Source organism: Anas platyrhynchos, chromosome 39 (assembly GCF_047663525.1).
Source record: "Anas platyrhynchos isolate ZD024472 breed Pekin duck chromosome 39, IASCAAS_PekinDuck_T2T, whole genome shotgun sequence".
Lineage (NCBI taxonomy): Eukaryota > Metazoa > Chordata > Aves > Anseriformes > Anatidae > Anas > Anas platyrhynchos.
This window is the reverse complement of record NC_092627.1, coordinates 970155-1041230: the sequence shown is the minus strand read 5'-3', so window position 1 is coordinate 1041230 and position 71076 is coordinate 970155. Positions and strand designations below refer to the sequence as shown.

The 71076-nt window shown below is 50.0% G+C and overlaps 2 protein-coding genes and 1 pseudogene across 2 annotated transcripts; 2 read left to right on the top strand and 1 right to left on the bottom strand.

Moving 5' to 3' along the window:
* Positions 1-32114: 32114 nt before the first annotated feature.
* Positions 32115-33050, top strand: LOC140001204 (olfactory receptor 14C36-like). The gene has a single exon (XM_072032374.1). It carries the CDS (start codon positions 32115-32117, stop codon positions 33048-33050), a length of 936 nt encoding a protein of 311 aa, XP_071888475.1.
* Positions 33051-46837: 13787 nt separating this feature from the next.
* Positions 46838-49670, top strand: LOC119714757 (olfactory receptor 14C36-like; annotated as a pseudogene).
* A 3926-nt stretch (positions 49671-53596) lies between these two features.
* On the bottom strand, positions 53597-54589 carry LOC113841551 (olfactory receptor 14C36-like). Its single transcript, XM_027448216.2, has one exon. The coding sequence runs from the start codon at positions 54587-54589 to the stop codon at positions 53597-53599; it is 993 nt and encodes a 330-aa protein (XP_027304017.2).
* Between the last annotated feature and the right edge of the window lie 16487 nt (positions 54590-71076).

Sequence of the window (71076 nt, the reverse complement as noted above, 5' to 3'; positions counted from 1 at the left end):
GTGAAATCATGGGAACAGCAGAGTGAGAGCAAGGTGTGGAAGAGAAGGGGTTGTCTGCAGCCTTCAGGGAAGTGTGGGACAGCACAGGAAAGCATGCAGAGGAGAAGGCAGAGGGCTCTGACAAGAATGGAAGGCTGCGGCGGCACTGACATCTTTGTCCCCTTGGCCATGGCTTATGAGAAGATGTGTTTTACTCATGGCATTGGGACTATGAATTCTCCTTTCAACCCTTTGCCAACGCTGGAAGGTGTCATACCATTGTCCTTCACATGATATCATGGGCATCACCCCCTGCCCCACAGACCCCAGGAAGAGTGAGACATAGGGGTGCTGGGGGTGCAGGATCTCCCCTCCAGTGGCTGGGGTCAGGCCTTCACCTTCTGATTCACCAAAACAAACCAAGATTTCTCAACACACTGCCTTTTCTTGTCTATAATCATGGCTTCCAATTATCTGCCCAAACAATTTCCATGGGAGGCTTTCATAGTAACAGACAAGAATAGCCTAGAGTCTAGAGTCTAGAGCAGTCTAATACCATAGAATAGAGTAACCAGCAGAGGAGAGACAGGTACTCTGATATAATGACAACCATCAGAAAGCTGATCCCAGTTAGATGACTGATATGGGGAGGTCAGGAGTAGCCTGGCCAGGAGAGATGTCAGATTTGGGGTGAGGGAAGAGGAAGTGAAGAGGGGCTCGGAAGCTTCCCTTTGTAGAGGTAAGAGGGTTCATGCAATGATGATGCTGCTCTAACACTGTCTTCAGTCTTGTAAGGCCTGTAAACAATAACAATAATCCCTCAACCTAAACATTAGTCCAACATCTGACAGGAATCCACTATTGGAAAGCAGAACTCAAAATATCACCTGAAGAAAAACTCAGTGCAGAGCCCCTTTTTCTTACATTTCCTCTCTTGCACACCCTAATCCCTGCCCTTAACACTGACATTAAAATGCTCTATTTATCCCTAGATTCTTCACAAACCTAAACAAAACCCTAAGCCATAATGCTTGCCCATACCCTGACCAGAGACCTGACACCACAAACAGAACAGCAAACCTTCCAAATAAAAATTTGTTTACTCTCTAAACCAGAAAGGTAAGTCCTAGACCGTAGAGGACAACAGAGAGGTCAGCTCTGCCTCAGGATCTCCTGCCCCAGCAGGAGCAATGTGACTGTGGCAGGGACTGTGAGGTCACTTCTGTCTCTGCACTTGATAGGGCAGCAGCAGGAATGTGTCACGAAAAGGAACTGTGAGGTCACTTCTGTCTGGAGGTGGCAGGTCAGCCTTGGCTTCTCACTGGGAGCTGCACTTTTGGGCTGACATCTGGCAGTGGCCCTGCTAGGCCAGCAGAAGGCACCTGCTTGGCATGCTGACTGGGGGATCCCCTCTGCCTCCAGAGCTAGGAGGACCCAGGCAGAAAGAAGGCCCCCAGATGGGTTGTCCTGTCCCTTCTGCTTGAGTCCATGACTGCATAGCAGGAGGCACAAGGCTTGGCTGTGTGTAGCCAAGAAGCTGCAAAGCCAGCAGCAGGCCCCTGGCTTGGAAGCTGCTGCTGAGGTGACTTGTGTCTGGTTGGCTTAGAGGCTGAAAGGAGCCTGCTGGGTTGGGATGTCTACTTCAGGAGTGTTTTCCACCCTGATAGAGCTTTCTTTGGTCGTAGGAAAGAGCAGGAGAGAAGAAACTCTCAAAAAGCGTGCCCTGGAAGTTTGGCACTGGCCATGAGGAGGAAGAAATGTCCAGGGGAACAACTGGTCTTGCTGCAAAGAAGGCTTTAAGAGCCTCAGCCTTTGCCTTCTTTCTTGTTACCAGATTTCCCCCCACATCCAATAAAGAATGATGATTCTCCCTAATCTTCTTTTACGTGAAGTATTTCTATAAGCAGTGTTTAATGTCTTTGAGAGTCACAGACAGATGGAGCTGCAGCTGGGCTTTGGCCCTTCTAATTTTGACCTGCACAGCCCCATAACATTCAGGACACAGCTCCAGACAAACTGAAAGCAAGCATGGGAGGAAAGCACACATCCAGTTTTCCTCCACATCAGCATCACCTTCACATTGCCTTTGTCTCCTTGTCCTCACTGCCTCCAGGGTTCTGCTCTAACGAGCTCCAAGGGAGGCTGTGTCAGTGCTGGCCCTCAGGGGGACACTGCAGGAAACTTGCCTCTGACTTGCACTTCTGGAGAGATGTCTTCAATTGTCTCTGAGTGCCTGAGGTTCGTGGGCTCATCAGCAAATCCCCCAGAGGAGTGATTGCTGTGCCTTGGGCTGGTGCTGTGCTGCTGAGCTGGGCCGGGCTCCTGGACCCAAGGGCACCTCCTGGCAAGCACTGCAGAGAGACAGCTGTGCCCAGGAGCAGCTCCTCTGCACAGCGCAGCAGGGCTGGGGGCTCTGACTGCAGCTGGTACACAGGGAGGAGAGAAGAAAGGAGGGCTTGGAGGCACTGAGGAGCCCAACAACCGAGGGCAGCGTGTGGCCGGACACATCTGCAGGCTCCTGACACCGTAAGGCTCTGGCAGCAGGGCAATGCAGGTGGGGTTGCCAGAGGGGTCTTGTACAGCTGGCACATCCAACAGCTGATAGCATCTGCCAGGGTTGGTCTCTCTGTTTCTCCAGGTAGGAATAGAAGATGTTTTAATGAATGGTATTTATCATTGGATTTTTTGAGAGAAAGACCAAGGCTGAGTCTACCTGAAAAGCAAGACTTTTTATGCAATCTGTGCTTTCAGGTTACTGCAGTCGAGGGGAGGCAGGATTCATGGTAATCCATTGTCAGGATTGTACAGGAGACTGAGACTTCTGGAGCACTGCATTGAGAAATTAATATGTCATTGATGAAATTTGAGAACTACCTTCCCAAACCTCATCTCACAGACTGCACCATCATCATCTTTGTGGTCCTCTCAGGTTTTATCCTAGCTGATCTTAAGGAGCTGAAAACCCTCTGATGCCCAGTGCCCTGTCTTTGGGAGATCTCTGCCAGCTTGAGATGAGCACAGATCACCTGCAATGAGCATGAGCTGCCTCCTCTGTGGGCAGAGCTGCAGCACAGGAGGGTCTGCTGAGTGTCCGTCTGTCCCTCCCTGGCCTTGCCTCCCCTGGCAGCAGCACGCTGGCATTCCTGCTGGCTTCTCCAGCTGGCCGTGCTGCTGCAGGTCTTGTTCCCAGGCTGTCTGGGGATGGGGGTTTCACATGCCCATGGAATGAGCCCTCAGTGTGCCTGGGGGAAAGGGAGTACGGGGACAGGGTGAGGGGTGTGGAGATGGGCACTTTGAGCCTGGATTCTTCTGCTCTCAGCAGTGTCTTTGCTCTTTTCAATCAAACATGTGAGTAGAACTTTCCTGCAGCTCTCACAGGGCAGCTGAGACTGTACTTGATGGACAGACTGTCTGTCCTCCCCAAAGAACACTGTGCACTAAAGTGACAGTCCCTTTTTCTCTGATAATGATCTAAAAGGATTCACTTTCAGTCCAGCAGAAATAGCCAGGTCTGTGGCTTGGAAACATTCCTCAGTAGTGGTGGGACAGCTGAAAAAATAAACTCAAAAAACCAAAAATTTAAAATAAAATTAAGAAAAGCCTCCACAACTCTGCTCTGCAGTTTGTTGAACTGGGAGCAACACTGGGGAAAAACTCTCTGAGATCAGGAGGGAAGAGAAACTGACATTTCCACATGTTCCTCTTCACCTCTTGCTGTAGGACAGGACTGACTCCTGCATTGCCCACAGTAGAGCCCCCTGTTCCAAGAGACAGCCTCAGGCAGAATGAATCAGGATGCATGAAAGGGATGTGACAAATGTCTGCCAGAAAGTACACAATATAGGCGATGATTTTAAATGAGAAACTGAATTTGTTTCCCTCTCATACATTTCTTGTACTTTATTATTCTCATCCTCTTCTTTGTTCAGGACCACATCCTGAAAAAAACAGATGCCCAACAGAAGCACCATCACTGAGTTCCTCCTGCTGGCATTTGCAGATGCGCAAGCTGCAGCTCCTGCACTTCACACTCTTCCTGGGCATCTACCTGGCTGCCCTCCTGGGCAACGGCCTCATCCTCAGCGCCGTAGCCTGCCACCACCACCTCCACACCCCCATGTACTTCTTCTTCCTCAACCTCTCCCTCCTCGACCTGGGCTGCATCTCCACCACTCTGCCCAAAGCCATGGCCAATGCCCTCTGGGACACCAGGGCCATCTCCTATCAAGGCTGTGCTGCACAGGTCTTATTCTTTCTCTTCTTTATAGCAGCAGAATATTCTATTCTCACCATCATGGCCTATGACCGCTACGTTGCCATCTGCAAGCCCCTGCACTATGGGAGCCTCGTGGGCAGCAGAGCTTGTGCCCAGATGGCAGCAGCTGCCTGGGGCAGTGGCTTTCTCAATGCTGTCCTGCACACGGCCACTACATTTTCCCTGCCCCTCTGCCACGGAAATGCTGTGAACCAGTTCTTCTGTGAAATCCCCCAGATCCTCAAGCTCTTCTGTTCAGATGTCTACCTCAGAGAAGTCTGGGCTCTTGTGTTTAGTGTTTCTTTATCATTTGGTTGTTTTGTTTTCATTGTGGTGTCCTATGTGCAGATCTTCAGGGCAGTGCTGAGGATGCCTTCTGAGCAGGGACGACACAAAGCCTTTTCCATGTGCCTCCCTCACTTGGCTGTGGTCTCCCTGTTTCTTAGTACTGGTATATTTTCCTACCTGAAGCCCCCCTCCATTTCCTTGCCATCCCTGGACCTGGTCATCGCACTTCTGTACTCAGTGGTGCCTCCAGCAGTGAACCCCCTCATCTACAGCATGAGGAACCAGGTGCTCAAGAACGCAGTGAAGGAAACTGTTTCCATACATGTTTCTTAAGCATCCATGATGCTTTCAGAAGAGGTATTCTTAATAATATGCAAATATTTTGATTTACATTATATCATATCATTTCTATCATTACAAGTGTTATCATAACATTGTCATTAATAAGAATCCCAAGAGAAATCAAAGTGTATTCGGGAAAATGACACAACATTTTTTAAATTATTTTTCTCTGTTAGTATTTTAACAATATTTCATTTTGTTTTTAATAATCTCATTCTTACCATTCTGAATGTTACTTCTTGTGTTAGGTTTGACCACATCATCTAATCTACATACAGAACCAGGCTTCCTTGGTAGATAAAGACAATAAAGATGTCAGTGGAAATTCATTGGTCTCAGTTTCCTTCTCTTCCCATCTCCTCTGGAGCTGGGGGAGCAGCACCAGCAACCAGGAGGAGCTCGGGGCCAAGAGCCCAGCTGCCACGGGTAGGAGCAATGTATTTGGATTAGAACTAGTGTATCTAGGTGGCAGTCCTGTCCTCTCTATAGCAGGGCTGGCACAAAGCCTTTTCCACGTGCCTCCCTCACCTGGCCATGGTCCATCTTTCTCAGGCCTGTCATAGTTGCCTATCTGAAGCCCCTTCCATCTCCTCCCCATCCCTGGACCTGGTGGTGGCAGTTCTGTACTCAGTGGTGCCTCCAGCAGAGCACGTCCTCATCTGTGGCATGAGGAGCCAGGAGCTCAAGGATGCTTTTTGGAAATTGATGGGTAGATGTGTCTTGGATGCAAGAAATTTCTGATCTGCTTCTGCACATGACTTGCAATGTCAATAATAGGAGGAAAAGCCAATATACCTGTTGTGTTTTGTTTTGTTTTGGTTTGTTTGTTTGTTTGTTTGTTTGTTTTGTGGTTGTATTTGTGCATATTCTTATTACATTAATTCAGCTAGTGAGCACCCATTACAATGATATTGATGTACCTGTTGAATATAGCTCATAGACTCTGTGCATGTGAAGCCATGCTCTCTGTGAATTTAAACTTAAGGAAGGAGCTAGCACGGCGTCTTAGTCTGACGTCCATCCTCTGAGACCTGGTCTGGCTCTGCAGGGGCAGTGCCCATGTGCAGGGCTGCAGAGGAAAAGAGTCCCATCCCAGCAGCACGGACAGGGAGCACCAACGATTGGGGCATGCAGAGCTGCTCTCTTGCCACTGCTGCCCTCTCCTGCTGAGCCCTGCTGGTGGGGTCAGGCCCGGCTGCTCCTTGGTGCCAGTGCTGCTGTGGGGCTGTGCTGGGACTGCAGGCAGGGACAGGCAATGGGCACGGCAGTGGCACAGCTGGCCTCCACTGCAGCACTTCCCTCCTAAGGGGGGATCTCCTCCAAGGTGGACTGACCAGAACTCAAGTGCTCAGTCTGGTGTGAGCAGGCAGGGGAGAGCTCTGCAGCCCCAGAACACACAAAAACCTCAGCAAAGGAACCTGGCGAGTGGTTCCTTGCAGCCCTGGGGCAATGGCAGTGACCCCATGAGCTGGGTCTGCCTCCCAGCCTGCCCAGCACAGCCCTGCAGACTGCCCCTGTGCCCCAGGCACCACAGCCCCCTCGCTTTGCAGAGCAGCACCACCAGCTGGGGCTGGGGCTGGGGCTGGGGCTGGGAGCGCGCTTCCCCTGAGTGTCATCTAGGCCAGCTTCAGGCTTCTGGACTTGAGTGTGATCTCCACTTTGCACAAGGAGCTGAGAGATCACCAACAGGCACGGGGCTGGAACATTGCCTGCAAGGTCCCTCCTGCCCTAGCACCTCACAGGACTGACAAGGAACTGGCTCCTGTGCATCAGAGAGGCTGGGAGCCAAGCAGGTGTGCCATGAGCTTGAATGATGAAAACCAGCTCACTTCTACCTGGGCAGGTCCTGGCCCAAAAAGGGGGTGTTTTGTACGTGTGGTATTATAAGCTCACAGAATTTCTAGGTTGGAAGAGACCTCAAGATCATTGAGTCCAACCTCTGACCTAACGCTAACAGTCCCCACTAAACCATATCCCTAAGCTCTACATCTAAACGTCTTTTAAAGACTTCCAGGGATGGTGACACCACCACTTCCCCGGGCAGCCTGTTCCAATGTCTAACAACCCTTTCAGTAAAGAAGTTCTTCCTAACATCCAACCTAAAACTCCCCTGGTGCAACTTAAGCCCATTCCCCCTCGTCCTGTCACCAGGCATGTGGGAGAACAGGCCAACCCCCACCTCACTACAGTCTCCTTTAAGGTATCTGTAGAGAGTGATAAGGTCGCCCCTGAACCTTCTCTTCTCCAGGCTGAACAAGCCCAGCTCCTTCAGCCGCTCCTCGTAGGACTTGTTCTCCAGGCCCCTCACCAGCTTCGTCGCCCTTCTCTGGACCCACTCGAGCACCTCGATGTCCTTCTTGTAGCGAGGGGCCCAAAACTGAACACAGTACTAGAGGTGCAGCCTCACCAGAGCCGAGTACAGGGGGACGATCTCTTCTCTAGCCCTGCTGGCCACACTGCTTCTTATGCAAGCCAGGATGCCGTTGGCCTTCTTGGCCACCTGAGCACACTGCTGGCTCGTATTCAGCCGACTGTCCACCATCTCTCCCAGGTCCTTCTCTGCCTGGCAGCTCTCCAACCACTCCTCTCCCAGCCTGTAGCTCTGCTTGGGGTTATTGTGCCCCAAGTGCAGGACCCGGCACTTGGCCTTGTTGAACTTCATACAGTTGACCTCAGCCCATCGGTGCAGCCTATCCAGATCCTCTTGTAAAGCTTTCCTACCCTCGAGCAGATCGACACACGCGCATAGCTTGGTGTCATCTGCAAACTTACTGAGGTTGCACTCAATGCCCTCGTCCAGATCATTGATGAAGATGTTAAAGAGGACCGGCCCCAGCACCGAGCCCTGGGGAACGCCACTAGTGACTGGCCTCCAAATGGACTTGACTCCATTTACCACGACTCTTTGGGCCCGGCTATCCAGCCAGTTTCTAACCCAAAGAAGCGTGCGCCAGTCCAAGTCAAGAGAGTCCAAGTCCAATACAAAACAAATAATTACATATCTAAACCTCCACACGTCTGCTCTGCAGTTGGGTGAACTAGGAGCAAAAGTGGGGAAATCTCTTTGATATCAGCAGTAAAGTTAATCTGAGTCTACCCCATGTTCTTGCCATGTTCCTACCATGTTACTACCATGCTACTCCCACTGGCTGTAGTACGGAAATGATTCTTCCATTGCCCACAGAGGAGTCTCCTGCTCCCAGAGGCACTCTCAGGCAGAATCAATGAAAGAGAGCTTCAAAATATCTTCCTGGAAATGGAAAACCTTTTGGTGATTTTAAATGAGAATTTGGAAAGAGTTTTCCTCAGTTATGTCTGTGGTACACAATCACTGCCTTTTTCTTCCCTGTACAGGACCTCATTGTTGAGGGATTTCTTGAAACAGCAAAAATCCCATGGCTTGCTGTAGCTGAGCAAACCAAGCTACCAGGGCAACTATGAGAAGTTCCCATGACAGTGTTCCCACATCGCCCAGTTGAGGAATTCAGAAAAATATTGTTACCAGTAGCTGGCTTCAAGGACAAGGTCTATGTGACTGCTAATCACAAGGGGTTGTTTTCTTGCAGGTGGGGTTGTTTTCTTATAGTTGTTTGTCTGAGTGCTTTTGACCAATACTCTTGTGTGAAACACTGTCCACCCGTTAAGTTCTCTATAAAAGGTAGGCTATTCGGACAATAAAATGGAGCATGATCTGACTCTACTGGTGTCTGTCGTGCTTTCGGCCGTGCTTCCTGCAACACCTCATGACCAGAAATAACAGATGTCCAACATCAGCTCCATCTCTGAGTTTCTCCTGCTGGCATTCGCAGACACGCATGAGCTGCAGCTCCTGCACTTCGCGCTCTTCCTGGGCATCTACCTGGCTGCCCTCCTGGGCAACGGCCTCATCCTCAGCGCCGTAGCCTGCCACCACCACCTCCACACCCCCATGTACTTCTTCTTCCTCAACCTCTCCCTCCTCGACCTGGGCTGCATCTCCACCACTCTGCCCAAAGCCATGGCCAATGCCCTCTGGGACACCAGGGCCATCTCCTATCAAGGCTGTGCTGCACAGGTCTTATTCTTTCTCTTCTTTATAGCAGCAGAATATTCTATTCTCACCATGATGGCCTATGACTGCTACATTGCCATCTGCAAGCCCCTGCCCTACGGGAGCATCCTGGGCAGCAGAGCTTGTGCCCAGATGGCAGCAGCTGCCTGGGGCAGTGGCTTTCTCAATGCTGTCCTGCACACAGCCACTACATTTTCCCTGCCCCTCTGCCATGGTAATGTTTTGGACCAGTTCTTCTGTGAAATCCCCCAGATCCTAAAGCTCTCCTGCTCAGATTCCTACCACAGGGAAGTTTGGGCACTTGTGTTTAGTATTTCTTTAGCCTTCGGTTGTTTTCTTTTCATTGTGTTGTCCTGTGTGCAGGTCTTCAGGGCAGTGCTGAGGATGCCCTCTTTGCAGGGCCGGCACAAAGCCTTTTCCACATGCCTCCCTCACCTGGCTGTGGTTTCCCTCTTTCTTAGCACTGTCATGTTTGCCTACCTGAAGCCCCCTTCCATCTCCTCTCCATCACTGGATCTCATGGTGGCAGTTCTGTACTCAGTGCTGCTTCCAGCAGTGAAACGCCTCATTTACAGCATGAGAAATAAAGAGCTCAAGGAGGCACTGAGGATGTTATTGCAATATTCAGTATTTGAAAAAGGAACTGGTCTTCTGCATCTGATTCCCTGAAGTACACCTGGAGAAGGCAGAAACACCTTTATTCATATATTTCTAAAAATGCTCATCCTGTTCAATATCATACCAATATTTTAAATAATTTTATAATTTCATTTTATACATTTAAGATATTTTTCTTCCTCTGTCTCCTTCTAACATTACTTCTTACCCAAAGATCTCATGTAGAGGTGCCGTTAAGCTCTTTGTAGCTAACTAAATAAAGGAACCAGCAAGAAGGAAGTTTCTGTGGATCTCATTTCTCATAAACTCTTCTCAGGTACAGCAGTGGTCGTGGGATGAAGATCCCTGCTGCAAAGTGGTGGAAAGCCCTGGTGTCCTTTGGGGTTGCCCTTTCTGCCCTGGCAGGCACTCCTTCCCTGCAGCCTTTGGAGGGGACCTCCAGAGCCCATCCAGCCACCCGCACTAGCCACGCATGGACACCTACACCAGGCAACCCAGGCCCATTTCCAGTTGGGTTTGGTGTATCTCCAGTTGAGGAGGACTCCCCAACTTTGGGGAAACCTGATCAAGTGCTTGGTATTGGAAACATGATCCAGTTCTTGATATTGCTCACAGTAAAAGTGTTTTCCTGTGTGCAATTCCCATGTCTTGTCCAATCACTGGGCATTGCTGAGACTGTCAGAGGAAAAGATCTGATAGCAAATCCATGTCTCCCAGACAGCTCATAGCAGCAGAAAGAGATGAAGTAGAAATGTTTTCTTGGTCAGAACCAAAATGGTCACCGAGGCCTCTGTATTCAGTAAAAAGAGATCAAGGATGAGAAGAGAACAGGAAGTTCATAAAAAGCCACCGGGACAAGGGCCATTTTCTGCCCCTGTAGGAGACTGACCCTGGGCAAGGCCCAACCTGGGAAGCAGCTGTGTTGGACGTTCATGGTGGGCAGTGAGCTGGGCAGGAGGCAGCCTTGTGCCCTGGGAGCACAGGAGGGAAGGCTGAGGGGCACCTCACCGCAGCATGCCAGGAGCTGCAGGGATGTCAGGAAGAGCCCCCGCGGGGTCAGGCTGTGCCCTGTGATGTGCAGGGAGCCCGCCTCTTGCCACTCTGTGTGCACTGGCTGCAGCAGAGGGGACCCCCAGCCAGCCCCTGCATGGGGCATGGGGCTCTTCCACCCACCTGGCCCCGGGTTTGACTCCTTGTCTCTGCTGGTCCCCACCTTCCACATTCAGATATGTCCCTTGGCTGTTGTCTCCCTTTCCCTTGCCCTGTGGGAATACAAGCCGGGGCAGACAGGTTACCATTAGGTGTGCTGGTGCTTGTGTAATTCACATTGGTGATGGCACAAATGACGGTTCCTTCACCAGTGATGCACATCCTTCTTCATGTTAGGCCAAACTCAACGTCCTTCTCTCTGCTTTTCCTCATGGATGAACTGGATTAGGTCTCCTTGATTATTCTGATGCACAATGCAATGCTTTTTGCCTTCTGCTACTCCAGTACAGTATGTGTGACTTTCCCTTACTCTGCACATTGACCTCACAGGTCATTCCGTATTTGTTGCTTTCAAAATGTTAGTTGGACGGGGGCCATTTGCAAAGTGGGGCAAGCTGATGGGTCCTGCCTCAGCCATTTGAAGCATGCTATACTTGATTTTTTCAGCCTGAGTTTGCTAAAGATGACCCAGGAAGGTCATCAACAGATGTTCAAGTGTCTAGTTTAAGTAAGGGAGAGTATCTCAGGTTTCCAGTGGCCATTTCAGATCTAGGTCAATCCAAGGAACCCACTGAAGAAGAGGTTTGTCTTTGAAGGGGTGTTCCTGTGCTGCACCGGGCTGCAGTTACAGGAACAAAGAGCACTGCTGGCAGTGGAGGTGCCCTGGGAACTCCACCACGCTCCACCTGATTTTCCCAAAGTGCTCTGGCTTCCTGCAGGTCTTTTCTGACATATGCCAGTCCAGGGACTTGCCTCAAACACAACGGGGCCACTGGAGGTTTTCCCTGGTTGCTTATGGTCAGGCAGCAAAACTCTGCCAGAATACCCAGTATTTTTTTCAGTACTTGAATAATAAAGCAACAACTCATCAGCTCAAAAGACTCAATTCTTTCTGTAAAATGCCTCACGTGAAGTGTAATTTCTATCATGAAGAAATGTGATTTTTCGTATTTTTTTTGCATATTCATCCCAGGAGAAGAAATATTGGTGTTCACCTGTACTTGCATTGTCATCGCTTTTCCTTTTATAGTGTGCTCCCTCCCTCATCTTCCAGGCACAAAACTCATCTTGATTACACAGACCCTGCTGAATGCCCCCTTTCCAGCTGCCTGTCTGGACCTATGCACTTCCCATCATTCTCCTGGTCTGTCCTCCTCTTGCCGTTTAATCATTCGGACCACTCTCAGTGACCCAGTTGCTGCTTGGAGTTCCAGTGAGTTCAAGGTCGCCCATCTCTCAGCAGTCTTTGTAATGGTTTCCTTAGTAGTCTTACTAAGGAAAGTAAGACTACTCATCATTTATCACTGAATTAGTATGATATGGATTAATATTAACACAATTACTTAAATCACTGTAAAATACATCATGTACAGTCATCCTTTTGGGAAGGTAAACATCACTGGAGGCAATAAATAAGTAACTTGAACTGTGGTTTTTTTTGTTGTTTTGTTTTGTTTTGTTTTGTTTTTAAATTGCAGCTTCAAAAGAGAAACCCCAGACCAATATAACCAGGAGAATGATGCTCTAACCTTAAACACAACAAAATTCAGCCTTTAAAATGATGACAGATTTTTATTAGATGCTCCTTGAAATCTTCCCCCTTAACTACAACATGAAAGCTATCCAATTAGCTGAACAAGTCTTGAAGACTTGAAGAAAATAGTGGGAGAGGCATGGCTCATTAGGAGTTTCTGTGTTTTAATGAATTACATGGTGTATTTTGGTGCTGAGTCAAAGAAACATGGGTACTGAGAGGAGAATGATGCAACTGTGCGAAAAAGCAAACTCGAAAGGAAAAGCTGAAGTGACCTGGAGTATTAATGGGCCCCACTGAGGGCTGTTACTAACAAAGCCTCCCCAGGGCCTTGTTAGGGCAGATAATTGGAGGCCATGATTACAGACAGGCAAAGCACTGTGCTGAGAAAAGTCTTGGTTGATTTTGGTGAAGACAAGGCCCAAGGCCTGACCCCAGCCACTGCAAGGAGAGATCCTGCACCCCCCTGTCTGGCTCAGGACTTCTCTTGGGGGTCTGAGGAATGTGGTGGGCAGTGTGAAACCATGAGAAGAATACTGGTGTGACACCACCCTGCCTCTGCACAGGGTTGCAAGGAAGCAAAGAGGCTGCACTGCAATGACTATATGTCGTCTTCTCATAAGCTCTAGCCAAAGTGACAAGGCTGTTGGGTCCTGCCATTCTTGCCAGCAGTCTGCCTTCTCCTCTGCAGGATTTAATATGCTGTCCCACACTTTGTCCTATTTCCTTCAAGTGTGCAGACACCCATCTCTGTTCACCAACTTGCTCTCATCCCAGCATTTCCATCATATCACCAATGTCTCTTCAACCCTCACCAGACGTTCCTTGAAAAACAAAGCTAGGGTCTGATCATAGATACTCAGCAGCATCTTCCAAGCCACGGGCCTGCTGCTGGCCTTGCAGCTTCTTGGCTACACACAGCCAAGCCTTGTGCCTGCTGGTGCCCACTCACGGACTCAAGCAGAAGGGACAGGACAACCCATGTTGGGGCCTTCTTTCTGCCTGGGTCCTCCTGGCTCTGGAGGCAGAGGGGATCCCCCAGTCAGCATGCCAAGCAGGTGCCTTCTGCTGGCCTAGCAGGGCCACTGCCAGATGTCAGCCCAAAAGTGCAGCTCCCACGGAGAAGGCAAGGGTGACCTGCCACCTCCAGACACAAGTGACCTCACAGTCCCTTTCTGTGACACGTTCCTGCTGCTGCCCTATCAAGTTCAGAGACAGAAGTGACCTCACAGTCCCTGCCACAGTCACATTGCTCCTGCTGGGGCAGGAGATCCTGAGGCAGGGTTCATAGGATTCCCACCCATCTCCTCCTTGTGGCCCACAAGCTGATCAGATCCATGGCCCCTCAAATTCATTTGAGGTAAGGGTTGTGTATAGGTCTCTTAAGCAGTTTTCTAGTGTTAAATAGACCATTTTATTGCTAGTATTAAGGGCAGAGATCAGAGTGATTAAGAGAGTAAGAGCTAGGATGAATCATCTATGGGCTGAGTTTTGTTTTCAAGGGATACGTTGAGGTCAGTCATTAGAGTAGCGGATTCCTGTCAGGGTGCTGAGTAGCATTTAGGTTTAGCTATTAAATTTACAGGTTGAAGCTGGAGAATAGCCTTGTATGACTATTTTAAGTCACGGTTACATCTGTATCAGCAGAACCTGAACCCTCTTACCTTTACAAAATCCTTAATTTTGGCTGCCCAAGCCACTATTCCCTCCTCCAAATCTCACATTTCTTCTGGGCAGTCTTCTCCTGATTTCCCCATATCAGTTATCTTTTTAGGGGCATGCTTATGAGGCCTTTCATGATCTTAGACGGTCATAGCTGTCTAAGATGTCTAACATCTGTCAGTGCTCTGTTGGCTACTCTATTTCTGAGAAAAGTAGCACTTAAGACATGTCAGAAAAGGGTACAAAAGTCCATCAGAACTCCCTGCCCCTGCAGCAGCCGCCCTGGCCCTCAGCAGATGTGCTGGCCGGCACACATGGGGAGGTGCTGGCGTGCATCAGAGAGCAGCAAGGAGAGTGCTGGAGAGGGCCGGGGACAGGCAGGTGGCAGAGCCTCATGCAGGGACTGGCTGGGGGTCCCCTCTGCTGCAGCCAGTGCACGCAGCGTGGCAGGAGGAGGGCAGGCAGGGCTCGTGGCCACCTTGCTGGGGAAGAGCCCTGATCTGGAGGACAAAGCTTTTCCTGCTCAGAAGGACAAGGAGCTCTGTCTTTGCCCCATGCTTTTTGTCTTCACCCTCTCCCTGTGCACCACAGGGCAGAGCCAGGTGCTGGGCCCTTCCTGACATCCCTTCAGGCCCTGGTGATATCAGTACAGAAGGACATTTTGTTCTCTCTCTGTTAGAATAATAAAACCAAATTTGAAATACGTTGCTATTTTTAATTAGAATGAAGACTAGAAACTCTTTATGTCTGATGCTACCTTAGTCACTAACACCTTATCTGTAAGGCCGTACAGAATTGTAACCCAGGATGGAGGAGAGGGTTAAGATAATCTAGGGCTGGAATATGTGCCTTTAAAGAATAGGTGAGGAACTTGTGATATACAAGCAGTGCTATAGGCACTCAGGGAGATGAGTGGTTGGAAAGCTGCCTGGCAGAGAAGGGCCTGGGAGTATTGGTTGATAGTCAGCTGAGTATGAGCCAGCAGTGTGCCCAGGTGGCCAAGAAGGCCAACAACATCCTGGCTTGTATAAGAAGCAGTGTGGCCAGCAGGGCTAGAGAAGTGATCGTCCCCCTGTACTCAGCTCTGGTAAGGCTGCACCTCGAGTACTGTGTTCAGTTTTTGGTCCCTCAATACAGGAAAGACATCGAAAGACATCTCTACAAGAAGGACATCAAGGTGCTCGAGCAAGTCCAGAGAAGGGTGACAAAGCTGGTGAGGGGTCTGGAGAACAAGTCCTGCGAGAAATGGCTGAGGGAGCTGGGCTTGTTCAGCCTGGAGAAGAGGAGGCTCAGGGGCGACCATTTTGCTCTCTACAGCTACCTCAAAGGAGGCTGTAGCGAGGTGGGGGTTGGTCTCTTCTCCCACGTGCCTGGTGACAGAACGAGGGGAAATGGGTTAAAGTTGTGCCAAGGTAGGTTTAGGTTGGATATTAGGAAGAACTTCTCTTCCGAAAGGGTTGTTAGGCATTGGAACAGGCTGCCCAGGGAAGTGGTGGAGTCACCATCCCCGGAGGGCTGCAAGGAATCACTCGCCAGGCTTCTTTGATGGGGCTGCTGTGTGCCCTGGGGCTGCTGAGCTCTCCTCTGCCTTCTCACACCAGACTGAGCACTTGAGCTCTGCTCAGTCCACCTCAGACATAACATGGTGCTCAGCGGTAAATATTGGGGTCATCTTTCCAAGTTAAGGTAGCAGTTTCTCAGAGACTGGCAGTACAGTGGTCTGCTTGTGGGAATTGAGGAGTTACTAAATATTCCTCATGTTTGGGGTTAGAATATCTTTTTCTTTCATTTTTCTTTTCCTTTCCCTTACTTATATGTCTCTCAGAGTTTTATGTTTGTTTTTTTTGCTTTGTTTGGTTTTTTTTTTTGTTTTGTTTTGTTTTGTTTTCCCCTTCTCCCTCTAGATGTATTTCCTCCTCTCCCTCTAGAGTAGGAGGAAGCAGGCAGCTCATGCATGTGTAGTGTCTGGTTGGAGTGAGCAAGGAGGAGGCTGGCTATGGTGCCAGGAGATGGAGGTCCGTGAAGCTGCAGGAGCCCTGCTCTCTTGCCTGGCAGATCCCCAGCACACATTTGTGCTCCAGAGGAAGCTCCAGATTCCTCTCCAGGCTGGAATCTGCCATGAGCCCCACTGCAGGGGGTGCAGTCCCATGCAGATGAGTTAAAAATCATTTGTCATCTCCTTAGGCAAGTTCAGCCATAATGGAAGCTCTTAGTCTTGCCCTTGGTTCCTCAGGGACCACCCTGGGATTTTCAGCCTATGTCCCTCACTTCATGATGAACCCCCAGAATACAGAAGAGCAGGGAGCAACCCCTTGGCTGTGTTCCTGATAGCACATTTGGAAAAGGTGTCCAGGGTCCTGGGTTTGCCCTGAACAGCCCCATTTGTTACTGTGGTGCTAGCAGGGAGGCAGCTGTGACCCAGGGCTGCACTCTGCCTGCTCCTGCCTGCAGGGACAGGGATGCCACTGTAGAAACAACAGGACTGTCAATGAGGCATATGAGACCTCAAGACTAACACAGGTACAAGGGCACAAGAAAGAAATTAGGAACCAAAAAGAAAGAAAGAAGCAGTGAAAAGGCCACGTCCTGCTGCTGGCCATGGCCATGGCTCCAGGGAAGCAGCAGCGCCAACCTGAAGGCAGCAGAGAGGCAGAGCCCAGCGGGCAGTGAGGGGCAGCCCCGAGGGCCACCGGGGCTGCTCCTGCGTGTGGCAGCTGGGCTCTTGGTCCCGAGCTCCTCCTGTGTGCTGGGGCTGCTGAGACCAGCTCCAGAAGAGATGGGAAGAGAGGGGACCTGAGTGAAATAAACTTATGACTTCCTTATTGGGTGTATCCATACAGGAAACTGCCATGTTTCCTGTAAATGAGTAACAACTAAATTATTAACAACTAGGAGGATAAGAAATATATTAGTTATATAAGAAAAAATATCTTCTGAATATAAGAATACAGACAAATATTAAGAAAAAAAGTCTTCCCTTTTTGAGGAAATATGGGAATTCTGATTTTATGCGTAATATTATATGTGAATATATTGAAGAATTGTGTATTCAAGCACTGTCCTCAGTGAATTCCTTAGTTCCTTGTTCCTTATGCTATAGATGAGTGGGTTCACTGCTGGAGGTACCACTGAGTAGAGAACTGCCATCACCAGGTCCAGGGTTGGGAAGGAGATGGAGGCAGGCTTCAGATAGGAAAACATGCCAGTGCTGACAATCAGGGAGACAACAGCCATGTGTGGAAGGCATGTGGAGAATGCTTTGCGCCGGCCCTGCTCAGAGGGCATCCTCAGCACTGCCCTGAGGATGTGAATATAGGAAATAACAATGAAAATAGAACAACCAAATAACACAGAAATACTAAATACAACTACTCCTGCTCCCCTAAGGTAGACATCTGAGCAGGAGAGCTTGAGGATGTGGGGGATTTCATAGAAGAACTCGTCCACAGCATTGCCTTGGCAGAGGGGCAGGGAAAATGTGTTGGCCATGTGCAGGACAGCATTGAGAAAGCCACTGCCCCAGGCAGCTGCTGCCATCTGGGCACAAGCTCTGCTGCCCACGAGGCTCCCATAGTGCAGGGGCTTGCAGATGGCAACGTAGCGGTCGTAGGCCATGACAGTGAGAAGGGAATATTCTGCTCCAGTGAAGAAGACTAAAAAGAAGACCTGTGCAGCACAGCCTTGATAGGAGATGGCCCTGGTGTCCCAGAGGGCATTGGCCATGGCTTTGGGCAGAGTGGTGGAGATGCAGCCCAGGTCGAGGAGGGCGAGGTTGAGCAGGAAGAAGTACATGGGGGTGTGGAGGCGGTGGTCGCAGGCTATGGCGCTGAGGATGAGGCTGTTTCCCAGGAGGGCAGCCAGGTAGATGTCCAGGAAGAGCGCGAAGTGCAGGATCTGCAGCTCGTGCGTGTCTGCGAATGCCAGCAGGAGGAACTCACTCACTGAGCTGCTGTTGGGCATTTGCTGACATTAAGCACAGCTGCCTGTTGAAGATGAGAATGCAGATCAAAGTTAGAACAGACTTAAATGAGGAAAACGTATTCCCTGTCTTACCACACACCCCAGGCGATCTTCTCTCTTTACAGGAGAACCTGTCGGAATCTCATTGTTTCCATTCTGATCTCTCTGTGCAATGCTCTGGGAATCTTGGTCTCTTGTATCATCCTGAGAACACATTACCCTCAAACTTCCCTCCTCTACAATGCAGGAATTGGAAAGCACAGAACCAAAAAAAAAACCTTGTTCTTCGGATAAACCAAGCCTCAATCTTCTTCTGGAAATGACCCCGTATAAATGCCATTCTGTAAAGCATCTTCCACTCCTCACTGGAGAAACAGAGACCCATCCTGACAGATGCTATCAGCCATTGGATGTGCCAGCTGTACAAGACCCCTTGGCAACCCCACCTGCACGGCCCTGCTGCCAGAGCCTCACGGTGTCAAGAGCCTGCAGATGTGTCCTGCCACACGCTGCCCTCTGATGTTGCGCTCCTCAGTGCCTCCAAGTCCTCTCTCCTTCTCTCCTCTCCGCGTGCCAGCTGCGGTCAGAGCCCCCAGCCCTGCTGCGCTGTGCAGAGGAGCTGCTCCTGGGCACAGCTGGCTCTCTGCAGTGCTTGCCAGGAGCTCCCCTTGTGCCCAGGAGCCCGGCCCAGCTCAGCAGCACAGCACCCGACCATGGCATCGCTTGCTCTGTGCCCCTGGGCTCCCTCGAGGTGTCCCCAAGGCCTCAGGGCTGACAGCTCCCCAAGGCAGCAGGCTCTCTGCTGGGGTGTGCTGATTGAGGCAGACTGATGTCATCACTGACTGCTCCTCTCTGAACACGGGAGAGACGCGTTTTAGAAGTGTTCTTTGTGCTATTAAAATTTGTTTGTCAATCATGCTTTAACCTGTTTGGCACCTAAACATCACAGAGTTGTTAGCTTACACCTACCATTCAAAAGCTTATTTGTTGAAATATAGACAGTGTAAAAGGACAGAAAATGAAGATATAAGAATAGCAGTAACAATAACAATACAATATAATGCAATTTATTACTACGAGGATGAAATGTATAAAGCAAGTGATGCGCAATGCAATTGCTCATCAGCCACTGACTGATTCCCAACTTTCCCCCAGCCAGAGGTTCCCCTGAACCTGGCCAACCTGGACTAGGTTTTCCTGTTCAGGTCCCTTGACCTTACTTTGGTTTAGGGCAATACAAGCTTTCAGAAGGATTAGAACTATTTTCTTCCCTTTCTCAAACTCTTCTTGATCTGTGTTGCCCCATGTGATGATGACATCGGTGCATTGGAGGTGTTCAGATGCCTCCACCTGTTCCAGGGCAGTCTGGATCTGCCCATTGAAAATTTTAGGTCTGTTTCCAGCCCTGGGGCACCAGATTCTAGGTGGACAGGACGACCCTCCTTGTGAAAGCAAAGTGTGGCCTTCACACTGCTGCCAAAGGCATGGAGAAAAACGCATTAGCAATATCAATAGTGGCATAGCGCTTGGCTGCCTTTGACTCCAGTTCATACTGAATGAAGTTCTAGCATGCATAGCACAGCAGCACTCAGTGGTGGTGGGACTTCATTCAGGCCACAGAAGTCCACCATTATCTTCCATTTACCATTAGAATTTTGCACTGTCCATATGGGACTATTAAAGGGTGAGAGAGCCTTGCTGATCACTCCTTGGCTCTGCAGTCAATGAACCAGCTCATGCAGGGGAGTCAGGGAGTCTCTGTCAGTGGAATATTGCCTCAGGTGCACTGTTGTGGTAGCGATTGGCACCTGTTGTTCATTGGCCATCAACACCTCCACAGCAGAAGTGTCCTGTGAGAGAGTGGGCAAGGTAGACAACTGTTTGATGTCCTTCATCTCCAAGGCAGCTATGCCAAAGCACACCAATACCCTTGTGGATCTTTGAAGTATCCTTTCCTGAAGTAGTCTATGCCAAGGTTGCACAGAGCCTCCAGGCAAGTCCCAATGGGTTGCATTTGTCACTCCTTCCCAGCTAGACTCACTTCAGCCTCCAATACAGTTAACTCTTGGGTTTGATTTGTCAGGCTAATAATCCTCAAAGTCCAATACACTCGATTATCCTCTCCCTCCCCCTGGCTTGAGACAGGGCCTCTCTTGTCTTGCTCATAGTATTCATTACACTGTTTGGAGGCCTGCCTGCTGGAGCAGCAATTTTCTCAGAAGAATCACTTTTTGCAAAAGGTTTTCCTTGTGCTTCATGTATCCGTGCCTCTAGGTGGAAGTAGATTTTTCCATCCCATTTTCTCATAGTCTTTCCATGGTCAAACAGTCAAAACTACAGTGGTATGTACCCACTGGCTCATTGGTGTCCTAACATCTTGCTCATTGGTGTCCTAACAAGAGAGGGGGGACCAGAATGCTCTAAAAATATTTCCATGTAGGGAATGAGACACTAAGGCACCATTCATTGAGTTTTCCCAGCTGTTCATCTACAAGAACCTCTACTCATACACAAATCTCTTCCTCTTTCATATATCCAGCACGGTGACTGGGATGTGGAACACCCTCATCACTGTGCTGGTGCCTGCCAACAAACACCTGCAGATGCCCGTGGACTTCTTCCTTGAGGAGAGTTGTCCTCCTTGCACAGCTCCAGCACCCTGCACCAGATGCTGTCCAGCTTCCTGGCTGGGGACAGCACCCCCTTTGATCACAGAGGTGGCAGCACTCTCAGCTGCACCTTCTGCATGACCGCAGTGCTTCCTGCTGGGGACCATGTCCTACGGTCAGCCCTGGGCTGTATGCCATCCCTGTTCTCTGCAAGGCTTGGGAAGTGGAAGGCCTGACTCCAGAAGGCAGCTGTACCTGAACCAGGGGAATTTCTCTCATGTACACTAATTCTTTCTCCTCTTCCCAGCTACAGTTCTGTGGCCCCAGTGTCATAGACACCTTCTGTGGTTTTGCAACATTTCTGGAGCTCTCCTGCAGTGCCACAGTGATACTCATGGTCTTTCCTTTTATAATCTACATTTTGGATCCAATCTTCCTCTTCCCTCCCATACAGTTTTCACATGTGTGCGTCCTGTGTTGGCAGGCCCAAGGCCTGACCCACTGTCCTAACAGAAACCAGGACACCCACCTGCTTTTCTGTCCTCATGAGTGTCACTGTTTTCTATGACTCCATCACTCTCCATGTGAAGCACAGAACAGCCCTCCTCAAAGACTGTAACCAAGCACTTTCAGAAACCTTCATTATCCCCCTGGTCAATCCTAGGGTTGCTTAGAGGTAGTATGGGAAGGGTGAGAGATGTGCTGGTGGAGCTGCAGACGTTGTCATAAGATGTATCTCAAACACCTTGGAAAGGACAGATTGATCAAAAAGACGTTCCTCAGAACTTGGAAAAGACAGATGTCAAACCCATCTTCTACTAAGGGGGCGAGCAGAAGGATGATTAAGCCTAACCAAGGATTAAAATGCCAGCCTTAACCCTAGCCCCCAAACAAGAACTAAACAAAACAATAACCTGAAAAGCTTGCTGTTCCCCTGTACCTTCAGCAGGCATCTTGAGCAGAACACCAAACCCTCTGTCAAAGCCCTACCATTCCCTTATCCCTAGAAAGGGGACCTCTAATCCCTAAAAGTTACAATAAACACCTAACCCGCAAAGCTCTCCAACAAGACACAGTAAATCTCATCTTCAACATCCCCTAACTTCAGCTGCTTGTCCCCTTAGGGCAGGGCAGGGACTGTGAGGTCCTGCAGCAGTCCCACAGCATTGGAAGTGAGGTGAAAGGTATTTGATCAGATCTGAGGCGAAAAGGAGGAGCCGGCTGGGAATGCTGGGATGAGGTCAGGTGTGCCTCTGAATCTCCTGCCCCAGCAAGAGGAATGTGACTGTGGCAGTGACTGTGAGGTCACTTCTGTCTCTGCACTTGATAGGGCAGCAGCAGGAACGTGTCACAGAAAGGGACTGTGAGGTCACTTGTGTCTGGAGGTGGCAGGTCAGCCTTGACTTCTCCCTGGGAGCTGCACTTTTGGGCTGACATCTGGCAGTGGCCCTGCTAGGCCAGCAGAAGGCACCTGCTTGGCATGCTGACTGGGGGATCCCCTCTGCCTCTAGGCGCAGGAGGACCCAGGCAGAAAGAAGGCCCCAACATGGGTTGTCCTGTCCCTTCTGCTTGAGTCCATGACTGCACAGCAGCAGCAGGCACAAGGCTTGGCTGTGTGTAGCCAAGAAGCTGCAAGGCCAGCAGCAGGCCCCTGGCTTGGAAGCTGCTGCTGAGGTGACTTGTGTCTGGTTGGCTGAGAGGCCGCAAGGAGCCTGCTGGGTTGGGATGCCTACTTCAGGAGTGGTTTCCACCCTGATGGAGCTTCCTTTGGTAGTAGGAAAGAGCAGGAGAGAAAAAACTGCCACAAAGTGCACCATGGATGGTTGGCACTGGCCATGAGGAGGACGAAATATCCAGGAGAACAACTGGTCTTGCTGCTAGTAACAGAGGCAAAGAAGGCATTAAATGTCTCATCCCTTGTCACCAGGTTTTTCCCCCAAATTCCAATAAAGCATTATGATTCTCCCTAATCTTTCTTCATTTAAAGCAGTTTTATTTATTTATTTATTTGTTTTTATTTTCTTTGACAGTAATAGATGGATTAAGCTCCAGCTGGGCTTTAGCTCTTCTAATTTTGACCTGCACAGCCCAATAACATTCAGGACACGATTACAGAGAAACTGACAGCATGCATGAGAAGAAAGCGCAGCAAATGTGGAACCTGACAGTCTTCCATCCCCTGCCCTTCTGTGATTGTGCTGCAATTCCATTCAACTGGTTACTCCTGAATTATCCAAGTTTCCCTGTGTCCTGGTTTCAGTTAGCACAGAATTAATTTTCTTCCTAGTAGCTGGTGGAATGCTGTGTTTTGGCTTAGGATGAGAAGAGTGCTGATAACACCCCGATGCTTTAATTGTTGCAGAGCAGTGCTTATACTAAGCCAAGGACATCTCAGCCTTTTGCTCTGTCCTGCCAACGGGCAGGCTGGGGGTGCAGTAAGAGCTGGGAGGGGACAGACCCCGGACAGGTGACCCAAACTAGCCAAAGGGGTATTCCATACCATCTGACGTCATGCTAAACAATATATAGGGGTGGCTAGCCGGGGGAAGGGGGCCGGACTGCTCGGGGTTAGGCTGGGCATCGGTCAGCGAGTGGTGAGCAATTGCATTGTGCATCACTTGTTTGTACATATTATTATTATTTCCCTATTATCACCATATTATTATTATTGTTATTATTGTTATTATTATTTTGTTATTATTATTTTCCTGTCTTATTAAACTGTCTTTATCTCAACTCACGGGCTTCACTTTCCATTTCTCTCCCCCGTCCCAGAGAGGGAGGGGGGAGGGTGAGCGAACGGCTGCGTGGTGTTTAGCTGCCGGCCGGGTTAAACCACGACAGTCTTTTTGGCGCCCAACGTGGGGCCCGAAAGGTTGAGATAACGGCAGATCTGACCAGAGTGTGTTAAACTAAAATTGGTGTAAGGATTAGACCTGCTTAATAGTCACTTGTCATAATGCTGATTGCTTTAATCTCAACTCTGCTGCGCCTGTTTTCCAAATTGAGTATTATAGTACATTATTTTCCATATTTGCTCTCTGTCGTGTTGTTTATCCTCTCCGGGCCCTGGTTTCAGATCATTATGGTACTGTGTGTTGTAGCAATGGCTTATGAGACGATGAAATATGTGGTCATGACTCTAACTTGTTATTTGTATTCAGTAACATCGTCGACTCTGTACTTTGGAAACTGTATCTTGGAAACTATTAGCAATTATACCTATTGTTTTTTTTCATTAGGGAGTCAATCTGTGGAGGGGAAAGGGGAGGATATTTTTCCTTACTTGCTTACTCTCCCTTTCTCCTTCACCCCCCCTGTATCCTCCTGGATCACTCTGCCTTCCTCCTTCACCACCCTCTTATCCCCTGAGCTTGTCAAAATAGCTCTCCAAGATATTGAGTATTTCTGGAATACTCAGAATACCATAGTCTTGTTGTTCTGCCTCATGAATGCACTTCAGATTCTGCTTAAAGTTAAACAACTACTTGGGGAGCTCATCTGGAGATCTGCCCGGAGGCAGGATAGTTGTGGGTGGCAGGGAGTATGGGCGGATATGGGCAGGCATCTAGAGCAGTTGGCACCCCCAGTGTGTTGGAAATTCACCCCTGAACAATGGCAAAATCCTCAAAAACTGGCAGAATGCTTGAAAAAAAGGTGTCATGATTCTGGCAGTTCCAAAGTAACACAAATCATTGTAACGTGCTGGGGCCTGGCTCATGCCTATCGAGCTGCCATTGATACTGCTATCAACTTAGTGACAGACCCTGCGGCCACTCCAAGCCCTGTGACAGATCCAACGGCCACTGTGACCCCTACGGTGGATTCTGCAGCCGCTCCAGCCCCAGCTCCTGCAGCCACTCCAGATCCGGTTCCTGCAGCTGCTCCAGCTCCAGCTCCAGCTCCTGCAGCCGCTCCAGCCCCAGCTCCTGCAGCCGCTCCAGCCCCAGCTCCTGCAGCCGCTCCAGTCCCAGCTCCTGCAGCCGCTCCAGTTCCAGCTCCTGCAGCCGCTCCAGTTCCAGCTCCTGCAGCCGCTCCAGTTCCAGCTCCTGCAGCCGCTCCAGTTCCAGCTCCTGCAGCCACTCCAGTCCCAGCTCCTGCAGCCGCTCCAGCTCCTGCAGCCGCTCCAGCTCCAGCTCCTGAAGCCGCTCCAGTTCCAGTTCCTGCAGCCGCTCCAGCTCCAGTTCCTGCAGCCGCTCCAGCCCCAGCTCCTGAAGCCGCTCCAGCTCCAGCTCCTGAAGCCGCTCCAGCTCCAGCTCCTACTGCTGCTCCAGTCCCAGCTCCTGCAACTGCTCCAGCTCCAGCTCCTGTAGCCGCTACAGCTCCAGCTCCTGCAACTGCTCCAGCTCCTGCAGCCACTCCAGCTCCTGTGGCCGTGTCAGAGAAACGAGCTGTAGCAGTGCAAGCTGCCCCTGCAGAGGGTATTCCAACCCCTGTAGCAGACTCTGTAACAAAGTCAGAGAAACGAGCAGTAGCAGTGCAAGCTGCCCCTGTAGAGAAGGTGAAAAAATGGTATAGAGATTCAGGTCGTTTAGAACGCAGAGAGTCTTCTGCCAACCCAGGTAAGGCTTCTGCCAAAACTAGGTATAGAGACGACGGAGATGACGACGACGCTGGGCCATCAAGGATTCAGGAGGAGGAAGATGAGGATGCCGAAAAAGCAACAGTAACTACCCGAAGCCTAAACGAGCGCGAGCTATGAGATGTGCGAAAAGATTTTGGTCGCTGTATAGGTGAGCAGCTTGTCACCTGGCTGCTCCGGTGCTGGGACTCTGGAGCCAATTGTGTGGAATTAGATGGCAGGGAAGCCAAGCGGCTGGGATCCCTTGCTCGAGACGCCGGCATTGACAAAGCAATTGCAGATGGAGCACAATCCACCAGCCTCTGGAGGCGTCTTCTCTCAGCTGTGAGGGAAAGGTATCCCTTCAAGGAAGAACTTTTATGTCTACCAGGCAAGTGGACCACTATGGAGAAGGGAATCCAGTACCTGAGGGAATTAGCCGTACGGGAAGTGATTTATGAGGATCCAGACCTCAGACAAACATCCAAAGATCCAGATGAAGTCAAGTGTACACGACCCATGTGGCGGAAGTTTGTACGGAGTGCACCATCATCATATGCCAGCTCATTGGCAATAATGGCCTGGAAAGAGGATGAGGAACCCACAGTAGATGAAGCGGCTAAACAACTCCGGCAGTACGAAGAAAGTCTCTCCTCTTCCTTACAGGCCTGCGTCTCAGCTGTGGAGAAACTTTCTGAAGAGGTCCACCAACTTAAAGAGAATCTATCTTCCTCCCCACCTGAACCAACCAGTGTCCACCGACCAAAAGAGAACACCTGGGAGAAAACACTTTCTGAAAAGTTTCACCAACTTGAAGAGAGATTATTCTCCTCTGCACCTGTACAAAGCAGTGTCTCAGCTGTCAGGGGTAGGCGTTCACCCACACAAGGAAGACGATATGGTGGGTACTCACCCCGTGCCACCCTGTGGTTTTACTTACGAGACCATGGAGAGGACATGAGAAAATGGGATGGAAAATCTACCGCGACCCTAGAGGCACGGGTACGTGAGTTGCAAAAGAAAACAATCAGGAAAAAGGGATTCTCCGAAAAGTTTGCTGCTCCAACTTCCAGCAGACAGTCCTTCAAACACAGAAACGAAGAAGATTCTGACCAGGATTAGGGGGGCCCTGCCTCCAGCCAGGGGGAGGAAAGGGACAATCGAGTTTATTGGACTGTGTGGATTCGATGGCCTGGCACATCACGCGCACAGAAGTATAAGGCTTTAGTAGACACCGGTGCACAATGTACTATAATGCCATCGAGCTATAAAGGACCAGAGCCCATCTATATTTGTGGAGTGACAGGAGGATCTCAGCAGTTGACTGTATTGGAGGCTGAAGTGAGTCTGACTGGGAATGAGTGGGAAAAGCACAGCATTGTGACTGGCCCGGATGCTCCATGTATCCTTGGCATAGACTATCTTAGAAGAGGATATTGCAAGGACCCAAAAGGCTTCCGGTGGGCTTTTGGTATAGCTGCCTTAGAGACAGAGGGCATTAAACAATTATCTACCTTGCCTGGTCTCTCAGAGGACCCCTCTGTTGTGGGGTTGCTGAGGGTCGAAGAACAGCAAGTGCCAATCGCTACCACAACTGTGCACCGGCGGCAATATCGCACTAACCGAGACTCCCTGATCCCCATCCATAAGCTAATTCGTCAATTGGAGAGCCAAGGAGTGATCAGCAAGACCCATTCACCTTTCAATAGTCCCATATGGCCAGTGAGAAAGTCTAATGGCGAGTGGAGACTAACAGTGGACTATCGCGGCCTGAACGAAGTCACGCCACCACTGAGTGCTGCAGTGCCAGACATGCTGGAACTTCAGTATGAACTTGAATCGAAGGCAGCCAAGTGGTACGCCACAATTGATATCGCTAATGCATTTTTCTCCATCCCTCTAGCAGCAGAGTGCAGGCCACAATTTGCCTTCACTTGGAGGGGAGTCCAATATACTTGGAATAGGCTGCCCCAGGGGTGGAAACACAGCCCTACCATTTGCCATGGACTGATCCAGTCTGCGCTAGAGCAGGGGGAAGCTCCTGAACACCTGCAGTACATCAATGACATTATTGTGTGGGGTGACACAGCAGAGGAAGTTTTCGAGAAAGGGAAGAAGATAGTCCAAATCCTTCTGAAAGCCGGTTTTGCCATAAAACAAAACAAAGTCAAAGGACCTGCACGAGAGATCCAGTTTTTAGGAATAAAATGGCAAGATGGACGTCGTCAAATCCCAATGGATGTGATCAACAAAATAACAGCTATGTCTCCACCAACTAACAAAAAAGAAACACAGACTTTCCTAGGTGTTGTGGGGTTTTGGAGAATGCACATCCCAAATTACAGTCTGATTGTAAACCCACTCTACCAAGTAACCCGTAAGAAGAATGAGTTTGAGTGGGGCCCTGAACAACGACAAGCCTTTGAACAAATCAAGCAGGAAATAGTCCATGCAGTAGCCCTTGGGCCAGTTCGAACAGGACCAGATGTAAAGAATGTGCTCTACACTGCAGCCGGGGAGAACGGCCCCACCTGGAGCCTCTGGCAGAAAGAACCTGGGGAAACTCGAGGTCGGCCCCTGGGGTTTTGGAGTCGGGGATACAGAGGATCTGAGGCCCGCTATACTCCAACTGAAAAGGAGATATTGGCAGCATATGAAGGAGTTCGATCTGCTTCGGAGGTGGTCGGTACTGAAGCGCAGCTCCTCCTAGCACCCCGATTGCCAGTACTAGGCTGGATGTTCAAGGGAAGGGTCCCCTCTACGCATCATGCAACTGATGCTACATGGAGCAAGTGGGTTGCACTGATTACTCAGCGGGCTCGAATAGGAAACCCCAGTCGCCCAGGAATATTGGAAGTGATCATGGACTGGCCAGAAGGCAAATACTTTGGGATATCATCAGAGGAGGAGGTGGGTCGTGCTGAAGAAGCCCCACTGTACAACCAGTTGCCAGAGAATGAAAAGAAATATGCCCTGTTCACTGATGGGTCCTGTCGTATTGTGGGGAAGCATCGGAGATGGAAGGCTGCTGTATGGAGTCCTACGCGACGAGTTGCAGAAGCTGCTGAGGGAGAAGGTGAATCGAGTCAGTTTGCAGAAGTGAAAGCCATTCAGCTGGCTTTAGACATTGCTGAACGAGAAAAATGGCCAGTTCTCTATCTCTACACCGATTCATGGATGGTAGCAAATGCCCTGTGGGGATGGTTACAGCAATGGAAGCAAAACAACTGGCAGCGTAGGGGCAAACCCATCTGGGCTGCTGCATTGTGGCAAGATATTGCTGCTCGGGTAGAGAACCTGGCTGTGAAAGTACGCCACGTAGATGCTCATGTGCCCAAGAATCGGGCTACTGAAGAACATCAAAACAACCAGCAGGTGGATCAGGCTGCTAAGATTGAAGTAGCTCAGGTGGACCTGGATTGGCAGCATAAAGGTGAATTATTTATAGCCCGATGGGCCCATGACACCTCAGGCCATCAAGGTAGAGACGCAACATACAGATGGGCTCGTGATCGAGGGGTGGACTTGACCATGGACGCTATAGCACAGGTTATTCATGACTGTGAAACATGTGCTGCAATCAAGCAAGCCAAACGGTCAAAGCCTCTTTGGTATGGAGGACGATGGCTGAAATATAAATATGGAGAGGCCTGGCAGATTGATTACATCACACTCCCTCAAACTCGCAATGGCAAGCGCCACGTACTTACAATGGTGGAAGCAACCACCGGATGGCTGGAAACATATCCTGTGCCTCATGCCACCGCCCGGAACACCATCCTGGGCCTTGAAAAGCAAGTCCTATGGCGACATGGCACCCCAGAAAGAATAGAATCAGACAATGGGACTCACTTCCGAAACAACCTTATAGACACTTGGGCCAAAGAACATGGTATTGAATGGGTGTATCACATCCCCTATCATGCACCAGCCTCCGGGAAAGTTGAACGATACAATGGCCTGTTAAAGACTACCTTGAAAGCAATGGGCGCTGGGACGTTCAAAAACTGGGATACGCATTTGGCAAAGGCCACCTGGTTAGTCAATACTAGGGGATCTACCAACCGAGCTGGACCTGCCCAATCAAACCTGTTACGTACTGTAGATGGGGATAAGGTTCCTGTAGTGCATGTAAAAAATATGCTGGGTAAAACAGTCTGGGCTACTCCTGCCTCAGGAAAAGGCAAACCTATTCGTGGAATTGTTTTCGCTCAGGGACCTGGATACACTTGGTGGGTGATGCAAAAGAACGGAGAGGTCCGGTGTGTACCTCAAGGAGATTTAATACTGGGTGAGAATAGCCCATAAACTGAATTGTACCATGTTAATTAGTATATTACACTGTATGTTATCACTACCATGATTACTATAGGTGACTAATTAGAATGTATGGAAAAGAGTGTAACCTGAGCATGACATAAATGGTATGGAATAAGGGGTGGATAGATGTCCTGGTTTCAGTTAGCACAGAATTAATTTTCTTCCTAGTAGCTGGTGGAATGCTGTGTTTTGGCTTAGGATGAGAAGAGTGCTGATAACACCCCGATGCTTTAATTGTTGCAGAGCAGTGCTTATACTAAGCCAAGGACATCTCAGCCTTTTGCTCTGTCCTGCCAACGGGCAGGCTGGGGGTGCAGTAAGAGCTGGGAGGGGACAGACCCAGGACAGGTGACCCAAACTAGCCAAAGGGGTATTCCATACCATCTGACGTCATGCTAAACAATATATAGGGGTGGCTAGCCGGGGGAAGGGGGCCGGACTGCTCGGGGTTAGGCTGGGCATCGGTCAGCGAGTGGTGAGCAATTGCATTGTGCATCACTTGTTTGTACATATTATTATTATTTCCCTATTATCACCATATTATTATTATTGTTATTATTGTTATTATTATTTTGTTATTATTATTTTCCTGTCTTATTAAACTGTCTTTATCTCAACTCACGGGCTTCACTTTCCATTTCTCTCCCCCGTCCCAGAGAGGGAGGGGGGAGGGTGAGCGAACGGCTGCGTGGTGTTTAGCTGCCGGCCGGGTTAAACCACGACACCCTGGAACTCTTGCTTTGCGGATGTCTGGACAGAGATAGCACAGTCACATGAAGGTTGAACCATCTGCCTGCTGACATTAAGAGCTGACAGAATGGAGCATCCCTGTGGGTGAACCTTGAGAAATAGCAGGATTTTGACTTCAGAAAACTCTTGACTTTCACACGGAGAAGAGCCCAGTCCTATACCAGAGGAAGAGGAATGCCACACATCAGGGCAGACTGGGACCCTGCTGAGGGAGTAGTGGCCATGAGGAGGAGGCCCTGGGTACAATGAGGGATGTCATACGAGCAGTGGTGCCTCCTCACGAGGAACCAGGCCAGCTTCCTACAGAGCTCCTTATGAGCAGCATGGCCACCAAGAAGATCTGAGTTATCACGCCCAGCTCAGATCTGCTGTGACACCACAGAGATAAGGGTCTGCAGCCAAAAAGGAAAAATGTGGAGGTCTCGGAGTCCCAAGGAAAACCATGTATAGACAGGGTAGAGGGCTGTGACAAGGCTGAAAGTCCCAACAGGATCAGGACTTTGTGTCCATGGCTATGTCTGTTGTCTCTGTCACTGAGACCTAGGAGGAGACAGATGATCAATAAAACACCATGGCCTCATTGCCTCCTTCCCCTCACCTAAAAACCAGGCAGGGGTCGTACCATTCTCCTGCACTTGGCCATGCACATCCCCATCTCCTACTGCCCCATAAAGAGCCCTGAGCAACCTGTAAAGGAAAGGATCTCCCTTCCGAAGCACTTGGAGTCGAGGCCTGGCCCTTGTGCTTGGTGACACACATCCAGTTTGTCTACACATCAGTGTCATCTTCACATTGCCTTTCTCTCCTTGTCCTCACTGCCTCCAGGGTTCTGCTCTAACGAGCTCCAAGGGAGGCTATGTCAGTGCTGGCCCTCAGGGGGACACTGCAGGAAACTTGCCTCTGACTTGGACTTCTGGAGAGATGTCTTCAATTGTCTCTGAGTGCCTGAGGTTCGTGGGCTCATCAGCAAAGCCCCCAGAGGGGTGATTGCAGTGCCTTGGGCTGGTGCTGTGCTGCTGAGCTGGGCTGGGCTCGTGGGACAGAGAGAGCTTGTGGCAAGAGGGCCGTGGTGCAGGGAGACAGCTGTGCCCAGGAGCAGCTCCTCTGCACAGCGCAGCAGGGCTGAGGGCACTGCCTGCAGAGACAGAGTGCTTAAAGGCAGGCAGAAGTGGCAGGATGCACAGAGCTCACTGAGGGAGAACACTTCCCAGCCCTGAACCCGGTAAGTCTCTGGCTGGAGGGCAATGCATCTGCAGTTCCTGGAGGAAGGAGAAGCCGGGGGTGCAGGCAGGGCTGCCCAGGGCTGTGGTGCAGAGCAGGGTCCCTGCACTCAGCCTGCCTGGGAGCCCAGGGGCTTGGGCAGAGGAAGGGCAGTGCAGGGGCTGCCTGCAAAGAGAAGGCACATCCTGCACTCTCTGCCTGCCTCTTCCTGCTCTGATTGTGGGGCAGGCTCTGTGTTAACAGAGTGGTTGGATTTGCACTGGTGACTGAGCTTCTACTGCTTTCAACTGAGACATAAACAGTTTAGTGACGAACCTGAGAATATCCCTTCTCTTCTCTCTGCTTTCAGGCTACACCACAGCTTTTCTGAGCTGTTCTTCAGGACCTGCAGACAAGGAGATGTGATTTTTCAGCACAACCATTGAGTGCAGCCTTCCTCCAGCTGAGTGCTGTAAGCAGCCAGCAGCTGGGTACCAGGGGATGGACAGAGCAGCCCTCCTGGAAATGACTTCTGGCAGAGGTTTTTGCCCATAGCAACGACATTTTCCACTGCAGTAGATCTGTGTGCCTGTGTGCTGTGTACAGGACATTCAGCAAGCACAAAGCAGGGCTACAACCACGGAGAGACACAAAGGTCACCTTGAAAGAAAGATAATGTGAAGGCTTTAATGAGAAAAGAAAGCATTGTTCGGGGAAATTTCCCCTAACAGTCTGTATGTTTCCTTCTATGCAGTACCTTTGATGAAAGGCAGCAAATGCCCAACATCAGCTCAGTGAGTGAGTTCCTGCTGCTGGCATTCGCAGACATGCGCGAGCTGCAGCTCCTGCACTTCGCGCTCTTCCTGGGCATCTACCTGGCTGCCCTCCTGGGCAACGGCCTCATCCTCAGCACCGTAGCCTGCCACCACCGCCTCCACACCCCCATGTACTTCTTCCTGCTCAACCTCGCCCTCCTCGACCTGGGCTGCATCTCCACCACTCTGCCCAAAGCCATGGCCAATGCCCTCTGGGACACCAGGGCCATCTCCTACCAAGGATGTGCCGCTCAAGTCTTCTTTTTATTCTTCTTGTTTGGCTCAGAGTATTATCTCCTCACTGTCATGGCCTACGACCGCTACGTTGCCATCTGCAAGCCCCTGCACTACGGGAGCCTCGTGGGCAGCAGAGCTTGTGCCCAGATGGCAGCAGCTGCCTGGGGCAGTGGCTTTCTCGATGCTGTCCTGCACACGGTGAACACATTTTCCCTGCCCCTCTGCCAAGGCAATGCTGTGGACCAGTTCTTCTGTGAGATCCCTCAGATCCTCAAGCTCTCCTGCTCAGATACCTACCTCAGGGAAGTTGGGCCACTTGTGTTTAGCGTTTCTTTAACATTTGGTTGTTTTGTTTTCATTGTGGTGTCCTATGTGCAGATCTTCAGGGCAGTGCTGAGGATGCCCTCTGAGCAGGGCCGGCACAAAGCCTTTTCCACGTGCCTCCCTCACCTGGCCGTGGTCTCCCTGTTTGTCAGCACTGCCATGTTTGCCTACCTGAAGCCCCCCTCCATTTCCTTTTCATCCTTGGACCTGGTGGTTGCACTTCTGTACTCGGTGCTGCCTCCCGTAGTGAACCCCCTCATCTACAGCATGAGGAACCAAGAGGTGAAGGATGCAGTGAGGAAACTTCTTCAATACATGTTTCTTGATCATCAGTGATGTGTTCAAAAGATGTATTTCTGATAAGATGCAATTTTGATTCATCTTATATCATATCATTTTTATCATTACTAGTGCTATCAAAACATTTTAATTAATAATAATCCTAACAGAAATAAAATGTTATTTGGGAAAATGATACGATATTTTAAAAATTATTTTTCTCTGTTAGAACTGTAAAAATAATTTATTTTGTTTTTAATAATGTAATTCTTACCATTCTAAATGTTACATTTTGTGTTTGCTTTGACCATATCTTCTAACATACATAGAGAACCAGGCTTCCGTGGTAGATAAAGACAATAAAGATACCATCAGAAACTCATTGGTCTCAGTATCCCTCTCTTCCCATCTCCTCTGGAGCTGGGGCAGCAGCCCCAGCAACCAGGAGGGGCTCAGGGCCAAGAGCCCAGCTGCCACAGGAAGGAGCAGTGTATTTGGATTAGACCTTGTGTATCTAGGTGACAGTCCTGTCGTCTCTATAGCAGGGACGGCACAAAGCATTTCCACATGCCCCACTCACCTGGCCACGGTGTCCGTCTTCCTCAGGCCTGTCATGGTTGCCTGCCTGAAGCCCCCTCCATCCCCTGCCCATCCCTGGACCTGGTGGTGGCAGTTCTGTACTCAGTGGTGCCTCCAGCAGAACACGTCCTCATCTGTAGCATGAGGAGCCAGGAGCTTAAGGATGCCTTGTGGAAATTAATGACTAGATGTGTCTTGGATGCAAGAAATGTCTGATCTGCTTCTGCACATGACTTGCAATGTCAATAATTGAAGGAAAAGCCAGTATACCTGTTTGTGTGGTGTTTTTTTTTTCTTTGTTTGATTTTTTTGTGGTTGTGTTTGTGTATATTCTTATTACATTAATTCAGCTAATGAACACCCATTAAAATGATATGGATGTACCTGTTGAATATAGCTCATAGACTGTGCATGTGAAGCCATGCTCTCTGTGAATTTAACCTTAATGGAGTTAAAATTCAACTGCCATTTTGTCTGACATCTGTCCTCTGAGACCTGGCCTGGCTCTGCAGGGGCCGTGCCCATGTGCAGGGGTGCAGAGGAAAAGAGTCCCATCCCAGCAGCACGGCCAGGGAGCACCAGCGATTGGGGCATGCAGAGCTGCTCTCTTGCCACTGCCGCCCTGTCCTGCTGAGCCTGGCTGCTCCTTGGTGCCAGTGCTGCTGTGGGGCTGTGCTGGGACTGCAGGCAGGGACAGGCAATTGGCACGGCAGTGGCACAGCTGGCCTCCACTGCAGCACTTCCCTCCTAAGGGGGGATCTCCTCCAAGGTGGGCTGACCAGAGCTCAAGTGCTCAGTCTGGTGTGAGCAGGCAGAGGAGAGCTCTGCAGCCCCAGGGCACGCAGCAGCCCCAGCAAAGGAGCCTGGCGAGTGATTCCTTGCAGCCCTGGGGCAATGGCAGTGACCCCATGAGCTGGGTCTGCCTCCCAGCCTGCCCAGCACAGCCCTGCAGAGTGCCCCCGTGCCCCGGACACCACAGCCCCCTCGCAATGCAGAGCAGCAGCACCAACTGGGGCTGGGGCTGGGGCTGGGACTTGGAGGCCACTTCTCCTGTCTTCTAAGCCAGTTACAGGCTCATGGCTTCTGGATACGAACATGATCTTCACTGTGCACAAGGAGCTGACAGACTGCCAACATGGAATGGTGCTAGAACATTGCCTGCAAGGTTCTTCCTTCCCTAGCATCTCCCGGGACGGGCACGGGACTGGCTCCTGAGTGTCAGAGAGGCTGGGAGCCCAGCAGGTGTGCCATGAGCTTGGAGGATCACAACCAGATCATTTCTACCTGGGCAGGTCCTGGCCCAAAAAGGGAGTGTTTTGTAGGTGTGGTATTACAAGCTCAGTGGTGCCTCAGAAACACTAAGTCCAGCAGGAAGGGAATGGCTGTTAAACGGCCTGTGAGGTGAGCTCTTTCTGAAGTAGCTGACAGGTCACCCTTGACTCCTGGCTGGGATCTGTGCCTTTAGGCTCACATCTGCCAGTGTCCATGCTAGGGCAGCAGAAGGCACTTGCTGTGCATGTAGTTTCTGAGATCAACTCTTTCTAAGTACCTGGTAGGCCCCATAGAGGAAGAGCTCTTGGGTAGGGGTTGTCATGTCAGAGGTGTCAGCTTTTGCCTGAAGTCATCCTTTAGGACTGCTTTCAGTTTTTGACACAGAGGGGGCCACTGCCTCCAAGATGCTTGGGGCAAACTGAACCATGCATGAGGGTTTGGAAATAGATAGCCTGGGTGCAAAGAAGGCATTCCGTATCCAGAAGCTGTAGGCAGGAAACAAAATTTTGGGGTGGTACAAGAGCTGCTGGGCACATTGTGCAGGGTTCACCTACAGCCTTTGGGATATTTTCCATCCTGACTTAGGTTCCATATCAGTCTCAAGAAAGGAGTACCCAACGAATATGAGGCAGATACTCTGAGATCATGAAAGCCATCAGAAAGCTGCCCCTATGAAGATGACTGATATGGGGAAGTCAGGAGAAGCCTGGCCAGAGAGATATGAGATTTGAGGGAGGGAAAAGGAGTTTGGCCAGCAGAAATTAATGGTTTCTGTGAGGTTAGAATGTTCAGGCAATGTAGATTCTGTTGTAACGCTGGCTTAAAACAGACATGTAAAGCCATTCCCATATTTTAACCAGTGATATTAATTCCCAAACATAAATGCTACTCCACACCCTGACAGGAATCCACTATTCTTATGCCTGACCTCAAAGTATCCCTTCAAGCAAAAACACAGCCTACAGCCGCTTCCCTTTATCTTTAGTCTCTTGCTCACCCTGATCTGATCAGCTTGTGAGCCACAAGGAGGAGATGGGTGGGGATACTCAGAGGAGCTCAGCTCTGCCTCAGAATCTCCTGCCCCAGCAGGAGGAATGTGACTGTGGCAGGGACTGTGAGGTCACTTCTGTCTCTGCACTTGATAGGGCAGCAGCAGAAACATGTCACAGAAAGGGACTGGGAGGTCACTTGTGTCTGGAGGTGGCAGGTCAGCCTTGACTTCTCCCTGGGAGCTGCACTTTTGGGCTGACATCTGGCAGTGGCCCTGCTAGGCCAGCAGAAGGCACCTGCTTGGCATGCTGACTGGGGGATCCCCTCTGCCTCCAGAGCCAGGGGGACCCAGGCAGAAAGAAGGCCCCCAGATGGGTTGTCCTGTCCCTTCTGCTTGAGTCCATGTTTGGACAGCAGGAGGCTCAAGGCTTGGCTGTGTGTAGCCAAGAAGCTGCAAGGCCAGTAGCAGGCCCCTGGCTTGGAAGGTGCTGCTGAGGTGACTTGTGTCTGGTTGGCTGAGAGGCCACAAGGAGCCTGCTGGGTTGGGATGCCTACTTTAGGAGGGGTTTCCACCCTGATGGAGCTTTCTTTGGTAGCAGGAAAGAGCAGGAGAGCAAAACTTGCCACAAAGTGTTCCATGGAAGGCTGGTACTGGTCACAAGGAGGAAGAAATGTCCCTCAAAGGGTCATGCTGTGGTGCCAGATGTCACCCTCTGATCTGACTCTGGCTTTGTGTTTCAAGGAACAGCTGGGGAGGGCTTTCAAGACATCAGTGAAAGCAAGGCATGAGAGCAAGATGGCGAACAGAGATGGATGTCTCCAGACTTCAAGAAAATAGGGCAATGTGTGGGACAGCGTAGGAAAAGCTACAGAGGAGAAGGCAGAGGGTGCTGGTAAAAAGGGAAGGCCCAATAGCCGTGAAGGTTTTTCCCCTTGGCAGTAGCTTAGGAGGAGATATGTTATACTCATTGCAACCCTGTGCAGCAGCTCAGAGGTGTCACACCACTGTTCTTCTCATGGCATCCCACTGCCCACCAAATCCCACAGACCCCAGCAAGAGCTTTGAGCTGGACGTGGGGGTGCAGGATCTCCTGTTCCAGTGGCTGGGGTCAGGCCTTGGACCTTTTAATTCACCAAAACCAACAAAAACATTTCTCAGCACAGTGCTTTGCCTATCTGAAATCATGGTCTCCAATTATCTACCCTAACTAGTCCCTGGGGAGGCTTTGTTAGTAACAGCCCTCAGTGGGGCCCATTAATACTGCAAGTCACTTCAGCTTTTCCTTCTGACTTTACTTTCTCTAGCAGTTGCATCATTGTCCTCTCAGTACCTGAGCTTCATAGACTCAGCACTACAATACACCGTGGAACTCATTAAAATGCAGAAATTCCTAACATCTCCTCCATAGTTTTCTTCAAGCCTTCACGCCTTGTGCAGCTAATTGCAGAGTTTGCATGACATAGTTAAGGGGAAAGATTTCACAAAGCACATAATAAATATATTTTCTTGATTCAAAGGCTGAATTTTGTTGCATTTCCGTTTGGATCATCATTCTCCTATTGCTGCTGATCCAGGGTGACTTCTTTGGAGACCTCCATCAGGAGGAATAGCAGAGTCTGGAGGTCTGACACCTCCACTGCCAGCAGTGGTCTTTGTCCCTGTAACTGCAGCCCAGCCCAGCACATGAAACCCTTTCTAAGATAAGTCAGGGGTGTGTTCAGATAAAAATAACATAACATAACATAACATAACATAACATAACATAACATAACATAACACAACACAACACAACATAAATAAAATAAAATAAAATAAAATAAAATAAAATAAAATAAAATAAAATAAAATAAAATAAAATAAAATAAAATAAAATAAAATAAAATAAAATAAAATAAAATAAAAAGATTGAAATGATCATTGGATCCTGAGAAATTCAGCCTGAATCTCAGTAGACACCTGGACATCCATGGACTATCTTGGATCATCTGTGGAAAACTCAGGGTGAAAACTAAAGAAAATATATCTTTATTGGCTCTAGCTGTACCCATGAGCCTGGCCTCACTGGGGAAATTGTCCCCTTCCAGACACAGAATCCTAAATAGAGTAAAGGGGAAAAAGCTGCCCAGTCAATGGAGTAGGGCAAAGTCCTACTTGCTGTGCTATAGATGCAGAAGGCAAAAAGAATTGTGTTGTGCCTGACACTGCTCTGGGATGTGTAACCCAGGTCAGGCAACTTTACCTTAGTGCTGACAAGTCCATCACTAAAGCATGCTCCCAAGCTCTACATCTACACCTTGTCTTTCCAGTCGATGACTCAGCTCATGGATGGCAATCAGGGAGTCTCCGTTAGCGTGACGCTGCCTCAGGTGTGCCACCATGGTAGCCATCGGCACCTGCTGTTCTTCAGCCCTCCGCAAACCCCCAACAGAAGGATTCTGTGGAAGGCCAAGCAATGTAGACAACTGGTTCATGTCCTTTGTCTCCAAGGCAGCTCTGCCAAAGCCCAACCAGTGGTGCCCTCTTGGAACTTTGCAGTTCCCTCTCCTGATGCAGTCTAAGCTGAGGATGCACATAGCCTCCGGGACAGTCCCAATGGGGTGTGTGATATATGGAGTAATATTTGTGTCAAGAAGATGGTTGATATAAAGAAGGGGGACATGTGGGGGTGTGGCCATGGGTGTTGGCAATGGTTGATGATACCATCAGACTCTTAAGGATGAGGCCATCAGGAATGTAAAAGAGTTTAGAGGGAACATAGAAAGGTGAGGACCTGTAACCCCGGTCATGCAACTTTACCTCGGTAATGACAAGTCCATCACTAAACCGTGCTACCAAGCTCTACATTGACATCATGTCAGATGTTCACGTGTGCAGGCAGACAGTTCAGCCTTTGTGTGATTGTGCGCTCTCTGACAAGACAGCAGCATCTGGAGCTGCAGGAAAGTTTGGATAATACAGGAGTAACCAGCTGAATGGAATTGCAGCACAGAGGAGTCACAGCGATGGAAGGCTGCCATGTTCCACCTCTTCTGTGATTCCTTCTCATGCATGCTGTCAGTTTGTCTGGAGCCGTGTCCTAAATGTTATGGGGCTGTAGATTGAGCTCCCAGCTGGAGCTCAATCTGTCCGTTACTGTGAAAGACAGTAGATTTGAAAGTCAGGTTGTTTTGAAAGGAAAGAAACTCCTACCCAGACAAGAAAAGAGGAAGAAGGAGATGAGGCAGGCTGTTCTGATGTTAGGCCATTGTGGGAACAGGAGGGCAAAGAGGAAGGGATCCTAAGAGCATCAGTAACCACATGATCCCTATCCCAGGGTGAGCTATGAGATGTGTGAAAAGATTTCAGCCGTCGTCCAGGGAGCACATTGTCACCTGGCTGCTCCAGTGCTGGGAGAACGGGGCCAGTAGCCTGGACTTAGAGGGCAGGGAAGCCAAGCAGCTGGGATCCCCCTGTAGAGAAGGGGTGACTGACAGAGGGATTGGAAAAGTAGCACATAGCTTCACCCTCTGGAGGTGACACTTGTCAAGCATCAAGGAAAGGTATCCCTTCAAGGAAGATCTTCTATGTCTACCAGGCAAGTGGACCACCACGGAGAGGGGTATCTGGTACCTGAGGGAAAGTACTGAGTCTGGCTGGGGTAGTTAACTTTCCTCGCAGTGGCCCAAACAGTCTTGTGCTTGGCACTTTTTTCTAGAACAGCCCTGATATCCCACTGTTTGGTCTGTTGCTAAGCAATACTGGCACATCAAGTCTACCTCCAAATCCCCCAGAGCCAGTAGGGTGCAGATAGGCAAGAGGTGGGAAGCGGACATCACCAGGGCAGCTGACCTAAACCAACCACAGGGATATTTCATACCATATGAGGTCACACTCAGCAACAAAAGGTGGGAAAGGGGAGGGAGAGAGGGGGCCCTCATTATGAAGACATCTATCCTTCCGTACAGCCACTATGTGTATGCAGGCCCTGCTTCCCAGAACATTACTGAGCATCACTCAGTGATGGGAAGTAGAGAATAATAATTATTTTTTAATTAAATGACCCTTTTCTTACAGAATCACAGAAATGTTGAGGTTGGAATGGACCTGCAGACATCATCTAATCCAACACCCCTGCTCAAACAGGGCAGCCTGTTCCAGTGTGAGAAACCTCTCTGGGTGAGAAAACCTCTCTGGGCAGCCTATTCCAGTGCTCTGTCACCCAAACAGTGCAGTTCTTCCTCATTTGGTGATGCAACCTCCTGTGGTTAAATTTGTACCCATTACCCCTTGTCCTACCACTGGCCACCACTGAGAAGAGTTTGGCAACATTCTCTTTACAATGTCCCCTCAGCGTGCTTAGTCTTTCCTCAGAGGACAGATGCTCCAATCCCTTAATCACCTTCCTGGCTCTATGCTGGACCCTCTCTAGAAGTCCTACATTCCTCTTAGACATACAACACATAGTGACAAGAGATGATGAAAAGGCTGAAGTACTTAATGCCTTCTTTGCCTCAGTCTCTAGCAGGAAGACCAGTTGTTCCCCTGGTACTCGTCCCCCTGAGCTGGGAGGCAGGGAAAGGGAGCAGGATGAAGCCTTCATAATCCATGAGGAAATGGTTAGAGATCTGCTACTGCACAAAGATTTACACACATCTATGGGGCCAGATGGGATCCACCTGTCACTACTGAGGGAGCTGGCAGAATCACTTCCCAAGCTGCTTTCCATCGTTGATCAGCAGTCCTGGCTATCAGGGGAGGTCCCAGTCAATTGGCAACTAGCAAATTTGACAGCCGTCTACAAGAAAGGCCAGAAGGACAATTCAGGGAACTGCAGGCCTGTAGGTCTGACCTCAGTGACGGGGAAGTTCATGGAGCAGATTGTCTTGACTACCATCACGGAACAGTTCCAGGACCACCAGGTGATCAGGCCCAGTCAGAAGTTATTTATCAAAGGCAGGTCCTGCTTGACAAATGTCATATCGTTCTATGACAAGGTGATGCACTCAGTAGATGAGGGAAAGGCTGTGGATGTGGTCCACCTGGAATGCAGTAAGGCTTTTGACACCATTTCCCACAACATTCTCCTGAAGAAGCTGGCTGCTCAAGGTTTAGAGCTTCTTTGGATTAAAAACTGGCTGGGTGGCTGGGCCCAAAGAGTCATGCTGAATGGAGCTAAATCCATTTGGAGGTCAGCCACTAGTGGTGACCCCCAGGGCTCAGTATTGGGGCCAGTTCTCATCTTCATCAGTGATCTAAATGAGGAGATGGATTGCACCCTCAGTAAGTTTGCAGACAACACCAAGTTAGGCACAAGTATTGGTCTGCTCGAGGGTAGGAGGGCTCTGCAGAGGGACCTGAATAGGCTGGACTCATGGGCCAAGGCCAAATCTGTGAAGTTCAACAAGGCTAAGTGCTGGCTCCTGCACTTGGGGCAGCAGAGACACCCTGATCAGGCAGGTTGTTTTCCCAGGGTGAGGCTCATCCCCTGTACACCAGGTGTGCTGGCCCCTGCAATGTGGAGGATATCCAAAATGTGGATTCCCAAATGTGGGAACCTTGGCTGCATACTTTGTGGTAGTGAGGGCCTGCATTCCCATGTTCCCTTGCAATATTTGAGTGCACACATGCAGAGTGACCAGGGAGGGCAGGAAGCAGATGGCTCTCTACTCTCTCTTCTGGGAGCAATATGGAGTGTCTTTCTAGTGAGACAAAAATTGTGTCCACCTGTTGCACGTGCTGGGCTGAGAAACCCGGACAGGGGGGCCACGACCCATCCTGGCAGATGCCTCTACCCAGACTGTCCTCCCAAGGACTGAAATAGCTGCCCAGACCTTCAGCTGAAGGAACTCGAGAATTTGGAGGTCCCCCTAAGGCCTGAAGACAGAGGTTGTGTTTCGTGGGTGCAATCGTGACCAGATAGACACACTCTCTAAGCAAGTGTTCAGGTTGCAAGAGGAGCTCGGCAGGCTGCAATGCATCCAGGAATCCGAGAGAGAGATCGACGCGTGGTATCACGAGCTGGCATAGACTGAGCAACAGTCTTACAAACTTGCCTTAACTCCTTGCAATGGGGTGGTAAAATGCTTTCCAACCTGAAACCAGCAGAATTGATGGACTCACAAGAGGAGGAATACCAGACCCTTGTCTCCGCCCAGAGCAGACTGAGAAACCTCCCCCTTGCCTCTGAAGTGCCCCTACACAACAGATACAATGCTCTGGCACTCAAACAAGGAGAGGGTGTCAATAACAGCAATGGTAATGGTACCAACGCACCAGAAAGGACAACTGTAAAAAGGTAGAGCAGCATACCACTTCTTTAAGGACCCGTTAGACAAAAACAAAAACAAAACAAAACAAAACAAAACAAAACAAAAAAAACAGACAGTGTTGGTGATTAGAGATTCCTCTCTGAGTGGCAGTGATGCACCCATTTTCTGCCCAAACAATCTCTCTTGAGAGGTTTGCTACCTGCCTGGGGCCGGTATTTGTGACATCACAAAGAACCTACCGAGTTTGTTCAAGCTGGCGGACTATCACCCATTCCTGCTCTTGCACGTAGGGACAACTGAGGCCATGACAAGGAGGCTCAGAAGCATCCAAAGGGACTTTCTGCCCCTTGGAAAGATGCTGAAGGGATCTGGATCACAAGTAGTGTTCTCCTCGATCCTCCCAGTCAGAGACTGGGAACTGAGGAGGAGGCGGCGTATGGATGCACCTGACCAAGTGCGACAATAGTGTTTTGGGCAGCAAGCTGGCCAGACTCATTAGCAGGGCTTTAAACTAGATTTGGTAGGGGAAGGGGATATACTTGTAAGTGACTCAGAAGAACCCCTGAGTGCCAATAACCTTAACAAATATCAGGGAAACACCTGTGAATCATCCCATAGGATTTAGGAAGGGCTCTTCTAAAAAGGTGATGTGGCCCATAGCCCAGCTGATGGGCCTCTGCACCAATGCATGCAGAATGGGAAACAAGCAGGAGGACTTGGAAGCCATGGTGCAATTAGAAAACGATGATCTACTGACTGATGTCATCTACTTGGATTTCTGTAAGGCCTTGGACACAGTCCCATATGATATACTACTCTCTGAATTGGAAAGATATCGGATTTGAAGGGTGGACTACCACTGGAAAAGAAACTGACTTGATGGCCACAACCAGAGAGTAGGGGTAATGGTTCTATGTCTAGGTGGAGGCTGGTGATGAGCGGTGTTGTTCAGGGGTCTGTCCTGGGACCAGAAATGTTTAATATCTTCAACAATGACTTAGTAGGATTGAGTGCACCCTCAGCAAGGTTGCAAATGACCCTAAACGGTGTGATGCAGTTGATACAATAGAAGGAAGGGATGCCATCCAGAAGGACCTGGACAAGCTTGAGAATTGGGCCCACATGAACTTAATGAGGTTGAACAAGACCAAGTGCAAGTTGTGGCACCCGGGTTGGGGTGGGGGCGATCCTGGACATGAGTACAGACTGAGAGAAGAACACATTGAGAGAAGCCTTGTGGGGAAGGACTTGGGGTACTGGTGGACAAAAGGTTTGACGTGAGCCAGCAGTGAGCGCTTGCAGCACAGAAGGCCAACTGCATTGTGGGCTGCATCAACAGAGGAGTGGCCAGCAGGTGGAGGCAGGTGACTGCCCCCCTCTGCTCTGCCCTTGTGAGGACTCACCTGGAGTACTGTGTCTAGATTTGGGGCCACCAGCACAAGAAAGATGTGGACCTCTTACAGAGAATCTAGAGGAGAGCTACAAAGATGATCAGAGGACTGGAGCAGCTCTCCCATGAAGACAGGCTGAAGGAATTAGGTTTGTTCAGCCTGGAGAAGAGAAGGTTCCGGGGAGACCTCCTTGCATCTTGTCAATACTTAAAGGGGTCTTTTTTAAAAAAATGGAGGACTCTTTACTCAGGTAGATAATGACAGAAGGATGTGGGAATGGTCTTAAACTAAAAAGGGGAGATTTAGACTAGACATTAGACATTAGGAGGAAAATCTTCACTGTAAGGGTAGTAAGGTACTGGAAGAGGTTGCCCAGAGAAGTTGTGAATGCTCCATCCCTGGAGGTGTTCAAGGCCAGGCTGGATGGGGCCTTGGCCAACCTGATCTAGTGGGTGGAATCTGGCGGGACTTCAGTTAGATGATTTTTAAGGTCCCTTCCAACCCAAGTTATACTATGATTCTATGATACTAGGATGAAAATTAATTAAATCCTAACCAAAACCAGGACACAAATAGGCTAAGGGCAAGGTATCTCTGTGTGTATATCAAAAGACAGGAAAAGTGGTGATAGTTATTTAGAAAGTGTCAGACCTGAGTATGACATAGGAACAATGGTACGGAATAAGGGCTGGATATAGTCTGAGTTTTAGATGGGATAGACTTAATCTTTCTTCCTAGTAGCTGGTATGGTGCTGTAAAGAATCAGCGAATCAGAGAGTAGTTTGGGGATGAAAGGACCTTAAAGATCATAAAATTCCAACCCCTCTGCCATGGGCAGACACACCTTCCACTAGACCAGGTTGCTGAAAGCCCCATCCAACCCGGCCTTCAAAACTTCCAGTGAGGGGGGATCCACAACATCTCTGGGCAGCCTGTTGCAGTGCCTCACCACCCTCTGAGTAAAGAACTTCTTTCTAACATCTAATCTAAATCTACCCTCTTTCAGTTTAAAACCATTTCCCCTAGTCCTATCACTACACTATTTGATGAAGAGTCCCTCCCCAGCTTTCTTACAACCCCCTTTAAGTATTAGAAGACCACTATAACATCTCACCAGAGCCTTCTTTTCTCCAGGCTGAACACCACCAAATCCCACAGCCTGTCTTCAGAGGAGAGGTGCTCCAGCCCCTTGACCATCCTTGTGGCCCTCCTCTGGATTCGTTCTAATAGACCTGTGTCCTTCTTGTTCTGGGGGCCCCAGAGCTAAACACAATACCTGACGTGTGGCCTCACCAGGGCTGAGTACAGAGGCACAATCACTTCCCTACTCCTGCTGACCACACTGTTTCCGGTACAAGCCCGCATGCTGTTGGCTCTCTTGGCCACCTGAGCACACTGCTGGCTCATATTCAGCTGACTATCAACCGTTACTCCCAAGACCCTTTCCAATGGGCAGCATTCCACCTGCCATTCCCCAGCATTGCATCAGGTTGTCATGCCCCAAGTGCAGGACCCAGCACTTAGACTTGTTGAACTTCATAGATTTGGCCTTGGCCCATGGGTGAAGCCTATCTAGGATCCTCTGCAGAGCCCCCCTACCGTCGAGCAGACCAACACCCACTCAATTTGGTGTTGTCTGCAAACTTACTGAGGGTGCACTCGATCCCCTTCTCCAGATCATTGATGAAAATATTAAAGGGAACTGGCCCCCGAACTGAGCCCTGGAGGTCACCACTAGAGAACGACCTCCATCTGCATTTAGCTCCATGTACCACAATTCTTTGGGCCCAGCCATCCGGAGTGTTTTTAATCCAAGGAAACATATACCCATCCAAGCCTCAAGCAGCCAGTTTCTCTGGGAGAATGCTGTAGGAAACAGTGCCATAATCCTTACTGAGGTCCAGATAAACCACAGCCACAGCCATTACATCATCCGCTGAGTGCCACACCTTGTCATAGAAGGAGTTCAGATTTGTCAAGTAGATCCTGACTTTGATAAAGCTCTACTGACTGGGCCTGATCACCTTGTAAGTGTAAGTCTTGTAAGTGTTGCATGATGGTACTCAAGATAATCTGCTTCATGAACTTCCTCATCACTGGTCAGACTGACAGGCCAGTAGTTCCCTGGCAACTCCTTCCAGCCCTTGTAGACATACATTATATTTGTCAGTCACCAGTCTACTGGTCCCTCCCCCGATAACCAGGACTGCTGATCAATGATGGAAAGCAACTTGGGAAGTGATTCTGCCAGCTCCCTTGGTAGTGACAGGTGGATCCCATGTGGTCACATAGATGTGTGTAAATCTTTGTGCAGTAGCAGGGCTCTAACTATTTCCTCATTAATAACGAAGGCTTCATTCTGCTCCCTGTACCTATCTACCAGCTCAGGAGGCTGAGTATCAGAACAACAGGTCATGTTGCTGAAAACTGAGGCAAAGAGAACATTAAGAGAACATTAAGTACCTCAGACTTTTCCTCAACTCTTGTGAATATGCTTCCCCCTACATCCCATACAGGATGAAGATTCACCTAAGTGCTCTTTTTTTCTTTCTTTTTTTTCTTTCTTTTTTTTTTTTTTCTTATTATAATGTATTTACACAAAAATATGCAGCATATGTCTTTGAAGGCAATAGTCAGATTGAGCTTCAGTTGGGATTTGGCCATTCTGAATTTGTCCCTGCACAACTTCATGACATTCAGGATTCAATTCTACACAAAATGACTGCATGGATGGAAAGAAGCAAAGAAAAGGTGGAACCTGGCAACCTTCCATCCTCTAACCTTCTCCAAGTTTGTGCTGGAAATCCATTCAACTAGTTGCTCCTGTATTATACAAACTGTCCTGCAACTGCTGATGCTGTTATCTTGTGAGAGACAGCACAATCAGGGTGAGCCATCTTCCTGAAGACATTAACTGCTAACAGAATGCAGCATTGGTTGGGGGAACCACGACAAATTCCAGGATTTACCTTCAGAAACCTCCTGACATTTACAAGGAGAAGAGCCTAGTCGTGCAGCAGAGGAAGAGAAACCCCACACATCAGAGCAGACTGGGACACTGCTGAGTGAGCAGTGCACAGAAGGAGGGCCTGGGCACCATGAGGGATGCCATATGAGCAGTGGTGCCTGTTCACCAGGAACCAGGCCAGCTTCCTACAGAGCTGCCTTACGAGGAGCATAGTCACCAAGAAGATCTGAGTTATCAAACTCAGCTCAGATCTGGTGTAACACCACACAGACATGTGTCTACAAATAGCCAGTAAAGAGGTACAGATCTGGGAGTCTCTAGGGTATCCTGGTTTGGAGAGGAGCAAGGGCTATGGCAAGACTCAAAGTCTGAAAAGGTCCAATGTCTTTGTGTCCATGGCTCTGGTTGTTGTGTCTGTCACTGAGGCCAAAGAGGAGACAGCTTATCATTAAAGCACCAGGGCCTCATTGCCCCCTCGCCCCCAACCATGAAGCAGGCAGGGGTCGTACCATTCTCCTGCACTTGGCCATGCACATCCCCATCTCCTACTGCCCCACAAAGAGCCCCAAGTACTGCATGAAGGGAAAGGATCTCCCTTCCCAAGCGCTTGAGATGAAGGCCTGGTCCTTGTGCTTGATGACACACATCCAGTTTGTCTACACATCAGTGTCACCCTCACATTGCCTTTGTCTCCTTGTCCTCACTGCCTCCAGGGTTCTGCTCTAATGAGCTCCAAGGGAGGCTGTGTCAGTGCTGGCCCTCAGGGGGACACTGCAGGAAACTTGCCTCTGACTTGGCCTTCTGGAGAGATGTCTTCAATTGTCTCTGAGTGCCTGAGGTTCATGGGCTCATCAGGAAAGCCTCCAGGGAGTGATTCCAGTGCCTTGGGCTGGTGCTGTGCTGCTGAGCTGGGCCGGGCTCATGAGACAGAGAAAACACTTTTTAAAAAGTCCCATGAAGCAGAGAGACAGCTGTGCCCAGGAGCAGCTCCTCTGCACAGTGCAGCAGGAAAGAGACACAGAGGCACAGACACAGAGAGAAGAAAAGGGGACCGGGGCTGAAGGCAGTTGGGAGTGAGAGGATGCTGAGAGCTGCCTGCAGGAGAAACCTGCACAGCCCTTGACAAGGTGAGGGTCTGGCTGCAGGGCCATGCAGCAGCAGGGCCTAGAAGGGTCTCCTGCTGGGTCTTGTTTCTGGGAGGGCAGTGGGCAATGCAGTAGGCTTTGAGAGTCCTGCTGGGTTGCCCTGCAAGGGGAGGAAGTCTGGCAGAAGCCCCTTGGAGTGCCCTAAGGCAGGTGCCCCCAGTCAGCCCAGAACACCCTGCCCTGGCTGGCCACGCCGGGCTCTCTGTCAGCTGCCCCATAGCTCCTGCAGCCAAGGAGGTGCCCCTTGGCAGGGCCCTGTTGGTGGCAGGGTGCTGCAGGTCAGTGCTGAGCACAGCCGAGTGGGATGGGGTCTGTGAACACGGGCAGGGGGAAAGAAGAGGTGGGCGCAGAGCAGCAGCTCCCGGCAGGGACAGCTGCAGGCAGCACAGAAGGGCAGGCGGCCAGAAGGAGCTGTTGCCAGAAACGCTGTGGAAGGGGGGATTCGGGCACCTCGCTGCCATGCCCTGCACTGCAGACGCCTTCCCCTGGAGCAGCCCCTCCCTGACCTCCTCTCCCCCTGCAGCCCATGGGCTGCGGGGCAGGCAGGGGTAGAAGAGAAGGTAGAGCTCAGAGAAGGAGATGCTCCCAAGCTCCATCTGTGTGAGAATTTCACTCAGAGACAAGGTGAGGTTTCTGTCCAGCTGCACTTGGACTGGGGCTTCTCTGCTCTCAGTTCTCTCCAGTTTTTTCTCAGGGACACTCCAGAGCTGGGTGGTCCTGTGGCTCAAAGACAGGAAACACAGGGCAGATTAGAACACGACTTGTGGGCAGTGGCCTGTGTAACTCTGCATTCAGATGAGTAGTTTGAAACACTGGAAATTTCATTACTATGACCAGAGAACTGAACTTAAGCTTCCCCCATGTTCCTGATTCCTTCCTGCTGTATAGCAGAAAGGACTCCTCTGCAGCCTACAGCAGCCCCTGCTCCCAGTGCCACTCTCAGGAGAGATGCAGAAAGGTTCTCCTGCAAAGAGAGAGGCTCAGGTTACGGGGTGCTTTAAGAGACATAATAGGTTTTCCTCAGAGAACTCTGTTTTAACATTCTTCTTCATTTTGCTCTTTACCAGGAAAGCATGTGTATGGACAGCAAATGCCCAACAGAAGCTCCGTGAGTGAGTTTCTCCTGCTGGCATTTGCAGACACGCGCGAGCTGCAGCTCCTGCACTTCGCGCTCTTCCTGGGCATCTACCTGGCTGCCCTCCTGGGCAACGGCCTCATCCTCAGCGCCGTAGCCTGCCACCACCGCCTCCACACCCCCATGTACTTCTTCCTGCTCAACCTCGCCCTCCTCGACCTGGGCTGCATCTCCACTACTCTGCCCAAAGCCATGGCCAATGCCCTCTGGGACACCAGGGCCATCTCCTATCAAGGCTGTGCTGCACAGGTCTTCTTTTTCTTCTTCTTGGTTGGAGCAGAGTATTTCCTTCTCACTGTCATGGCCTACGACCGCTACGTTGCCATTTGCAAGCCCCTGCACTACGGGAGCCTCCTGGGCAGCAGAGCTTGTGCCCAGATGGCAGCAGCTGCCTGGGGCAGTGGCTTTCTCAATGCTGTCCTGCACACGGCCAACACATTTTCCCTGCCCCTCTGCCAAGGCAATGCTGTGGACCAGTTCTTTTGTGAGATCCCCCACATCCTGAAGCTCTCCTGCTCAGATGCCTACCTCAGGGAAGTTGGGGCACTTGTGTTTAGTATTTCTTTAGTCATTGGTTGTTTTGTTTTCATTGTTTTCTCGTATGTGCAGATCTTCAGGGCAGTGCTGAGGATGCCCTCTGAGCAGGGACGACACAAAGCCTTTTCCACGTGCCTCCCTCACTTGGCTGTGGTCTCCCTGTTTGTCAGCACTGGCATATTTGCCTACCTGAAGCCCCCCTCCATCTCTTCCCCATCCCTGGACCTGGTGATGGCTGTTCTATACTCAGTGTTGCCTCCAGCAGCGAATCCCCTCATTTACAGCATGAGGAATCAGGAGCTCAAACATGCAGTGAGGAAACTATTTTATACCTCTTCCTTCAGCATTAATAATGTGCACAAAATACTAATAGGATTTCTGCTAACAAACACTCTTAGAGCAAATTCTTGAAAGTAATTTTCTTTATTATTATTTCGTATAACTTGTGGCTTTGATTTAATGTTATTCTAAGCCTCGTAATTATTATTTTATTATTATTATTATGAAGTTGATAATTTCAAATACCTTTACAATCAATATTCTTGTTTAAATAGACAATAAAGAAACTGGGACAATTTCATTAGTCTCTGCTGCAGTCTCTTCCCATCTCCAGTGCCTCCAGCAGTGAACCCACTCATCTAAAACGTGAGGAACCTGGAACTAATGGATGCAGTGAGGACACTGCTTGAATACATATTCTTCAGCTTCTTTGACTATAACAATAAGCTTATAATCAGAAACACCTATTTTTTGAAAACTTTAAGATATTTTTTTTTCTTTTTATTTGTCTGTGTTGTTATTTTCACTAGCTATTGTTTCAGATATAAATAATATTAATCTTAACCTCCTACGTCTTAACGATTTACCTATAGAACCAGGCTTCCTGTGTAGATAAACACAATAAAGAATCCAGAAGAAATACATTGGTCTGAGCTGCCATCTCTTCCTATCCCCTCTGGAGCTGGGGGAGCACTTGTTGGGGCACTTGTGTTTTAGTATTTCTTTAGCCTTTGGTTCTTTTGTTTTCATTGTGCTGTCCTATGTGCAAATCTTCAGGGCAGTTCTGAGGATACCCTCTGAGCAGGGCCGGCACAAAGCCTTTTCCACGTGCCTCCCTCACCTGGTCATGGTCTTCCTCTTTCTCAGCACTTCCATGTTTGCCTACCTGAAGCCCTCTTCCATCTCTTCCCCATCTCTGGACTTGGTGGTGTCACTTTTGTACTCAGTGGTACCTCCAGCAGTGAAACCCCTCATCTACAGCATGAGGAACCAGGAGCTCAAGGTTGCAGTGAGGAAACTGTTTCTATATGTGCATCAGTGTTCTATATAAGCATCAGTGTTGTTAACATTATTGTGATTTATATCATATCATTTTTTGTACTTAGTGTTATTATCATATTGTAATAATAATAATAATCCTCTAAATGCTACCATTCTATTTGAGAAACTGTCATGAGAGATTTTCATTTCATTTTTCATTTTTATTATTTTCATAACTTTTGATATTGGCTTAATTTTTTAAGTAATTTACTTTGACTACGTCTTCTAATCAACCTATTGAACTAGACTTCCTCTGTAAGTATAGACAATAAAGAAGACAGTATAAATTCATTGGTCTCAGTATCCCTCTCTTCCCATCTCCTCTGATTCTGGGGGAGCAGCCCCAGCACGCAGGAGAGGCTCAGGGCCAAGAGGCTCACCGCCCCCTGGGCTCTGCCTCTCTGCTGCCTTTGGGTTGGGGCTGCTGCTTTCCTGGAGCCATGGCCCTCCCCACTGCCCAGCACTGCCTCTCAGGTGGCACTCAGTGACCCTTCAGAAGGGCCTTTGGACTTCCTCAATTGTCCTACTGCTTATTACCACTTTCCTGGCTCCTTCCAGAGCGTCTCATCCATTGTGGCGACAAAGACTGGCTGGGATGGCGTTTCTCTCTGCAGGTCAGGCCATGTGGTGCTGTGTTTTTGATATGTGACCGGAGCAGTGTTGGTCACCTGTGGTTCTGATGGCTGTTCCTGAGAAGGGCTTGCACAGCATCAAGGCCTTCTCGGCTTCTCACTCTGCCCCAGGAGACAGTTGGTTGCAGGTGGGCAAGAGGCTGGGAGGAGAACTTGCAGTGACAGCTGACCACCAGTGAATTTCTGATGGATTTCTTTTTGGGTTTATCTACACAGGAAGCCATCTTCTATCCAAAAATATTTGACTTCTAGGGCGCTAGGAAAAATATTATTTAAACAAAAGTGAAATAATGAGAGAAAATACAGACATTTAATAATAGAAGATATCACGTTATTTTATTTCTTAGAAAATCCTGGATTTCTAATATTAGGCATAGTATTATAGGTGAATTTGCTGAAGATGTCTGTATTCAAGTAGAGTCCTGATGGAATCCCTTAGTTCCTGGTTCCTCATGCTGTAGATGAGGGGGTTCGCTGCTGGAGGAACCACGGTGTACAGAACTGTGACCACCAGGTCCAGGGATAGGGAGGAGATGGAGGGGGGCTTCAGGTAGGCAAACATGGCAGTGCTGACCATCAGGGAGACGACGGCCAGGTGAGGGAGGCATGTGGAAAAGGCTTTGTGCCGGCCCTGCTCAGAGGGCATCCTCAGCACTGTCCTAAAGATCTGCACATAGGACAGCACAATGAAAACAAAACAATTGGCCAGTCAAGGCCAATTATTGTTTGCTGACCATGGGCGACCCAAGAAGGGAGCTCCCAGTCCAGCACTACACTGAGCACTCTGAAATTCTGATCCACAGTGAAGCCCCGAAAAGCAAGAGACCCATTCATGCAGCAGTTCCTTGGGTATATTCCTAGATCTAGCTTTGGAAGAGCTGTGCAATGAAAGAGATGCCACTGTAGAGACAACAAGATTGTCAGCAAGATACATGAGACCTCAAGACTTAGTTGAATGTGAAAGCACGAGAGAACAATGAGGAAGCCAAAGGGAGCAGCAGTGACAAGGCCACGTCCTGCTGCTGGCCATGGCCATGGCTCCAGGAAAGCAGCAGCCCCAACCCAAAGGCAGCAGAGAGGCAGAGCCCAGGGGGCGGTGAGCCTCTTGGCCCTGAGCCTCTCCTGCGTGCTGGGGCTGCTCCCCCAGAATCAGAGGAGATGGGAAGAGAGGGATACTGAGACCAATGAATTTATACTGTCTTCTTTATTGTCTATACTTACAGAGGAAGTCTAGTTCAATAGGTTGATTAGAAGACGTAGTCAAAGTAAATTACTTAAAAAATTAAGCCAATATCAAAAGTTATGAAAATAATAAAAATGAAAAATGAAATGAAAATCTCTCATGACAGTTTCTCAAATAGAATGGTAGCATTTAGAGGATTATTATTATTATTACAATATGATAATAACACTAAGTACAAAAAATGATATGATATAAATCACAATAATGTTAACAACACTGATGCTTATATAGAACACTGATGCACATATAGAAACAGTTTCCTCACTGCAACCTTGAGCTCCTGGTTCCTCATGCTGTAGATGAGGGGTTTCACTGCTGGAGGTACCACTGAGTACAAAAGTGACACCACCAAGTCCAGAGATGGGGAAGAGATGGAAGAGGGCTTCAGGTAGGCAAACATGGAAGTGCTGAGAAAGAGGAAGACCATGACCAGGTGAGGGAGGCACGTGGAAAAGGCTTTGTGCCGGCCCTGCTCAGAGGGTATCCTCAGAACTGCCCTGAAGATTTGCACATAGGACAGCACAATGAAAACAAAAGAACCAAAGGCTAAAGAAATACTAAAACACAAGTGCCCCAACAAGTGCTCCCCCAGCTCCAGAGGGGATAGGAAGAGATGGCAGCTCAGACCAATGTATTTCTTCTGGATTCTTTATTGTGTTTATCTACACAGGAAGCCTGGTTCTATAGGTAAATCGTTAAGACGTAGGAGGTTAAGATTAATATTATTTATATCTGAAACAATAGCTAGTGAAAATAACAACACAGACAAATAAAAAGAAAAAAAAATATCTTAAAGTTTTCAAAAAATAGGTGTTTCTGATTATAAGCTTATTGTTATAGTCAAAGAAGCTGAAGAATATGTATTCAAGCAGTGTCCTCACTGCATCCATTAGTTCCAGGTTCCTCACGTTTTAGATGAGTGGGTTCACTGCTGGAGGCACTGGAGATGGGAAGAGACTGCAGCAGAGACTAATGAAATTGTCCCAGTTTCTTTATTGTCTATTTAAACAAGAATATTGATTGTAAAGGTATTTGAAATTATCAACTTCATAATAATAATAATAAAATAATAATTACGAGGCTTAGAATAACATTAAATCAAAGCCACAAGTTATACGAAATAATAATAAAGAAAATTACTTTCAAGAATTTGCTCTAAGAGTGTTTGTTAGCAGAAATCCTATTAGTATTTTGTGCACATTATTAATGCTGAAGGAAGAGGTATAAAATAGTTTCCTCACTGCATGTTTGAGCTCCTGATTCCTCATGCTGTAAATGAGGGGATTCGCTGCTGGAGGCAACACTGAGTATAGAACAGCCATCACCAGGTCCAGGGATGGGGAAGAGATGGAGGGGGGCTTCAGGTAGGCAAATATGCCAGTGCTGACAAACAGGGAGACCACAGCCAAGTGAGGGAGGCACGTGGAAAAGGCTTTGTGTCGTCCCTGCTCAGAGGGCATCCTCAGCACTGCCCTGAAGATCTGCACATACGAGAAAACAATGAAAACAAAACAACCAATGACTAAAGAAATACTAAACACAAGTGCCCCAACTTCCCTGAGGTAGGCATCTGAGCAGGAGAGCTTCAGGATGTGGGGGATCTCACAAAAGAACTGGTCCACAGCATTGCCTTGGCAGAGGGGCAGGGAAAATGTGTTGGCCGTGTGCAGGACAGCATTGAGAAAGCCACTGCCCCAGGCAGCTGCTGCCATCTGGGCACAAGCTCTGCTGCCCAGGAGGCTCCCGTAGTGCAGGGGCTTGCAAATGGCAACGTAGCGGTCGTAGGCCATGACAGTGAGAAGGAAATACTCTGCTCCAACCAAGAAGAAGAAAAAGAAGACCTGTGCAGCACAGCCTTGATAGGAGATGGCCCTGGTGTCCCAGAGGGCATTGGCCATGGCTTTGGGCAGAGTAGTGGAGATGCAGCCCAGGTCGAGGAGGGCGAGGTTGAGCAGGAAGAAGTACATGGGGGTGTGGAGGCGGTGGTGGCAGGCTACGGCGCTGAGGATGAGGCCGTTGCCCAGGAGGGCAGCCAGGTAGATGCCCAGGAAGAGCGCGAAGTGCAGGAGCTGCAGCTCGCGCGTGTCTGCAAATGCCAGCAGGAGAAACTCACTCACGGAGCTTCTGTTGGGCATTTGCTGTCCATACACATGCTTTCCTGGTAAAGAGCAAAATGAAGAAGAATGTTAAAACAGAGTTCTCTGAGGAAAACCTATTATGTCTCTTAAAGCACCCCGTAACCTGAGCCTCTCTCTTTGCAGGAGAACCTTTCTGCATCTCTTCTGAGAGTGGCACTGGGAGCAGGGGCTGCTGTAGGCTGCAGAGGAGTCCTTTCTGCTATACAGCAGGAAGGAATCAGGAACATGGGGGAAGCTTAAGTTCAGTTCTCTGGTCATAGTAATGAAATTTCCAGTGTTTCAAACTACTCATCTGAATGCAGAGTTACACAGGCCACTGCCCACAAGTCGTGTTCTAATCTGCCCTGTGTTTCCTGTCTTTGAGCCACAGGACCACCCAGCTCTGGAGTGTCCCTGAGAAAAAACTGGAGAGAACTGAGAGCAGAGAAGCCCCAGTCCAAGTGCAGCTGGACAGAAACCTCACCTTGTCTCTGAGTGAAATTCTCACACAGATGGAGCTTGGGAGCATCTCCTTCTCTGAGCTCTACCTTCTCTTCTACCCCTGCCTGCCCCGCAGCCCATGGGCTGCAGGGGGAGAGGAGGTCAGGGAGGGGCTGCTCCAGGGGAAGGCGTCTGCAGTGCAGGGCATGGCAGCGAGGTGCCCGAATCCCCCCTTCCACAGCGTTTCTGGCAACAGCTCCTTCTGGCCGCCTGCCCTTCTGTGCTGCCTGCAGCTGTCCCTGCCGGGAGCTGCTGCTCTGCGCCCACCTCTTCTTTCCCCCTGCCCGTGTTCACAGACCCCATCCCACTCGGCTGTGCTCAGCACTGACCTGCAGCACCCTGCCACCAACAGGGCCCTGCCAAGGGGCACCTCCTTGGCTGCAGGAGCTATGGGGCAGCTGACAGAGAGCCCGGCGTGGCCAGCCAGGGCAGGGTGTTCTGGGCTGACTGGGGGCACCTGCCTTAGGGCACTCCAAGGGGCTTCTGCCAGACTTCCTCCCCTTGCAGGGCAACCCAGCAGGACTCTCAAAGCCTACTGCATTGCCCACTGCCCTCCCAGAAACAAGACCCAGCAGGAGACCCTTCTAGGCCCTGCTGCTGCATGGCCCTGCAGCCAGACCCTCACCTTGTCAAGGGCTGTGCAGGTTTCTCCTGCAGGCAGCTCTCAGCATCCTCTCACTCCCAACTGCCTTCAGCCCCGGTCCCCTTTTCTTCTCTCTGTGTCTGTGCCTCTGTGTCTCTTTCCTGCTGCACTGTGCAGAGGAGCTGCTCCTGGGCACAGCTGTCTCTCTGCTTCATGGGACTTTTTAAAAAGTGTTTTCTCTGTCTCATGAGCCCGGCCCAGCTCAGCAGCACAGCACCAGCCCAAGGCACTGCAATCACCCCTCTGGGGGCTTTGCTGATGAGCCCACGAGCCTCAGGCACTCAGAGACAATTGAAGACATCTCTCCAGAAGGCCAAGTCAGAGGCAAGTTTCCTGCAGTGTCCCCCTGAGGGCCAGCACTGACACAGCCTCCCTTGGAGCTCGTTAGAGCAGAACCCTGGAGGCAGTGAGGACAAGGAGACAAAGGCAATGTGAGGGTGACACTGATGTGTAGACAAACTGGATGTGTGTCATCAAGCACAAGGACCAGGCCTTCATCTCAAGCGCTTGGGAAGGGAGATCCTTTCCCTTCATGCAGTACTCGGGGCTCTTTGTGGGGCAGTAGGAGATGGGGATGTGCATGGCCAAGTGCAGGAGAATGGTACGACCCCTGCCTGCTTCATGGTTGGGGGCGAGGGGGCAATGAGGCCCTGGTGCTTTAATGATAAGCTGTCTCCTCTTTGGCCTCAGTGACAGACACAACAACCAGAGCCATGGACACTGTCCTGGTTTCAGTTAGCACAGAATTAATTTTCTTCCTAGTAGCTGGTGGAATGCTGTGTTTTGGTTTAGGATGAGAAGAGTGCTGATAACACCCCGATGCTTTAATTGTTGCAGAGCAGTGCTTATACTAAGCCAAGGACATCTCAGCCTTTTGCTCTGTCCTGCCAACGGGCAGGCTGGGGGTGCAGTAAGAGCTGGGAGGGGACAGACCCAGGACAGGTGACCCAAACTAGCCAAAGGGGTATTCCATACCATCTGACGTCATGCTAAACAATATATAGGGGTGGCTAGCCGGGGGGAGGGGGCCGGACTGCTCGGGGTTAGGCTGGGCATCGGTCAGCGAGTGGTGAGCAATTGCATTGTGCATCACTTGTTTGTACATACTATTATTACTTTCCTATTATCACCATTGTATTATTATTGTTATTATTTTATTATTATTTTGTTATTATTATTTTCCTGTCTTATTAAACTGTCTTTATCTCAACTCACGGGCTTCACTTTCCATTTCTCTCCCCCGTCCCAGAGAGGGAGGGGGGAGGGTGAGCGAACGGCTGCGTGGTGTTTAGCTGCCGGCCGAGTTAAACCACGACAGCCTTTTTGGCGCCCAACGTGGGGCCCGAAAGGTTGAGATAACGGCAGATCTGATCAGAGTGTGTTAAACTAAAATTGGTGTAAGGATTAGACCTGCTTAATAGTCGCTTGTCATGATGCTGATTGCTTTAATCTCAACTCTGCTGCGCCTGTTTTCCAAATTGAGTATTATAGTACATTATTTTCCATATTTGCTCTCTGTCGTGTTGTTTATCCTCTCCGGGCCCTGGTTTCAGATCATTATGGTGCTGTGTGTTGTAGCAATGGCCTATGAGACGATGAAATATGTGGTCATGACTCTAACTTGTTATTTGTATTCAGTAACATCGTCGACTCTGTACTTTGGAAACTGTATCTTGGAAACTATTAGCAATTATACCTATTGTTTTTTTCCATTAGGGAGTCAATCTGTGGAGGGAAAAGGGGAAGATAATTTTTCTTACTTGATTACTCTCCCTTTCTCCTTCACCACCCCTGTATCCTCCTGGATCACTCTGCCTTCTCCCTCAAAATATCTGCCTTCCTCCTTCACCACCCTCTTATCCCCTGAGCTTGTCAAAATAGCTCTCCAAGATATTGAATATTATTGGGATACTCGGAATACCATAGTCTTGTTGTTCTGCCTCATGAATGCACTTCAGATTCTGCTTAAAGTTAAACAACTACTTGGGGAGCTCATCCGGAGATCTGCCCGGAGGCAGGATAGTTGTGGGTGGCAGGGAGTATGGGTGGATATGGGCAGGCATCTAGAGCAGTTGGCACCCCCAGTGTGTTGGAAATTCACCCCTGAGCAATGGCAAAATCCTCAAAAACTGGCAGAATGCTTGAAAAAAAGGTGTCATGATTCTGGCAGTTCTAAAGTAACACAAATCATTGTAACGTGCTGGGGCCTGGCTCATGCCTATCGAGCTGCCATTGATACTGCTATCAACTTAGTGACAGACCCTGCGGCCACTCCAAGCCCTGTGACAGATCCAACGGCCACTGTGACCCCTACGGTGGACTTGGCAGCCGCTCCAGATCCGGTTCCTGCAGCCGCTCCAGATCCGGTTCCTGCAGCCGCTCCAAATCCAGCTCCTGCAGCCGCCCCAGTTCCAGCTCCTGCAGCCGCCCCAGTCCCAGCTCCTGCAGCCGCCCCAGTCCCAGCTCCTGCAGCCGCTCCAGCTCCAGCTCCTGCAGCCGCTCCAGCTCCAGCTCCTGCAGCCGCTCCAGTCCCAGTTCCTGCTGTCGCTCCAGTTCCAGCTCCGGCCGCTACTCCAGTCCCAGTTCCTGCAACTGCTCCAGTCCCAGCTCCTGAAGCTGCTCCAGCTCCAGCTCCTGAAGCCGCTCCAGCTCCAGCTCCTGTAGCCGCTACAGCTCCGGTTCCTGCAACTGCTCCAGCTCCTGTGGCCGTGTCAGAGAAACGAGCTGTAGCAGTGCAAGTTGACCCTGCAGAGGGTATTCCAATCCCTGTAACGGGGTCAGAGAAACGAGCTGTAGCAGTGCAAGTTGACCCTGCAGAGGGTATTCCAACCCCTGTAACGGGGTCAGGGAAACGAGCTGTAGCAGTGCAGGTTGACCCTGCAGAGGGTATTCCAATCCCTTTAACGGGGTCAGAGAAAAGAGCTGTAGCAGTGCAAGTTGATCCTGCAGAGGGTATTCCAACCCCTGTAACGGGGTCAGAGAAACGAGCTGTAGCAGTGCAAGTTGATCCTGCAGAGGGTATTCCAATCCCTGTAACGGGGTCAGAGAAACGAGCTGTAGCAGTGCAAGTTGACCCTGCAGAGGGCATTCCAACCCCTGTGGCAGACCCTGTAACAAAGTCAGAGAAACGAGCAGTAGCAGTGCAAGCTGCCCCTGTAGAGAAGGTGAAAATATGGTATAGAAATTCAAGTCGTTTAGAACGCAGAGAGTCTTCTGCCAATCCAGGTAAGGCTTCTGCCAAAACTAAGTATAGAGATGACGAAGATGATGACGACGCTGGGCCATCAAGGATTCAGGAGGAGGAAGATGAGGATGCCGAAAAAGCAACAGTAACTACCCGAAGCCTAAACGAGCGCGAGCTACGAGATGTGCGAAAAGATTTTGGTCGCTGTATAGGTTAGCAGCTTGTCACCTGGCTGCTCCGGTGCTGGGACACCACAGCCAATTGTGTGGAATTAGACGGCAGGGAAGCCAAGAGACTGGGATCCCTTGCTCGAGACGCCGGCATTGACAAAGCAATTGCAGATGGAACACAATCCACCAACCTCTGGAGGCGTCTCCTCTCAGCTGTGAGGGAAAGGTATCCCTTCAAGGAAGAACTTTTATGTCTACCAGGCAAGTGGACCACTATGGAGAAGGGAATCCAGTACCTGAGGGAATTAGCCGTACGGGAAGTGATTTATGAGGATCCAGACCTCAGACAAACATCCAAAGATCCAGATGAAGTCAAGTGTACACGACCCATGTGGCGGAAGTTTGTACGGAGTGCACCATCATCATATGCCAGCTCATTGGCAATAATGGCCTGGAAAGAGGATGAGGAACCCACAGTGGATGAAGCGGCTAAACAACTCCGGCAGTACGAAGAAAGTCTCTCCTCTTCCTTACAGGCCTGCGTCTCAGCTGTGGAGAAACTTTCTGAAAAGGTTCACCAACTTGAAGAGAATCTATTGTCCTCCCCACCTGAACCAACCAGTGCCCACCGACCAAAAGAGAACACTTGGGAGAAACTTTCTGAAAAGGTTCACCAACTTGAAGAGAGATTATTCTCCTCCGCACCTGTACAAAGCAGTGTCTCAGCTGTCAGGGGTAGGCGTTCACCCACACAAGGAAGACAATATGGTGGGTACTCACCCCGTGCCACCCTGTGGTTTTACTTACGAGACCATGGAGAGGACATGAGAAAATGGGATGGAAAATCTACCGCGACCCTAGAGGCACGGGTACGTGAGTTGCAAAAGAAAACAATCAGGAAAAAAGGATTCTCCGAAAAGTTTGCTGCTCCAACTTCCAGCAGACAATCCTTCAAACACAGAAACGAAGAAGATTCTGACCAGGATTAGGGGGGCCCTGCCTCCAGCCAGGGGGAGGAAAGGGACAATCGAGTTTATTGGACTCTGTGGATTCGATGGCCTGGCACATCACGCGCACAGAAGTATAAGGCTTTAGTAGACACCGGTGCACAATGTACTATAATGCCATCGAGCTATAAAGGACCAGAGCCCATCTATATTTGTGGAGTGACAGGAGGATCTCAGCAGTTGACTGTATTGGAGGCTGAAGTGAGTCTGACTGGGAATGAGTGGGAAAAGCACCGTATTGTGACTGGCCCGGATGCTCCATGTATCCTTGGCATAGACTATCTTAGAAGAGGATATTGCAAGGACCCAAAAGGGTTCCGGTGGGCTTTTGGTATAGCTGCCTTAGAGACAGAGGGCATTAAACAATTATCTACCTTGCCTGGTCTCTCAGAGGACCCCTCTGTTGTGGGGTTGCTGAGGGTCGAAGAACAGCAAGTGCCAATCGCTACCACAACTGTGCACCGGCGGCAATATCGCACTAACCGAGACTCCCTGATTCCCATCCATAAGCTAATTCGTCAATTGGAGAGCCAAGGAGTGATCAGCAAGACCCATTCACCTTTCAATAGCCCCATATGGCCAGTGCGAAAGTCTAATGGCGAGTGGAGACTAACAGTGGACTATCGTGGCCTGAACGAAGTCACGCCACCACTGAGTGCTGCAGTGCCGGACATGCTGGAACTTCAGTATGAACTTGAATCGAGGGCAGCCAAGTGGTACGCCACAATTGATATCGCTAATGCATTTTTCTCCATCCCTCTAGCAGCAGAGTGCAGGCCACAATTTGCCTTCACTTGGAGGGGAGTCCAATATACTTGGAATAGGCTGCCCCAGGGGTGGAAACACAGCCCTACCATTTGTCATGGGCTGATCCAGTCTGCGCTAGAGCAGGGGGAAGCTCCTGAACACCTGCAGTACATCGATGACATTATTGTGTGGGGTGACACAGCAGAGGAAGTTTTCGAAAAAGGGAAGAAAATAGTCCAAATCCTTCTGAAAGCCGGTTTTGCCATAAAACAGAATAAAGTCAAAGGACCTGCACGAGAGATCCAGTTTTTAGGAATAAAATGGCAAGATGGACGTCGTCAAATCCCAATGGATGTGATCAACAAAATAACAGCTATGTCTCCACCAACTAGCAAAAAAGAAACACAGACTTTCCTAGGTGTTGTGGGGTTTTGGAGAATGCACATCCCAAATTACAGTCTGATTGTAAACCCGCTCTACCAAGTAACCCGTAAGAAGAATGAGTTTGAATGGGGCCCTGAACAACGACAAGCCTTTGAACAAATCAAGCAGGAAATAGTCCATGCAGTAGCCCTTGGGCCAGTTCGAACAGGACCAGATGTAAAGAATGTGCTCTACACTGCAGCCGGGGAGAACGGCCCCACGTGGAGCCTCTGGCAGAAAGAACCTGGGGAAACTCGAGGTCGGCCCCTGGGGTTTTGGAGTCGGGGATACAGAGGATCTGAGGCCCGCTATACTCCAACTGAAAAGGAGATATTGGCAGCATATGAAGGAGTTCGATCTGCTTCGGAGGTGGTCGGTACTGAAGCGCAGCTCCTCCTAGCACCCCGATTGCCAGTACTAGGCTGGATGTTCAAGGGAAGGGTCCCCTCTACGCATCATGCAACTGATGCTACATGGAGCAAGTGGGTTGCACTGATTACTCAGCGGGCTCGAATAGGAAACCCCAGTCGCCCAGGAATATTGGAAGTGATCATGGACTGGCCAGAAGGCAAATACTTTGGGATATCATCAGAGGAGGAGGTGGGTCGTGCTGAAGAAGCCCCACTGTACAACCAGTTGCCAGAGAATGAAAAGAAATATGCCCTGTTCACTGATGGGTCCTGTCGTATTGTGGGGAAGCATCGGAGATGGAAGGCTGCTGTATGGAGTCCTACGCGACGAGTTGCAGAAGCTGCTGAGGGAGAAGGTGAATCGAGTCAGTTTGCAGAAGTGAAAGCCATTCAGCTGGCTTTAGACATTGCTGAACGAGAAAAATGGCCAGTTCTCTATCTCTACACCGATTCATGGATGGTAGCAAATGCCCTGTGGGGATGGTTACAGCAATGGAAGCAAAACAACTGGCAGCGTAGGGGCAAACCCATCTGGGCTGCTGCATTGTGGCAAGATATTGCTGCTCGGGTAGAGAACCTGGCTGTGAAAGTACGCCACGTAGATGCTCATGTGCCCAAGAATCGGGCTACTGAAGAACATCAAAACAACCAGCAGGTGCATCAGGCTGCTAAGATTGAAGTAGCTCAGGTGGACTTGGATTGGCAGCATAAAGTGAATTATTTATAGCCCGATGGGCCCATGACACCTCAGGCCATCAAGGTAGAGATGCAACATACAGATGGGCTCGTGATAGAGGGGTGGACTTGACCATGGACGCTATAGCACAGGTTATTCATGACTGTGAAACATGTGCTGCAATCAAGCAAGCCAAACGGTCAAAGCCTCTTTGGTATGGAGGACGATGGCTGAAATATAAATATGGAGAGGCCTGGCAGATTGATTACATCACACTCCCTCAAACTCGCAATGGCAAGCGCCACGTACTTACAATGGTGGAAGCAACCACCGGATGGCTGGAAACATATCCTGTGCCTCATGCCACCGCCCGGAACACCATCCTGGGCCTTGAAAAGCAAGTCCTATGGCGACATGGCACCCCAGAAAGAATAGAATCAGACAATGGGACTCACTTCCGAAACAACCTTATAGACACTTGGGCCAAAGAACATGGTATTGAATGGGTGTATCACATCCCCTATCATGCACCAGCCTCCGGGAAAGTTGAACGATACAATGGCCTGTTAAAGACTACCTTGAAAGCAATGGGCGCTGGGACGTTCAAAAACTGGGATACGCATTTGGCAAAGGCCACCTGGTTAGTCAATACTAGGGGATCTACCAACCGAGCTGGACCTGCCCAATCAAACCTGTTACGTACTGTAGATGGGGATAAAGTTCCTGTAGTGCATGTAAAAAATATGCTGGGTAAAACAGTCTGGGCTACTCCTGCCTCAGGAAAAGGCAAACCTATTCGTGGAATTGTTTTCGCTCAGGGACCTGGATACACTTGGTGGGTGATGCAAAAGAACGGAGAGGTGCGGTGTGTACCTCAAGGAGATTTAATACTGGGTGAGAATAGCCCATGAACTGAATTGTACCATGTTAAATAGTATATTATACTGTATGTTATCACTACCATGATTACTATAGGTGACTAATTAGAATGTATGGAAAAGAGTGTAACCTGAGCATGACATAAATGGTATGGAATAAGGGGTGGATAGATGTCCTGGTTTCAGTTAGCACAGAATTAATTTTCTTCCTAGTAGCTGGTGGAATGCTGTGTTTTGGCTTAGGATGAGAAGAGTGCTGATAACACCCCGATGCTTTAATTGTTGCAGAGCAGTGCTTATACTAAGCCAAGGACATCTCAGCCTTTTACTCTGTCCTGCCAACGGGCAGGCTGGGGGTGCAGTAAGAGCTGGGAGGGGACAGACCCAGGACAGGTGACCCAAACTAGCCAAAGGGGTATTCCATACCATCTGACGTCATGCTAAACAATATATAGGGGTGGCTAGCCGGGGGAAGGGGGCCGGACTGCTCGGGGTTAGGCTGGGCATCGGTCAGCGAGTGGTGAGCAATTGCATTGTGCATCACTTGTTTGTACATACTATTACTTTCGTATTATCACCATTGTATCATTATTATTATTATTGTTATTATTATTTTTGTTATTATTATTTTCCCTGTCTTATTAAACTGTCTTTATCTCAACTCACGGGCTTCACTTTCCATTTCTCTCCCCCGTCCCAGAGAGGGAGGGGGGAGGGTGAGCGAACGGCTGCGTGGTGTTTAGCTGCCGGCCGGGTTAAACCACGACACTTGCGCGACCCTTTGGACCATCCAAAAGTGCCCCCAAAGGAAGGCTTTGGGTACAAGTGAACTCCCCAGGGGAGCCTTTACGCAGCCCCACAAGCAACTGGACCCTCCGGGTTCGCTGTTTCTGAGTATCCCTAAACATAGCCCTAGCTAACATCGAAGACGATTGAAAAATCAGGCCCAAGGAAATGCGTTGCGAGCCCCTTAGGACCATCCAAAAGTGCCCCCAAAGGAAGGCTTTGGGTACAAGAGAACTCCCCTGGGGAGCCTTTATGCAGCCCCACATGCAACTGGACCCTCCGAGATCGCTCTTCCTGAGCAAACCTAAACGTAGCCCTAGCTGTCATCGGAGACGAGTGAAAAATCAGGCCCCAGGAAATGCATTGCGAGCCCCTTTGGACCATCCAAAAGTGCCCCCAAAGGAAGGCTTTGGGTACAACTGAACTCCCCAGGGGAGCCTTTATGCAGCCCCACATGCAACTGGACCCTCCGGGTTCGCTGTTCCTGAGCAAACCTAAACATAACCCAAGCCGTCATCGGAGACGTGTGAAAAATCAGGCCCCAGGAAATGCGTTCCAAGCCCTTTTTGCCCATCCAAAAGTGCCCCCAAAGGAAGGCTATGGATACAAGTGAACTCCCCAGGGGAGCCTTTACGCAGCCCCACATGCGACTGGACCCTCCGGGTTCCTGTTCCTGAGCAAACCTAAACGTAACCCTAGCCGTCTTCGGAGATGAGTGAAAAATCAGGCCCCAGGAAATGCGTTGCCAGCCCCTTTGGACCATCCTAAAGTGCCCCCAAAGGAAAGCTTTGGGTACATCTGAAGTTCCCAGGGGAGCCTTTACGCAGCCCCACATGCAACTGGACCCTCCGGGTTCGATTTTCCGAGCATCCCTAAACATAGCCCTAGCCGGCATCGAAGACGACTGAAAAATCAGGCCCCAGGAAATGCGTTGCGAGCCCTTTTCACCCATCCAAAAATGCCCCCAAAGGAAGGCTTTGGGTACAAGTGAACTCCCCAGGGGAGCCTTTAAGCAGCCCCACATGCAACTGGACCCTCCGGGTTCGCTGTTCCTGAGCAAACCTAAACGTATCCCTAGCCCGAGGAAATGCCTTGCGGGCCCCTTTGGACCATCCAAAAGTGCCACCAAAGGAAGGCGTTGGGTACATGAGACCTCCCCAGGGAAGCCTTTACGCAGCCCCACATGCAACTGGACCCTTCGGGTTCGATTTTTCCGAGCAACCCTAAATATATCCCTTGCCGGCATGGGAGAAGACTGAAAAACCGGGCCCCAGAAAACACGTTGCAAGCCCCTTTCGCACATCCAAAAGTGTCACAAAAGGAAGGCTTTGGGTACAAGTGAACTCCCCAGGGGAGCCTTTACGCCACCCCACAAGCAACTGGACCCTCCGGGTTCGCTGTTTCTGAGTATCCCTAAACATAGCCCTAGCTGACATCGAAGACGACTGACAAATCAGGCCCAAGGAAATGCGTTGCGAGCCCCTTTGGACCATCCAAAAGTGCCCCCAAAGGAAGGCTTTGGGTACAAGAGAACTCCCCAGGGGAGCCTTTATGCAGCCCCACATGCAACTGGACCCTCCGAGATCGCTCTTCCTGAGCAAACCTAAACGTAGCCCTAGCCGTCATCGGAGACGAGTGAAAAATCAGGCCCCAGGAAATGCGTTGTGAGCCCCTTTGGACCATCCAAAAGTGTCCCCAAAGGAAGGCTTTGGGTACATCTGATGTTCCCAGGGGAGCCTTTACGCAGCCCCACATGCAACTGGACCCTCCGGGTTCGATTTTTCATAGCCACCCTAAATATATACCTAGCCGGCATAGGAGAAGACTGAAAAATCAGGCCCCAGAAAACGCGTTGCAAGCCCCTTTCGCCCATCCAATAGTGGCACCAACGGAAGGCTTTGGGTACAAGTGAACTCCCCAGGGGAGCCTTTACGCAGCCCCACATGCAACTGGACCCTCCGAGATCGCTGTTCCTGAGCAAACCTAAACGTAGCCCTAGCTGTCATCGCAGACGAATGAAAAATCAGGCCCCAGGAAATGCGTTCCAAGACCTTTTCACCCATCCAAAAGTGCCCCCAAAGGAAGGCTTTGGGTACAAGTGAACTCCCCAGGGGAGCCTTTACGCAGCCCCACATGCAACTGGACCCTCCGAGATCTCTGTTCCTGAGCAAACCTAAACGTAGCACTAGCCGTCATCGGAGACGAGTGAAAAATCAGGCCCCAGGAAATGCCTTGCGAGCCCCTTTGGACCATCCAAAAGTGCCCCCAAAGGAAGGCTTTGGGTACAAGTGAACTCCCCAGGGGAGCCTTTACGCAGCCCCACATGCAACTGGACCCTCCGGGTTCGCTGTTTCTGAGTATCCCTAAACATAGCCCTAGCTGATATCGAAGACGACTGACAAATCAGGCCCAAGGAAATGCGTTGCGAGCCCCTTTGGACCATCCAAAAGTGCCCCCAAAAGGAAGGCTTTGGGTACAAGTGAACTCCCCAGGGGAGCCTTTACGCAGCCCCACATGCAACTGGACCCTCCGAGATCGCTGTTCCTGAGCAAACCTAAACGTAGCCCTAGCTGTCATCGCAGACGAATGAAAAATCAGGCCCCAGGAAATGCTTTTCGTGCCCCTTAGGACCATCCAAATGTGCCCCCAAAGGAAGGCTTTGGGTACAAGTGAACTCCCCAGGGGAGCCTTTACGCAGCCCCACATGCAACTGGACCCTCCGGGTTCGATTTTTCCGAGCAACCCTAAATATATCCCTAGCCAGCAAGGGAGAAGACTGAAAAACCGGGCCCCAGAAAATGCGTTGCAAACCGCTTTCGCCCATCCAATAGTGTCACCAACGGAAGGCTTTGGGTACAACTGAACTCCCCAGGGGAGCCTTTACGCAGCCCCACATGCAAATGGACCCTCCGGGTTCGCTGTTCCTGAGTATCCCTAAACACAACCCTAGCTGGCATCGAAGACGACTGAAAAATCAGGCCCCAGGAAATGCGTTCCAAGCCCTTTTTGCCCATCCAAAAGTGCCCCTAAAGGAAGGCTTTGGGTACAAGAGAACTCCCCAGGGGAGCCTTTACGCAGCCCCACATGCAACTGGACCCTCCGGGTTCGCTGTTCCTGAGTATCCCTAAAAATATCCCTAGCCGTCTTCGGAGACGAGTGAAAAATCAGGCCCCAGGAAATGCGTTCCAAGCCCTTTTCGCCCATCCAAAAGTGCCCCCAAAGGAAGGCTTTGGGTACAAGTGAACTCCCCAGGGGAGCCTTTACGCAGCCCCACATGCAACTGGACCCTCCGGGTTCGATTTTTCCGAGCAACACTAAATATATCTTTAGCCGGCATGGGAGAAGACTGAAAAACCGGACCCCAGAAAAAGCGTTGCAAGCCCCTTTCGCCCATCCAATAGTGTCACCAAAGGAAGTCTTTGGGTTCACGTGAACCTCCCAGGGGAGCCTTTACGCAGCCCCACATGCAACTGGACCCTCCGGGATCGCTGTTCCTGAGCAAACCTAAACGTAGCCCTAGCCGTCATCGGAGACGACTGAAAAATCTAGCCCCAGGAAATGAGTTGCGAGCCTCTTTGGACCATGCAAAAGTTCCCCCAAAGGAAGGCTTTGGGTACAAGAGAACTCCCCAGGGGAGCCTTTACGCAGCCCCACATGCAACTGGACCCTCCGGGTTCGCTGTTTCCGAGTATCCCTAAACATAGACCTAGCCGGCATCGAATACAACAGAAAACTCAGGCCCCAGGAAATGCCTTGCGAGACCCTTTTCGCCCATCCAAAAGTGCCCCCAAAGGAAGGCTTTGGGTACATCTGAAGTTCCCAGGGGAGCCTTTATGCAGCCCCACATGCAACTGGACCCTCCGGGTTCGCTGTTTCCGAGTATCCCTAAACATAGCCCTAGCCGTCATCGGAGAGGAGTGAAAAATCAGGCCCCAGGAAATGCGTTCCAAGCCATTTTCCCCCTCCAAAAGTGCCCCAAAGGAAGGCTTTGGGTACAAGTGAACTCCCCAGGGGAGCCTTTACGCAGCCCCACATGCAACTGGACCATCTGGGTTCGCTGTTCCTGAGCAAATCTAAACGTAGCCCTAGAAGTCATTGGAGACGAGTGAAAAATCAGTCCCCAGGAAATGCCTTACGAGTACCTTTGAACCATCCTAAAGTGCACTCAAAGGAAGGATTTGGGTACAAGTGAACTCCCCGGGGGATCCTTTACGCAGCCCCACATGCAACTGGACCCTCAGGGTTCGATTTTTCCGAGCAACACTAAATATATCTTTAGCCGGCATGGGAGAAGACTGAAAAACCGGACCCCAGAAAAAGCGTTGCAAGCCCCTTTCGCCCATCCAATAGTGTCACCAAAGGAAGACTTTGGGTTCACGTGAACTCCCCAGGGGAGCCTTTACGCAGCCCCACATGCAACTGGACCCTCCGGAATCGCTGTTCCTGAGTATCCCTAAACATATCCCTAGCCGGCATCGGAGACGAGTGAAAAATCAGGCCCCAGGAAATGCGTTCCAAGACCTTTTCACCCATCCAAAAGTGCCCCCAAAGGAAGGCTTTGGGTACAAGTGAACTCCCCAGGGGAGCCTTTACGCAGCCCCACATGCAACTGGACCCTCCGGGTTCGCTGTTTCCGAGTATCCCTAAACATAGCCCTAGCCGTCATAGGAGACGAGTGAAAAATCAGGCCCCAGGAAATGTCTTGCGAGCCCCTTTGGACCATCCAAAAGTGTCCCCAAAGGAAGGTTTGGGTACAAGTGAACTCCCCAGGGGAGCCTTTACGCAGCCCCACATGCAAATGGACCCTCCAGGTTCGCTGTTCCTGAGCAAACCTAAACGTAGCCCTAGCCGTCATCGGAGACGAGTGAAAAATCAGGCCCCAGGAAATGCGTTGCAAGCCCCTTTGGACCATCCAAAAGTGCCCCCAAAGGAAGGCTTTGGGTACAAGTGAACTCCCCAGGGGAGCCTTTACACGGCCCCACATGCAACTGGACCCTCCGGGTTCGCCTTTTCCGAGAATCCCTAAACATAGCCCTAGCCGTCATCGAAGATGTCTGAAAAATCAGGCCCCAGGAAATGCATTCCAAGCCCTTTCGCCCATCCAAAAGTGCCCCCAAAGGAAGGCTTTGGGTTAAAGTGAACTCCCCAGGGGAGCCATTACGCAGCCCCACATGCAACTGGACCCTCCGGATTCGCAGTTCCTGAGCAAACCTAAATGTAGCCGTGGCCGTCATCGGAGATTAGTGAAAAATCAGGCCCCAGGAAATGCGTTGCGGGCCCCTTTGGACCATCCAAAAGTGCCCCCAAAGGAAGGCTTTGGGTACAAGTGAACTCCCCAGGGGAGCCTTTACGCAGCCCCACATGCAACTGGACCCTCCGGGTTCGCTGTTTCCGAGTATCCCTAATCATAGCCCTAGCCGTCATCGAAGATGTCTGAAAAATCAGGCCCCAGGAAATGCCTTGCGGGCCCCTTTGGACCATTCAAAAGTACCCCCAAAGGAAGGCTTTGGGTTTATCTGAAGTTCCCAGGGGAGTCTTTACGCAGCCCCACATGCAACTGGACCCTCCGGGTTCGCTGTTCCTGAGCAAACCTAAACGTAGCCCTAGCTGTCATCGGAGACGAGTGAAAAATCAGGCCCCAGGAAATGCCTTGCGAGCCCCTTTGGACCATCCGAAAGTGCCCCCACAGGAAGGTTTTGGGTACAAGTGAACTCCCCAGGGGAGCCTTTACGCAGCCCCACATGCAACTGGACCCTCCGGGTTCGCTGATCCCGAGTATCCCTAAACATATCCCTAGCCGGCATCGAAGACGACTGAAAAATGTGGCCCCAGGAAATGCGTTTCAAGCCCTTTTTGCCCATCCAAAAGTGCCCCCAAAGGAAGGCTTTGGGTACAAGTGAACTCCCCAGGGGAGCCTTTACGCAGCCCCACATGCAACTGGACACTCTGGGTTCGATTTTTCTGAGCAACCCTTAATATATCCCTAGCCGGCATGGGAGAAGACTGAAAAACCTGGCCCCAGAAAACGCGTTGCAAGCCCCTTTCGCACATCCAAAAGTGTCACCAAAGGAAGGCTTTGGGTACAAGTGAACTCCCCAGGGGATCCTTTACGCAGCCCCACATGCAACTGGACCCTCCGGGTTCGATTTTTCCGAGCATCCCTAAACATAGCCCTAGCCAGCATCGAAGACGACTGAAAAATCAGGCCGCAGGAAATGCGTTGCGAGCCCTTTTCGCCAATCCAAAAGTGCCCCCAAAGGAAGGCTTTGGGTACAAGTGAACTCCCCAGGGGAGCCTTTATGCAGCCCCACATGCAAATGGACCCTCCGGGTTCGATTTTTCCGAGCAACCCTTAAAATATCCCTAGCCAGCATGGGAAAAGACTGAAAAACCGGGCCCCAGAAAACGCGTTGCAAGCCGCTTTCGCCCATCCAAAAGTGCCCCCAAAGGAAGGCTTTGGATACAAGTGAACTCCCCAGGGGAGCCTTTAAGCAGCCCCACATGCAACTGGACCCTCCGGGTTTGCTGTTCCTGAGCAAATCTAAACGTATCCCTAGCCCGAGGAAATGCCTTGCGGGCCCCTTTGGACCATCCAAAAGTGCCACCAAAGGAAGGCGTTGGGTACAAGAGAACTCCCCAGGGGAGCCTTTACGCAGCCCCACATGCAACTGCACCCTCCGAGATCGCTATTCCTGAGCAAACCTAAACGTAGCCCTAGCTGTCATCGGAGACGAGTGAAAAATCAGGCCCCAGGAAATGCGTTGAGAGCCCCTTTGGACCATCCAAAAGTGCCCCCAAAAGGAAGGCTTTGGGTACAAGTGAACTCCCCAGGGGAGCCTTTACGCAGCCCCACAAGCAACTGGACCCTCCGGGTTCGCTGTTTCTGAGTATCCCTAAATATAGCCCTAGCTGATATCGAAGACGACTGACAAATCAGGCCCAAGGAAATGCGTTGCGAGCCCCTTTGGACCATCCAAAAGTGCCCCCAAAAGGAAGGCTTTGGGTACAAGTGAACTCCCCAGGGGAGCCTTTACGCAGCCCCACATGAAACTGGACCCTCCGGGTTCGATTTTTCCGAGC

What these genes read in the sequence shown, in the direction of transcription:
- LOC140001204 (XM_072032374.1), top strand. Translation starts at nt 32,115, where the DNA reads ATGCCCAACATCAGCTCAGTGAGTGAGTTCCTGCTGCTGGCATTCGCA.
- LOC113841551 (XM_027448216.2), bottom strand. Translation starts at nt 54,589, where the DNA reads ATGCCCAACAGAAGCTCCGTGAGTGAGTTTCTCCTGCTGGCATTTGCA.